The sequence below is a fragment of the Mesitornis unicolor genome, unplaced genomic scaffold (genome assembly GCF_000695765.1).
Source record: "Mesitornis unicolor isolate BGI_N332 unplaced genomic scaffold, ASM69576v1 scaffold19089, whole genome shotgun sequence".
In the NCBI taxonomy this organism is placed as follows: domain Eukaryota; kingdom Metazoa; phylum Chordata; class Aves; order Mesitornithiformes; family Mesitornithidae; genus Mesitornis; species Mesitornis unicolor.
The window spans coordinates 341-64,150 of NW_010206772.1; the positions used below are offsets into that span (position 1 = coordinate 341).

Genomic DNA, 63,810 nt, shown 5'->3' on the forward strand with positions numbered 1-63,810 from the left:
CCCGGGAATCTTGAGCCCTTTTCTAGCTGTTTATAAAATAAGTCGTCTGTCTCTTCTTCTTGGCTAGGTGGTCTGTAACAGACACACCACAACATCAGCCTTACTACCTATTCCCTTGAGTTTCACCCACAAGCACTCGGTCCTACCATCACCCTCAAGCTCTAGCTCAAGGGTTTCAAAACATTCTCTAACATACAGAGCTACACACCCGCCTCTCTTACCTTTCCTATCCCTCCTGAACAGTCTATATCCACTCATAGTGGCACTCCAGTTATGTGAGTCATCCCACCACATGAACCTTGAGTGTTTGACTCTGGGTAATGACTTACTCTAGGAGTCATTGAAGGGCTGTGGTCTAATGAGGATGCTGTATAGGAAGGGCAGAGGAACTGACCTGAAGAATTTGAGCTTTGGGCTGGTACAGACAAGTAATTAAGATTCAGATGGAAGGGACAAGAAAGACAGCTAATAGATAACACTGCTAAAGGTTTGGCAGGTCTGCAGTTTGAGACAGAAATTGGGCATTTCAGATGCCCTCTTCAGGCTTCAGAAACTGGTTGGGGCCCAAAAATTTCTGATCTCGTCATCTCTGTAAAACTGCATAATCAGACAAATAATGACAGGCTGCTAACCCTGAGTGAAATCAGTGCAGTGCACATAAATATTCAAATTTGTTGAGGAACAATACTAAAGCTGGGTGTTTGTTTTCAGTGTTCTGTTTTATAACAAAACCTAAGTATTTTGTTAGGAAAAAACCTGTGAGAAAGTGTCTTCAGAGAAGCGTGTCTTCAAAAGCAGTGGCTGGCTGCAGCAGTGATAATGATCTGCAATTTGGAAGAACAGAATGTTAACCAGCAGGCTGCTGAGCGCTGTCATCTGACCAGGGCTGGGGTCTTGTGACAAGGATAGCATGTGACCGTGTAATTAAAGGCTCCTGTAATGCACATGCTCAGAACAGGGGTGAAGAGGCAATCATGATGAGCGCGTATTGTAATGACATTGCTGTAGCCTGATTAGTGCTTCCAGTCAGATGAGAAATGAAGATTAACCAAGGCAATGAATGGGAAGAAAACCATATTTTTTTTTTTTTACTACTAGTCATTAAGAATATGTAATAGTAACCAGCAGCTATCCTATTCTACAAGGCTGATGCTTTCTTGTAGAATAAAAGGAAAAAAGCCTTACCCCAAAAGAGCTTTGGAGGGCTTCTGCTTGGAAACATGCAGCCCATCCACATCTGTGACTGGGGATGAGAGGCTTTGTCAGTGGAGTCCATGGGGTTCAAAGGGTCTCCCACTGCCCTCACAAGCTGGAGCTTGAGAAGTCCTCAGCTAAGGACCAAGGCTGGAGTAAAAATGAAATTACTGCTGCTGCAAAGGAGGGAGAAAATCTAGGCTGTAAACCAAAATGGGGGTGGGAAGGAACTTTCAGTTTGTGTAACAGGCATGGAGGCAGAATTTCTGGTGGAGTGAGTTGATGAGCAATAGGTCATCCTGGAGTGTCCAGAAAAACAAGGCTGGGTCAGTCCTCAGTTCACAGGTGTGAGGCATTGCCTGGTGGTGAGAGAGGAGGACGACAGAAGGCGAGAGGCACCAGCTCTGCCCAGTTACTAGAGGTGTAGTCTAGAAAGTGCCACAAAGGGGCAGGATTTGCTTATTTTTCATATGGTAAATGATGTAGTTTAAAAAGAAAAAATCGTGGTTGCTAAACACTGCTGGTACCTGAAGGATGCATTTCCATCACTGAGCTCTGGGGTTTGCTAATGAGTGTGAATTATTATCCCAGTTGCCAGATAATTTTGGCTTTGGTGTCTCCCCAAGCTTTTTGGATGACATGCTGTCATCAGCAGATTATCTGCCTAATAGGAACGTTACTTGAACAGACTTGGTTTCATGTTGTCATAGTATTTTGCATTTCAGAAAGATGGAACTAGGACTTCTTAGGACTGAGAGAAGCGCAAAGAATAAACCAGCTAGAAAACGTTCTCAGATTCGTTTTTTCAGATTCTTCCTTGACATCTGTATGAGGAAGAAATGCGCTGCTGCTTGCCAGCCAATTCTCCACAGTAACGTTAAAGAAGAAAATAAAACCTCTTTGCATTTAATTCCAAGAAAAACAACCAGATGAAAGCTGGTGAAAATGAAATCACCTTGAACAATGCTAGTGCTATCACTAATATTATCAATGGTGACATTTCTGAATTTTGTTTCAATTACTAATTGAATGTACAGATAATACCAAGTCCTGGGAATGTGTGAGTGGGAGAGACACACTGTCCTCTCTCTGGCTGAACTGCTTTCACCCCAACTCACATTTCCCCTTCCCCTTGCAAAACTTCAGCTGGGAACACTTATAGAGAGGCTGTTTGTGCCAGAGTGAGGAAGGGTGCTTTCTGGAACAAACCTTCCACGTTTGTGGAGCAAAACTTGGAGCTTATGCACAGTGAGGTCCACTCTTTCTGGCTGTGAATGTATGTTCAATTAACTATTTTTAGTCTTCTATAAATATGCACAACAGCTCTTGATCTGTTTTGCTGTGGTTTAGGTTTTTGCCACTAGTCTTAAGAGTAACTTTTAAAATTCTCATTAAGACATTACAAATCTCTGATTATTTTCCCACATTCCTAGTTAAGTAGATCATGGTGTTTTGGCGGAGTGGGGTTCAGTGCACGCCTGACTTAACTGTAGGAAAAAAAAAAAGAGGAAGGAGAACTTCTGAGCACAGAAGTGTACATTTTATGCAACCTTTATGAAAATAAAGACAATTATTATATACCTTTACCTGGTGATAGGTTAAGGGCACATATTCCTCATATACTAAATGACAGAAAAATTACTGTGACTTATGCCTTGTAATGTCTGACACCAATGATCTATGGCCTATACTATGATACTAATTGTCCTTTTAGGTCTGCAAAATAACTGTAAGCATTCATTCTTTTTCTGTCTCAGTGAAAGTGGGTTACTGTTACCTTCACAGATTTGGGCTCTCAGCTCTTCACTTATGTCCTCCATAGCTGTAAAATCCTCAGCATAGAACAGATGTTTATATGATGGCTCAGAAGCAATTTCCAGCAGTTCTTCCTCAATTGCTTTTCCTATTCCAATGGCATAGATAATTATACCTAGATGCAAAAGAAATTACACATAATTATTACATCTGCAGTTCTAAGCCCTTGTTTCTCCATGAAAGGAAAATATGAGCATTAGTTATTTCAGAGAGAGAGAAAAGGAGAACTCAAGATACGTATATGCTGTGTAACATCAAAATTTGTTTTGAACAGGCTTAATATGCTTTACTTATTGAGAGTAAAGCATACTGCTTTGCTGTAATTTAACAGTTTTTAAGTTACTGTTAACAGTTGCCTGGCCATCACTGATAGTAAATGAACCCAGAAAAAGCACTGCAAACATCCAAAAGAATCACACAAGTTAGCCTCACAGCTGCACTGAAAGTTGCTGGTTTTGTGTATGTCTGTGTACATAGGGTGTGTGCAAAAAAGCTAATTACTGGCTTGATGGGAAGACCCATGTTACATATTACCCAATGGGGCAGAATCCTGAAACATGGCAGTAATTAAAAAAAAAACCCAAAACTTAGTGTTTCATCAAAATCCTCAGGGCACACTGAGACTAGGTTCTGCCGTCTAAGGGACACCAGTGGACTGAGAGGCACTGCAAAGGCAACCCAGGCCTCTGAGGGTAAGAACAGGGGAAAAGAAACCATTTGTCAAGCTGGGACAGAAGAGCCTTACGCAACTTCAATGGACCCACACAGGGATGCTCGGGACAAGCATTTTCCCAACAGAGGTGCTAGGGAGAAAGTTAATGAGGATTTGTAGTTTTCTTCACTCTGAAAGCCAGGAAGGAGGAAGTGGTGCACAGCCCTCTCACTGGATGGATTTTAAACAAGCAATGAATACAAAACATAGTGATTTTCAATAACCTCTTTTCCAGCAGTTAATCACTGATCTCTTTATTCTTGTGAACATATGATGTGATGCAACGTTTCTCTTTACATCAGTTCTGCCTTAGAAAGGGTCCACAACTAGTACCGATTTTGTGATGCATAATACAAATATTAGCTATGCAGTATTTCAAGCTCTTCTATAAGATTCAAGAGCAGAAGCTGCCTTCTTAGCTGGTTGTTTCAGATAAAACTTAGGACGAGGAGGTTTGGTATCTCTTTATTTTACCATGGGGTAATAACAGCTACACACTCACTGAATTGTGACTTGAACGTTTTTGCTGAAGAATGTTGGGCCTGACAGCATCATAAAATAGACGCTTCGCACACCTTTAACATTTAATGTAAGCATCTTGCTTTTTGTCATGAATCTGCCTACCATTGCACTTTAGCCAGGAAAATAAAACATTCACCAGAAGCTGATTCAATTTAATGAATGGACCAGTCATGCTGAGGTCTGTTGCTTTTTAAAGACTTGGAGATATTAGTGATAAAGCATTCAAGGCCAATTTCATATTCAGCATTACTACATTGTCTACACTGCAATTACACAGGGGATGGATTTGGCTCGTAGCATTACAAATATCAGTGTAAGCAGTCCAGAACGGAGGTTTCATTCAGCAAGTAAGCAAGGTTGGCTTGTACTTCTTTCCTCCTTCAGCCCTGTAAATCCTCCATGTACTTTCCCAGATCTCACTAGTTAGTGAATAAATCTTAGGTTTTGTTTTTAATATTTTAAAAACCACTTTCTTTGTATTTCATTGTAATGGCACCCTTGTTAGCACACACTCTTCTCATATCCTTGGACATTTTTTCTTTTTTACCTTACAGAGGGGCATCAGCCCTGACCAGTGCTATACTAATCATAGTCTGGCTATTTTCCCTGTGTTGTGGGCCATCAGCCATGGTTCTTAAAGCAGTTTCACATAAAATAGAAAACATTTTGCAAGGAAAATGGATCCTTTATTTTCTTGAAAAGTTTTGAAAATTTTCAGTTGACTCTGCTAAACAGTTTAAAAGTTTCCAGTTTGTGGTACAGGTGTTCTAGAGGATGACTTTCTGCCCAGACATATTCTAACTTAAAAATCACCAGTTTTCAGTTACATTTCAGCATATCACCTCATAAGGCACATAGAAACAGAAAGATAGGTAGCACTACAGCTATATCCTTCTGTAAAGAGGAACAATCTTCCTTCCAGAACACCATTAGAAGTATAAAATAGTTAAAAATACAGAATATATGTAAATAAAAGTATAACATAATCATGTTACCATAGTATTTCTCAGGAGGATAGGTTTCTGTATTTTTAAAGAGACAGGTTGGAGGGTTTGTTTTTTTTCATTGTTTTCGGAGAAGTTCTGATTAAGTTCCCCGTGTCTCCAAATCTGTGTATCAAATGTCTACCCTTAGTGGCTCTGTTCAGGGCACTGCATGGCATGCCAGGTGGGTACCTACTACCTGTGGATGGCACAGTACCCCAGTGGTGAGACACTCATCATGGGTCCTGCACTAGAGAGGGCATATGCGCCTTGTAGCAGAGGCTTCTGTGAACACCGAAGATCTGATGTTCTGCTACAGTGGTCATTGCACTAGCCAGGCTGCTATGGCAAACGCTCTCTTGATTAGCACATCCATACTATTACCATCTCTTTCTAACAATATTTGCCTTTTAGAATGAGTAAAAACCATTTCCACTTACCATTTCGCTTTGCTCTAGCAGCCCACTCAGAGACTTCATCTTGGGCTCGTCCATCTGTAAACACGATGGCAATTCGAGGGACATTTGCTGAAAATGGTCTTGCTCCTTCTGTTTCTGTGAAGCTTCTCTCAAACATTTGCTTCAGAGCTAGTCCCGTCATGGAACCCCGCCCCATGTATTTCATTTGCGATACAGCTTTCTTCATGTCTTTGGCTGAGCTGAACTGCTTTAATGTAAACTCTGTGCGAACTTCAGTGGAATACTGAAGCAAACCAACTCGAGCAGCTTTGGGTGAAATCTCAAGTGTATCCAAGACTCCTGAGACAAATTGTTTTACAATTTCAAAATTATCCTCTCCGAGACTTTTGGATCCATCAATCACAAACACTAGGTCAAGGGGGCCTTCAGTGCATCCTGTGAAATAAGCAGCAGAGTGTTCAAGTCATGAAAAAACTCCACAAAGCTGAAAAAGGGACCGAGATATCCAGGGACTGCAGAAAATCAGAGATCACTTAGAGTACCTTGTTTCTGGCTCATCCAACTTTGTCAGTGTCTGTGTAAAGATGTTGTTGTGTACAGTCAAAATCTAAGAGTGTGCCTATGACCAAGAATTTAACAGAAATACAATCACAGTGAATACATACTGAGACATACTGCTTTGCAGAATACTGCAACTCTTAAAAATACAGCAATAATCAGCAAATTTTAAGAATTACTTAAGTGAAGAGAATTGTATAACTGAAGAACACAGCTAGGATATAGAGACAGCATTGCCATCATTTTCCTCCAGGGATAGACTAGTATGTTAACTTTACATTTGTGTAGGTGACCAGCACTGAAAGACATGGAAGAGAATCACTGGAGCTGCATTTGTGTTGTAGAAGTAGTAAAAAGGTAAAGCTGCTACAGAGAAATGAGTCAGTGGAGCCACATGTGTATAGAAGGTGAAAGTCTAGGAGTCCTATTTAGAGTGGCAGGGTACAGTGAGGTAAAGTCAAAGCATTTCGGGAAGGCTGAGTGAGAAGAGAAGAGTTAGGTAGCCTGCCCTGGAGCTTAGGATGAGGTTTTTATAGCACAAACTTAAACCTTCAGTGGCAGAAAAAACAGCTAAAAACCAATAGGTGAGGGAGTAAATGCTATAAATGTGCCTAGCTGCTAAACATGGATCAGAATAGTTCATGTAAGTTTGGTTTTTTTGCTTGTAACTCTAACAATCTTGTAATTAGAAGGCTTATGTATTGCTGAAATTAATATTTTCTGGTTTACCCATTAAAGCTGGGAATTTCTTAGAAGATGTGACAAATTTGAAGTTCTCATACTTTATGACAAGTGCACGTGCAAAAATCAAAGCAGTTTGTAGGCACTGTGCATCTGTGGCAAGGTCAGGGAATCTGGGGACCGGAGAATGTCTTTGAAGCTTCAGACTGGTTCTGCCAGCTGTTTTTTTAATTCTGAAAAGAAATCGCCTCCAGCAGGCATAGACTAGCATGCTTTGTGCAAGGAGCTGGCTGCAGAGATGCTCAGCCCCTGTTTGATCAATGCAACTTTGCCATTCTAAGGAATGTAAGATTTGCATCCTAATCTGGACCAAATGAACTTTGACCTCCACCATCTCTGCTGTTTGTATAGTAAGAATGCTGTAAGCACTATATATGAGAGACTTGTGCAGCTGGAATTACTTTGACTGCAGAAATTACTGAAGATGTCTGTTACCAAGTCAGTGAAGAAATAAGGAATTTTCAGCTTTAAAGCTTGGGCTTTTCTTCTTAGACAACAGCTCTCTTTCTAAACTGTTCCCCAAGAATTCTTTTCTGCAGTCATCTGAGGACAAGATGTGTCACATGTACTAAGGTGATGGAAATGCAATGAATATGAGTATCAGAACCACCTCAATATCACTGCATAATACAGCAGCAGTTCATGGTGGATGGGTTTTAGCTAGGATTGAGATCAGCCGTGAACATGTTTCCATTCTTTTGGTAGTAATAGTCTCCCCAACTAAGGTGTCCATTTATGCAGAATAAAGGTTTTTACTGATTTTCAGTAGAAGAATTTATCCTCCAAGTATTAAGGGGTGATGACATAAGTGCATGTCATACTCTAAGCATGTCATCTTAGGAGGTAAGCAAATAGAATTAATGATATTTTAAAATGGAGCATATAAAGACAAAAGCCCCACAGTATATGAATCTGATTAAATGCACATTCCTTGATAATAAGATTTCACTTTGGCTTTTTTTTCCTGATGTTTGGAAAGAATTATAGTACTTGATGCTATACAAAAACAACTGTTCCAATTTTTGCTTAGGAGAGCATCAAGTTAATTGTTCAAAATGTTTTCCATCACACTCACATATGCTTTGGGCTTTCAAATATTGTATCATTTTTGAAGTGAGGCATTTTTTGAAGTGAGGTCAAGTAATTATAGAAAGCAAAGAAACAAAGGCTTTCTAAATAAAATGTACTTACTTCTGCATGTTTTCTGATCCTCTTTTAGTACATATCCCTCCTGGCATTTGCAGATGTATGAGTCATCATTATTAATACAAGTATGTTCACAACCATGGGCAACTGATTTGCAGACATCTTTATCTAGGAAAAAATTGAGTTAGTGTATGTATTCTATTTAACATATTTATAAATTCAAAGACTCCCAACATGATATTTGAAGTATGTATAACAAATGAGTATAACATCTTTATTGGTCTATGTAGCAACGCCAGAGAAGAGCGGCTGACAGACAACTGAGTTACTTACTGCGACATGTTTTCCCATCTTGTTGCAGGACAAAACCCTCATGGCACTGACAGCTGTATGAATTGTTGTTATTAATGCACACATGTTCACAGCCATGGTCTATGGATTTACACAGGTCTTTACCTAAGAATTGTGAAGAGAATTTCCTTATTAGACCATTTCTCAAATGCAAAACTGGCATGAACATGCTTTCAGTGAAATTAAGTCTGTTATTTCTTTTATAACTGAAAAAACATATTCCCCATAAAAGTTTCAGCTACTCACTCCTGCATGTTTTCCTGTCTCTCCTCAATATAAATCCCTTGTGACACTGACATATGTATGAATTGCCACTTGGAACACAGACATGTTCACAACCATGGTTGACTGTTTTGCAGATATTTTTACCTTGGAATAATGAAAATTACATTTAGCACAGTTAGCTAGATAAATAAATTTCACAAAATGTAAAAATCAAGGCAATAATCTTTCATGAAGGAGCTCACTTCCATGAAGTTCATTCTATATTAGCGACACAAATAACACACTACCATTGCACAGTGTGTTTCATTAACAGCTCAGGAAGTACAAAACAGATTAAAACAACTTACTCCTACAAGTTTTCCCATCGTCCCTCAGTATGAAGTCCTCGTGACACTTGCAGATATAGGAATCATCAGTATTAACACAAATATGTTCACAGCCATGGTCAACTGAGTTGCAAACATCTTTATCTGAGAAGAGTGGATGGAGTTTGTGAGGTGAGGTTTGTTAGGGAGATATAATTAGACCTTAGGAAGAACTTCTTCACTATAAGTGGGGTGGGACACTGAACAGGTTGCCCAGGGAAGCTGTGAATGCCCGCTCCCTGGAAGTGTTCAAGGCCAGGTCGGATGGGGCTTTGAGCAACCTGGTCTGGAGGGAGGTGTCCCTGGCCATGGCAGAGGGGTTGGACTGGATGATCCTTAAGGTCCCTTCCAACCCAAACCACTCTATGATTCTCTGATTCTATGATAATACCTTTTATTAACAAGCTCAAATAGTTGGAAATCACAAACATACACATGCGCAAACACAGCCATATCACTTTAAAGCCTCAAATAAAACCATACTTTTATAGCGTAGGCTACTCACATCTACATGTCTTTCCATCTTCCTTTAGTATGAATTCTTCACGACACTTGCAGATGTAGGAATCTTCAGTATTCACACAGACTTGTTCACACCCATGGTTGACTGAATTGCAAACATCCTTGTCTGCAAACAGAAGAGTTAGTAGTCAACATACATCAGCAGAGACTTTGATTATATGTGTAACTCATCAAATTAAGTTCTCATGCTACTTACTTCTGCAGGTTTTCCCATCCTCTCTCAGTAGGAACCCATCATGGCATTTGCAGATATACGAATCATCAGTATTAAAACAAACATGTTCACAGCCATGGTTGACTGATTTACAAAGATCTTTATCTGAAAACAGATGACAGCTCTTGCTGGTTAATGCATTTCTACACAAGCATGAGCTGCAGATAAAAACTACGCTGATAAGTATCAGACTACTTACTTTTGCACGTTTTTCCATCTTCTCTTAGCAGGAATCCCTCCTGACACTCACAAACAAATGAATCACCAGCATTAACACAAGCATGTTCACAGCCATGGTTGACTGATTTGCAAATATCCTTGCCTGGGAAGAGTTAGATACTATTTAATGTGGTTTGTTAGTTAAACTTTTTTGATAAATACAGAGACTGGGGGTGTAATCCTATGAGCAAAGGAAGATGGAAGCCTGCAAACTGAAAGTAAATCTCTGGCTAGTTAAATGTGAAAAAGCTTAGCTTACATGGAGCATGAGTTCTTTACCACCTGAGCAGAAAGAATTGCATGGTTTGGATGGCTTCCCACTGACAATAAATCATTTTAGGATTAATCTGACTAGGTTAAGGAGGAGGACTTCACATTAAGAGCAGAAAGAGTGAAAGGAGGGAATAATTTAGTACAGTCATTTCGCACAAATTCTTGCTGCAAAAAACAAAATTAAGCAAAACACCATAGCACATGAAGCAAAGTAATTCTTTAACATGCTTACATCAATGCCAAGACTGCATAAACAAACCCCAGAAGAATAGGAACTACTCATTCAAGGGGATAATTAAAATTTAACTGATATTGCTGAAAATTGATGGGAGGATTTGTATGACTGCAATGTCAAGACCAGTTGGTTAAAACCTCTACAAAAAGGGTAGATGGGGAGAAAGCATAGAAGGAAGTAGACACATGTATCAGCATTCCCTGTTTCTTTTTCCCTGCAACACAAAATAAAATATTCTCAACTGCTAATGAAGGACCACCTTTGCAAAGAAAGTAGAGCTGTACTGACAGCCAGCTTCAGACTGACTTTTCAGCAAAATACTTAGCTTTAATGTGTATGGAAGAAAAGCTTGTATTTTCACAAGAACTTCAATCTGAGCCAAATTACCTGGTCTCATACTGCCGATACAAAAAGTCCAAAAACCACTTGAGGACAATCTTTTAACTCAACAAGCATTGCATCTAAGACATGACAATCTAAACTAGATGCCATTATAGCAGATGTAGAATAAATTATAATGTAAGTAAAAATTTGCATCTGCTTATTCACAGCTGTGTGCAGCTAAGACACATTTGTTGTCTGTTGCACAAACCAGCAGCAGACATGGCTCTTACTTTTAAAGGATTCATTTTACACAGCTGCAAGCAAATATGAGATAGAGTATTTTGGGATGGGGGGGGGAATACTAAAAAAAGAAAAAAGTGAGTGATTGCATTATTTAAGGTTTTTTACTAGATACCCCCAAAAATGTAGTCCCTTAATCTAAAATAAATGCCAGAGTAGTTTAAAAAAATCAACTTCATTTAGAAACTGAAATTGAAAACAGCTATAAGATTTGAATATTGATTGAAAAAAGGAACACTAACAGTATTTACTGAACATGTAAATGTTAGGAATTTGAAAACACTGAAATAGTAAGATAAAGGACAAGGGGATGCATGGCCAATAAAATAAAGGATAGTATGAGTAAGTTATTTAAAGCCTATTAGGATCAAAAAGCATTCTAACAATGTATTGATAATTAATAGGTAGAAATGGTAGAATTGCCAATCTTAGTGCAGAAATGTTAAAAATATTTAGTGTATTCAGATCTAAATTTATGAAATAGATTACTGATGGCATCGTTGGAGCGAAGAAGTTTCATCAGCTGAGAAATAGGTCAAACAACACCTACTGAACACACTCCAGATAATTTGCAATGAGGAGTTGTAAAAAAGTTGGCAGAAGAACACTTTGGATGCTTAGTGTTACTTTCCAGTAACTCCTACAACTCTGATGAAGCTCTGAAACACTGAGCAGTCTCCACTTCCAGTGTATGCGCACACACTGAAAAAATACCATTGTTCCAGTGTGTGGAAAGGATGAGTAGTTCATTGTAAGCCTGTCAGCTTGACATCAATCTGCATTACAATAGTGGAATAGATAATGTGATAACACACATTAATAATAGGTAACTTGATTTAGGGTAAAATCAAAGAGAATTAATATCAACCAACTTAGCATTATGGAAAAATAGGTCCTGGAAAACTAAATAAATATCTTTTTAAATTGATCACTAGGCTGGTTCATAAAGCTTGTGCTGTTCACACAATGGAGCATTTAGTAAGGCAGCAGTCTTGGTATTTATTTTGATCTGTGAAAACAGACCAGAGAATCAACACTACATGGATTGACCCTGGCTAGAAAGGTCTTCAGAATAAACTGTAAATGGGTGGACATCAAGTGGCTTTCTTTCTAAGAATTTGCCCTGCTCCTCTACTAAACATTTTTATGAACAACCCAAAAGAAAACACAAAATAATTACCGACAAAGTTTGTAGGTTACTCTAGTTTTGAGAGAATAGAAAATAAAAATAGAGCAGCTGCTGATATAAGGAGACATTAACCTTTTTGGAAGCTGGATAACAGCAAGTCATACATACTTTAAAATACCGAGAACTAAGCTTTTACATCTAGAAACAAAGAATGAAGGCCGTACTTACAGGATGTGGGACAACATGTGTGACTGATTTAAACAGCTTCTGATCCTGGTAGATAACTAACTGAACACAAGTGCTAGTAGAATATTTTGGTCACAGACTAATGCTATCTTTGGTCATAAAAAAGAGAGATTTAAAAAATCTATTAAAGAAAAGATAGTTAGATTCAAATAAGAATTAGGTGGGTTATAGTTCTTCTACCCTGGACCCTGCTGTGTCTCCTATTAGAAGACTCTGTACCACTGTAGTGCCCCCACAAGGATGCTGATAAATAGCAGAGGTTTCAGGAGAGCAATAAGAGACTTATGAAGAGATTAGAACACATTAAAAGAGCCTGAAGGAATTTCGTCTGCTTATCACTTACAAAAAACATGCTAAGAGGTTATGTTAAGGAACAGGTTAAGTCAGGATCTGCATTAATATACACAGAACAACACGGTGGCAATTAGAACCCATCACAGTAAAATGCAGCAACATCCTATGCTCAAGTCTAAAATTCAGCATACACAATCTAGAAATTGCATTCACATTTTAAAAGCTACATTTAAACCTTCAACTTAAAACTGACTGATTTTCTGAAGTGTATCTTTAGTTCTAACAATAATTGATTCATAGAAGTCTTACGATCTGTAGAGAACAATATTCTGTTCTGACCACTATGAATCAGTAAATAATCTCCCAATAAAAGGAAAATGAAATTTCTTGTTTTATTCATAAACTACTTACTTCGGCATGTCTTCCCATCTTGCCTTAGTACAAATCCATCATGGCATTGGCAAGTGTATGAATCGTCATTATTAACACAAAGATGTTCACAGCCATGACTGACTGATTTGCAGATGTCCTTATCTAGGAATAATTTAGATTTTAGTTACTACAGTTTGATGAATGAAAACAATTCCGAAACTTTAAAGACTAGAAGTAATAAGCTCCTAGTAAATAAATATTTATCCTCCTTTTGTCAGGCAAAATCCTCTACAAGAAAACCTACTTCTAACACAATATGTTTCTTCAGTAGGCGTCTGACTGCAAAAAATACAGTAACATAAAATTACTTACTTTTACAAGTTTTCTTGTCTTCCCTCAATACAAAACCCTCATAGCACTGGCAAATGTATGAACTATCAGTATTCACACAAATATGCTCACAGCCATGGTCAACAGAATTGCAAACATCTTTATCTGGAAATAAAACAAGGTTGCTGGTATTTAAAACATGTCTTCGAATGCACAGATTATGAAGGAAATCTTCTGTTGAAGATAAGGATACTTACTTCTGCATGTTTTTCCATCTTCTCTTAGTGCAAATCCCTCAAAACACTGGCAGATGTATGATTCATCAGCATTAACACAAACATGTTCACAGTCATGATCAACTGAACTGCAAATGTCTTTATCTGAGAACAGTTGATGACAGTTGGTTAAAGCATATGTACAGTGAATGTATAATGCAGGGAGAAGTAATGGCTTTTATTAGGTCTACTGATATCACTGGGAGAATTCGGCAAAAATTTAGGCAGCAAACACTTCTAACTCTTGGTACCTGAAAATCTGTGAGTCTTTTTTGTCTTCAGTCATATCAGTTAGGTTATTAAAATACACTATTTCTGTCCACAGGGTTTCTGACAAGCTTCTGGCAGGTATAACAATACTACTCCTATATTGGAACAGCAAACTGTTGTTGTATTTGTTAGAACACTTCCATAAATCTACATTCCGTAGATAGAAGTCTTTGAGTAATTATTACTTACTTCTGCAGGTTTTCCCATCTTCTCTCAGCAGAAAACCCTCATGACACTTGCAAACATACGAGTCATCTTCGTTAACACAAATATGCTCACAGCCATGGCTGACTGATTTGCAGATGTCCTGTCCTGGGAATGATTGATATAAATATAGGTTTCGAATGAACACATTAAAAAACATAGATATCAAAAGGAAGGTTTGTTTTGTTTTGTGTGGGTTTTTTTTCACTAAGAAGTGAAAAAACCCTTTTTTTCCTTGCCTAATGCACATATAAAAATGTTCAGTAGATACCCATCACTTACTTCTGCATGTCTTGCCATCTTCTCTCAATACGAATCCCTCCCGACATTTACAGACATAGGAATTGTCAGAACTAACACAGATATGCTCACAGCCATGATTCACTGATTTGCAGACATTTTTACCTGGGAATAATTTAACAGATAAAAAATTGTGTTAGTTAAGGTCAAGATGTTAAAAGTCGTGCAGTTCCCAGCAACTGAATGTTCTTGTCCTTGTTAGTACACTGGTCTCAATCCTGCAAATCATTTATAGCACCTGCTGTCTTTTTTTGTTGTAACAAAAAGGTACATCTTTGTCCTGCTAATGTACAACCTCACTATTAAGAAAAACTGCACTGTTCTAGTTCTAGTTTGTAGAATTTCACATGTCCCTAGCACACAGATTAGTGATCCACAGGGATTTCCAGAGGCACCTAAATCCCACATCCACATTTCAAGTAACTTTCTGGTGAGAAACAGGTCTTTCTATCATCATTTTTCCATCTTCAGTAATGAACCTGCTCAAACCTGAAATAGCTATGTTTTATTTTTTCTGTGCTTAAGTTCAGAAAGTATTTGTAATTTTTCTGTATTACAAAAGTTTTGTTTATGCAGTATATAAGGGTAGCAAAAAAGCCTAATTATATGACCCTGTTGTAATATTATGGAAAATTGTCAGCCATAATTGGGCAAGCAGATGTTTAGTGGTGTTAAAATAAAATACTATCTATTAAATAACATTAGATAAACTAACATGCCTCTTTCACTTTCTTACCCACACACTATTTTTCTGCAAGAACTTAAAATAGAACTGAATAGACTATTTCCATTGGAAGCGTCCTACCACGACCATCATGCTCAACCAATTCATGGCTGACCAAAAGTTAAAGTATGTTGTTAAAGGCATTGCCCAAATGCCTCTCAAACACTGACAGGCTTGGGGCACTGACCACCTCTCCAGAAAGCCTGTTCCAGTGTTTGACCACTCTCTCCGTAAAGAAATGCTTCCTGATGTCCAGTCTAAACCTCCCCTAGCACAGCTTTGAGCCATTCTCATGTGTCCTACCCTTGGATACCTGGGAGAAGAGATTTGCACCTCCCTCTCCACATCCGCTCCTCAGGAAGCTGTAGAGAGCAATGAGGTGCCCCCTCAGCCTCCTTTTCTCCAAACCAGACAAGCCCAAAGTCCTTAGCCGCTCTTCACAGGACATCCTTCCAGCCCTGTCACCAGCTTTGTTGCCCTCCTCTGGAAGCATTCAAGGACCTTCACATCCTTCTTAAACTGTGGGGCCCAGAACTGCACATAATGCTCAAGATGAGGCTGCACCAATGCTGAATACAGCAGGATAATCATCCCTTTTGACCGGCTGGTTGTGCTGTTTGATGCACTCCAGGATGTGGTTTGCCCTCTTGGTGCCAGGGCACACCACTGACTCATACTGAGCTTGCTGTGAACCTGCACCCCAGATCCCTTTCTGCAAGGCAGGTCTCCAGCCACTCCTCTCCCAATTCATACCTGTGCTCAGGATTACTCCATCCTAGGTGCAGAATCCAGCATTTCAACTTGTTAATTTTATCTCATTCATCATAGCCCAATGCTTAAATCTATCTAGATCCCTCTGGACCTCTGCATGGACAGAACATTTCACTTGCTTTTAGAGTGTCAGTACTTTTTGAGACAAGTAGAATTTGTCTCTGCTTGCATGGAATAATGAAGTAGGGTGTTGTGATACATAAACTGAGAATTTGTCATGGTAATATCTGGATGAATTTAATTTTTGTCTGTAAAAGTTTTTTAACAGAAGGTATTGATGAGATCTATGGATATTATTGAGATTACGGGCACAAAATACTTAATGCCTGTGAGTTTTTCAGATACTTATCCATGATTCTTCTTTGATCACTTAGTGATCAAAGCTATAAAAATGGAGAAAAATTTGCAATGATTTTTTTCTTGATATCTGCCACTCATCATAACTGCATAATGTAGTCAAATGTGTAATGCAATTATGATACATCTTTTACAACCATCCTTATCCCACACCGAACAAAATGAAGTTTCCATTAATAATATTGCAAGCTTCATGCTGTGTAAGACTAGTGACATATATTTTTGCCTTGATTTGAGAAGAAAATTACAGTTTTCCCATATAAGGCTATAAGTCAGAATAAAATAGTTTTGGATCCACAACAGTCCAATTTCAGGGCTACTTTTTAAATGGCACAGACATTTAGGGTGTGATTCAGGTGCCTAAAAGTATGCATCCAGTACCATTTTAAATGCCTTAGCATATCTACAATATTGACATAGTGCTGGTAAATATGGCACCAAAGGGAAAAAGATGAACTTTTGGAATTCTCCAGCATTTAAAGGACATGATGCAGTAATGTTTAGGCAATCAAATCTTACCTTACAGATTTATTCTATGTGTGCCATAAAAATTTCTCTCTGAGTTACTGAATGACTTACGTTTACACATTTTCCCATCGTTACGAAGCCTGTATCCTTCAAAACACTGACAAGTGTAAGATCTGTCGCCATTTACACACAAATGTTCACAGCCATGATCATTCAGAGCACAATAGTCAACTCCTGTAGGAGCAATTGAAGTGATTAAAAAAATTAACACATAATGAATAAATTCTTTTTCATCTTTAGTATTTGCATGGCATTTAAGCAAGTAAATGTATTGAACTGCTTAAGCAATAATCCAGTTCCTTATCTGATAATATACATATAGCATCAATAAAATGTAAGGGGACCTTGTGGTGTACTTTCCATTGGTTGCTTTAAACAGAGTTGAGAAATTGTACTTTCCTATACTTAACATAGCTCAACAGAGTCCACATCTCAGTACTTACAAATTGAATTTAAAAAAACCCAAACAAAACCAAACCAAAACACTTTAAGCAATAATTTTATGTAAGACAGTGGCAAAGACATAAAAGCTACCTTGTGAATATTCTTCCTAAAAGACAGTCTCTAAATGGCCTGATGTGAAGGTGGCAGTCACTTGTGTGCCTGACCCAGTTGCTGTGGCAGTGAGCAGAAAACCTCTCAAGGACCTCAGTGGGCTTTGGCTTAGACCATTCAAGCTTTTGCAAAGAATTGCAAATGATAAGTACTGTCAAATATGGTCCATTTGTCATCTCTAATTTGACAAGTGTTTCTTCTCTGTAATTCAAAGACAGGACCCCTGAGATCCTGCAGTCAGCACTTGCTACTGTCTCTTGGCTACACACACAGTGTCACTAATATTTTTGTAATTGGCTGTCAGAGTAGAAATCTGTTTACTGTTCAGGTATTCCCACAGCTGTCTTAAAATACTTGCACCTGTGTATATGACATCAGATTTGTAATTCCCAGATGTTTTCCCATTAGGAGTAGTACATGTTAAATGCTAATCCCTTCCATTCAACTGCTCATTCAGGAAATCCCAAAGTGCCAAAACTCTTTTCATGATAGCCTAAAACTGTCCACAAGTTTTCAACAACTCATCTGGAGCTCAGGAAGAGGACAAATCTCTTTCCTAAATATATATGAAGAGAAAGGTATGCTGCCAAGAAGAGGAACTATTCAAAAGGGCTCAGTTTCATTGCACAGAGGGATTCCAGAAGCCATAGCACTGCTTTAATGCTGCTGATAGGTCTCCAAGTACAGCCTGCAGGAAAATAACTCAAAAGTGAAAAAAACGCCTCTTTTTACTACACAGGAAAAGGGAGTTTCCATTAGCAAGTTGATAAAACTCCATAGTTCAGCTGTTTCTAAATTTCCAGTGGTTCTTTTAGATAAATGCCTAGATAAATTGTTTCTGATTGCCTTTTTCAAATTCCCTTTGCTGATTTTCCTCAGTTCTCCTTAGATCATTTTTGTGACTGAGCACTTGCAGTTTGATTTCTGTTAAAACTGTGTTAACTGAGCACAAGAAAAGGAGCAAACTCTGGAGCTGCTCCAACATTCAACATTCAAAATAATGTACCTCTAAGATCTGTAGAAAAAGGGGCCAAAATCCTCTCATCAAAGAGGTCCAGGAAAAGCCAATAGGCAAAATGCATTCCTCTTTTCCTTCCCTTTCTATATGTTATTTTTCCAGTGAGGGAAGCAATTTGGCTATTCTGCAATGATTGTCTAGTGATCATTAGATTTATAAAGGGTGGAGAGCTGTAAGGATAGCTTTAGTTCACAAGGGCTCCCATGCAAAAACTAAAGCTCATTGAAAGTATGCCCCTCTTCCCTGTGTGAAAACAAACCTTTCCCAGGTGAGCTGAGATCAAGAGGCTTCTCACAAGACTTACGTGAGCAGGTTTTTAGGTCCTCATTGATGACAAATCCTTCAGAGCACTGACAGACGTAGGAGTCATCAGTATTTAGGCACAGTTGCTCACAGCCGTGATTGCTTTCAGCACAGTGGTCCACTCCTATTGATTTGTGTTAATAATTGAAAAATTATTATTAGATACAGACACTGTAGTTAGTACAAGATGCCTTTGCAGAGCAAGGGAAATAGATACTGCATCTTTCTATTTATGCAGTAGCCCCACCTATTTGAGTAATCTGAGTTAATTAACACCACCTAAGTGAAATGAATACAACAACCCCACTTGGCAGATAGCAAACGTGATGAAGTGCAGACCTCCCTTGCCAAAAATCACAAAGGGAAACTAACGTGAAGTGGAGTGAAGGGAGAACCTTGAAGTCCTGCCTGGTCTTACGCACAAAATCAAACTTTCTTTAAAAAGTATGATGCTCTCTTTTGTTTAACATAAAATTTTCTCAGAGAAAAAGTATGAATATTAGTAACTCCTGAAATAGAAAATATGGCTTTCTGATTATTTCATAAACAGAAAATTTTTTTTCAACAGGATGAGAAATCACTAATTTAAAACTTTAACCTGCTGACAGGTTCAAGCAGTTAAAGCCTAGTGGGGGACAGATACAAATTACACACAGATAAGTGTGAGGGTATCTTAATATATTCCTTTTCTTTGATTTTCCTATTCCTATTCCAAGTAAGAGAAAACAAGAGTATTTTTTTTCAGTCTTGTAGGCAACTGGTTGAGTGAAAGACGAAGGGTAAAAGAAGGGAGAGAGAGGTGTGAATTGGGTTTAAAAATTGTATTTTCTCTTAGAATGGACAGCAGAGCAGTAGGGTGAGATACGTGCACTTGTAGATGTACTATGTAGTCTGCTGACTCTGTAAGTATAGAAAAAGCACATTTTAGGAAAAAAGTTTTATACTAAACTTCCTCATATTTTATTGGCAACTTGTTAATGGCTATTTTTAGTTATATAGGCCCAAATCACTTTAGCTGAACTTGATCAAAAGTAGTGGAGTTCCCTCAATACAAACACAGTCTCATGTCTCTATTTGCAAATCATTTACAGATGTGAACAGGCATGTCTGCAACTATTTGTTTACATTTAAAAAAACTGTACCTAATGTAAAATTACTTAGATCTAAATATTGCTGTTTATTAGTTTATTTACCCAAGCAACGAGTTTGCAGTAGTTGTCCAGATTTACCATTATACATAGATAGAGATAACATTGGCTTGAACAACTGAAGCTGAGCTGTCAGTTTTTACCAGCTAAAGGAAGTTCCAGCTGGAACTTCTCCTTTTTCCAAGAGTTTACATCATCATCAAGAGGCTTGTGTAACTTCTCAGAGCACACAAAAAATGTGGAAAAAGAAAATAAACCTCTCCAGTATTCTCTGTGAAGAATTGCATCTGTTTGGCACTGTCTTTTACAATACAAACACCCACACTAACGTGAATTTTAACATTAAAATACATTGAGTTCTCATGCAGAATCTTTTAACAGACTCTTTCAAAAAGTGGAGTAATCCCTAAGATGCTAATTACCAGGCTTTATAAACTAGTGTAACTGTAAATCTGGTCATCAGGTGTGCTTCATTACATGTGTAAAAAATGTAAGAAGGGTAAGAGGCAGGAGAAGACTCGATATTTTTAAGAACAATGAGCGTCTTGGGATATAAAAATTTTTAGTTGTTCAACCTGTGATAGCCTAAAACCATAACTGTTAAGAAGTTCTGAGCTCTTGTAACACATCCAAGTGTCCTTAAATATGGCTTTATCACAAACAGTTTATTGAAAATTAATTACTCCCTGGCCTATCTTTGATTTCAGTAACTGAGTGTTCCTTTAGAAACATATGCCATAAGTACATCAGGGAAAAATGCTGCCAGTATTTTAGATGATGTGCAAAATGGTTCTCTGCAGTAAAATTATCTTCTAAAAACTGGGTGATGTCAAGTGGGAAACGTTGAGTTCTTTTGGTGCAACACTGATCCCTTATCTCCACATATCGGCATACACCCGTATCAGTGCTGCAGTTTACATAGCCCATAGCAATAACATAGATGTTCAGTAAGCACTGCCTTTGTGTCAGGCACCTTGGCTGAACACAATTTCCCAATTCTTTGGATTGGAGAAAATGATGCTTTAATTCTCTGTTGGATCAGGGATCTCACTATTCTAGCATTACATCACTAGGCCTGGCTCGTGGTGGACTTTACATAGGTTTGCATAGCTCAGAAAGATCCCAAAATGAATCCAGGAGCATTTTCTCATTCTGTTCACAGCTCGCCCCACTGCAGGCACTCGTCGCTGCAGTTCATGAGACACACTTGTTTCTGCACGTATTGCCTGCACGTTGTGAGGAGTGTCCAGGATGTCACTTGCACACAAATGACTCTTCCATGTTAATGCATTCACACTCAAAGTCATGCTGACCTAAAGCACAGAAGTTTACTTCCATGGAGAAAAAAACAGTGAAGAACTGAAGCCAGCCATGAGGGTTTCTGAAGCAAAATGGCTTAAAAGAACTCACTTTTCTTAAATGATAGTGGTTAAAGCTGACAGCGAGCTGAGGATCTGAGAGAAGATTGCAAGTACTTGGCTGCTTCTGCAGTCTCCAGAAGTCATGCATCGTGGTGAAGGAGGAATGCCTGGTGCTAGTCACCAGCAATGCCTTCTCCCCGCTTTATAAAGAGGGCATATATACAAATATTCTGCTTTATTTTACAAGCTTATCTAACATGAGCCTTGTTATAACAAGATTTGGAATAGGAGCTTAATCCTGGAAATGTCACCAGGTTTATAGCCAAATCCAAAGCCCCCCTAAGGTTAAGGAAAAAACACCCCAAATGAGAATTACAATTTGCCTTTAATTCTGAATTACATCCTTGGCAATAAATCTTCTACACAATGCTGTTCTTTAGCTTCTATACTCACCAAGGCACATCCAGTCTATAAAAATGTGTATTAAATCTATTAAAATACCATATAGATAATAAAAACCAGAACAGCATGTATTGCTGTAAAAACAGCACTGTGTAGATGAAGATGCTTCATGAGAATGCATCTTTAAGACTGAAAGAAAACACAGTTCCAAAACCAGATACATTTTATAAGCCTCTAGAAATATAATTACGTTGCTCCAGACAAGCTTCTTATTCATAAAATGTCAGCAGTACAGTTCTCCCCCCCAAGAACTGAGTCATTGGATCAGGCTAGTTCATTTTGCTGAATATATTTTCCTTTAACCACATTACATTGAAAACGTGATGTAATTCTAGGCCCCACTCAAGAAGAGCTGTAACACAAAAGTCTTTTTAAAGTAAATAGTATGTGTGACTGGTTTTGAACCCTGACATTCCTGAAGCTGTTTTTATAACTTTTTTGTAGCAAACGGTGTGCTTTCGTGTGTGACTTTCTGTTAATTTTAAAAGCTACACTACCTATCCAATACTTTTCCAAGCTAATGAAATACATCTGTCTATGGCTAAACCAACTGGGCAAAGGAAGGTGATTTTTTTTTTTAAAAAAGCTGTTTGTGTCACTACATGACAAAGTCAGAAAGTTTCAAATAAGTAATGAACTTATTGTTTTTGAGCCACCCTGGTTCCTATATTATTCCTCAGGTTTTCATAAATCTCTTCAGAAAATGTCTAATAGACAATCTTGTCTACGAAACAGCAAACAGTACTTTTTTCAGCATGACTGTCTCAGTTAAAATTCAATTTTATAAAGAAACATTTGTCTCAACCTTAATTATAGAAAAAAAATAAAAAACTTTCATCCTTTCAGAAGGGAAACCATTCACCACAGGTTTATGAAATAAAAGCAGATGAACTTCACTATGTCCAAAGGATTACTCACTTTTGCATGTTTTCTTATCTGGATTAAGTCTAAACCCTTCTTGGCACTGACAAAAATAGGAATCATCTGTATTAACACATTCCTGTTCACAGCCATGGTCTTGAAGAGCACAATAGTCTGGTCCTAAATGGGAAAAAATGTGTCAGTGAGGAACAGAATTCTTCAGAAAAAAGCAAGGTAAAAACCAGTTACTTTGTTTTCTTTACTTTAGCCTTTTTTTTTTTAGGCATAATTCTGACTTTTTACCATATTATTTCAAAATATAAAAAGAAAATGTTCCTTCTTTCCAAAGATCTGCTATACTTAGGTATACCTGATATGTATACTTCAATGCATGGTTTGAGAACACATGTACCACACACCATAGAGAAGGCAGAATCTTAAATATTTCTTAACATTTTGCAGTTAAGTCCTATACGTTGCCTCATCAAAACCACCTCTTTATTTTACTCAAGGCAAGTTAGATGTGATCTGTAATACATACAGAAACGTGCTTTTGAATGCTGTTCATCAGATCAAAGCAGGACAATCAGCTCATCAGGAGCATTGGTGTTTTAACAGCTCTGGGTGTTTGCTACATAGTTCTTCCATTTGAAATACTCATGAAAGGCGAAGTCTAGAAACAGCTACTGCTTGTGTATAAAGTACCTTAAAAGGAAAGTAACTGTGCAGTCAGCACTGGGATAATTACCACATAGTGTTTAACACTATTGATGAAGTCAAAGAACCTGACATTCACTTAGATGCAGTGTCTGGCCTTCACTTAGTTTTATATTAGTTGAGTTAATTAATTTATACTACTGAAAGAATGGTCTTAACCCCTCAGCACTTTTAAAAATAGATAAACAAATTCACAAATCAAGTAAATCACATTTTTAAAGACATCCAGGCACTTCTGAACACCTAATTACACAACCTGAAAACTGACATTGAGAGGTTAATTAGTATTCCCAGAGGTAATTGGCTTCCTGAGACAGGAACAGTCCTTTCTTTGTATGTATGGTGGGCTAATGCGATTGAGCCTTTATATATGATAAAAGCCCACAGCAATAATAAACCACCTATATTTTCAGGACAAAGTGGAATGTGAGTTTTTAAGAAAACATGAGAGGAATATTTTATCATTTATGATCTCCACTTCATATAGTTATAGAACATTTCCTTTACCAAATCTTTTTATGACAGCATATGCACATAAACATAACACATGGATATCTAATCCGTTTACTAAAATAAAATCAGGAAATATGGTTTGTTCAAGAGTGCGCTGAAGAGACAGAAACCATAAAGCCACGTGAGTGCACCAGAGGAATATAGCTGTATGTCTTCTGGACCTACTCAGTGTTGTGTTGAATTTACCTACCTAAATCCTTGCTAACTCAAGTGTGCAGGACAAACCTTCCCTGGGTAGCTGATTCTGAAGATGACCACAAGAGCTGAAAAATATGTGTTATTGTCTTTGTTGAGACCTTGGGGCTATTATGCTGGCAGCACTAAAAACACATTTCACAGGGCTTCATTAGCACAGTCCAGATTAAGTATAGCTCATGTGAACCCACCCACAACTCAAACAGGGGCCTTCCCTAAAGAACAACAGTTGAGGCTCAGTTCCCCTAAGGACAAGCAGCAGCTACCATCTGTCCTCTTAAGGAGAGCATCAAGAGTGGCAAACATGCCCTTAATAGTTAACTTAGTACCTAGGAATGACTGCTACCTGCCTCACTGATAATCTGAATTTGCTGCTCTCCTCCAGCCACACATAGAGTGCTCTGCTGGTCTTGGCAGGGTTGCCCTCATGAGCCATGTTCTTTGTATTTCATTCTAGGAAGTTTGGAGTAATTTCCAGAGAAAACATTTGTCAGATATGCATGACTGTACCGATAACATTTACATTTTCAAGCTTTTCTTTGTAGCCGTGGGCATGGAAGCATACTTTCTATTTTTGAAAGGAAAGCCAGAATTCTGAGATAATCATGAGATCTTGGGAGGTGGTGCCCCAGGCCTGGGCCTGCTTGCTGATGCAGAGATCTAGTCTGGTATAGGTGTGAGCCATAGCTAGTTGGCGATCATCCCTGAGATACAGTACATGAGCCAAATATGTAGAAGTTTATGTTAAAGGTTTAAAATTTACAAACAATTTAAGTCCAGTGACCTGAAGTCTGTTTCTTGTGTTGTTTATGCTGACTTAGAGGCAGTGTGATTCATAACATAAAGAAGCTAGGGGATACATTTGCTCTGAAAGGCTTTCATGCTGCCTTGACTTTTGCCGCATTCAGGCTCCCTGCACAGTCAGGGAAAATACAGGCACTTCCATAAATTTGTGTCAGAGCTGTGAGCAATCTCCTTCCAGAAGTGTGTGTCTCTTTCCCCTGGTCATAAGGTCAGATTTACAGCCTGGATTATATGCTTTCTTTCTAAATGTTAAATTTAAGTGAAATAGATACCAAGCATGATTCACAATATGGTCTATGCATAGTATACAACACAGTCTCTCATCATAAAGAGTGAAATGCCCCCAAGGTTGTAAAAAGCACAGAAATATAGTGCTATATTGATGTTTTTTTCTTGAGAAATAATTTTTGAACACACCAATAATATGGGCTAAATTCACCACTGGCGTCAACAGTTTCACTCACCTAAAACTAATGGATTTTGTCTACTTACAGACACAATAGTAACATTTCTTTATCAAGGCCCATATTTATGAAGAAAGGTAACTAGAAACGTACATGAAGGTTTCCCTTCACATTTCCTGAAAGTGAGTTATGACATCAAACACTGTGGAGGTTTTATCTTTTTTTCCCAACTACAGGAAGAGTACTTTCTGGTCTGTCAGTTCCTCTCCACTTTATATCCACTCCTAACTCTGGTAATTCTTGAGCTTGTTAGCCTGGTATCAATCAAATTTGACAAACAACAAACAAGAAAAGCCATGAAATTATAACCTGGTGGAAACATGGAAGCTTGGTAGAAGATACTGATGTTGCCAGAGCTTTGGCACACCATCAAAGACTCACTCTTGAGAAAAATCCATAGGAAAATAGGCTGCAATGTTTCCTCTAATTATAGAACAACTCTATTTAATTTTAGCTTACAAGCTGATTATAAATTAAACAATGAAGCTGATTATAAATTATCTTGTAAAGACTTATTTGTTTACCCAGCTAGGAAGATGATATTCTAACTGAAAAATCTGGATAATCAAAGAGACTATGCAAGATAAAGCTTTGGGCTTCTACTGTTGAAAAGTAGCCTGGTTTCATGTTAAAAGCTTCCTGTTCTACCCTTAGCCCCTCCTGCAAAAAGCCGAACTACTGCCCCAAACAACTTGCATTGCTTTCAAAACCTTTGGCTTCCAGGGCACTACAACATTTTCTATACCTGATGCATTATTCAGTGTCTCCGGGGCCAGTGGGAGTATTACTGCTGAGAACTGGAAGACAGAAAAAGCACAAACTGTTCATAATTAAACCTTATCACAACTTACTTCTGCAAGTTCTTCTGTCTGGATTTAAAATGAACCCTGAGTGGCATCTACAGTAATAGGAGTCCTCAGTGTTAACACATTCATGTTGGCAACCTTGGTTATCCAAAGCACAGTAGTCTAAAACTGAAAAAGAACAAGACCAACATGTACAATTAGAAAAACAAAATTAGAACTATTATACATTGATATTATGGTACTAGTTACACACAATAGCTATTAAGGAAAAGCTGACATCATTTCTGTCCTGAACAGCCTTTCTGCAAAAAGTAGCACACTTGCAATACCAGTTGGTAAATCAGATTCGATCTGAGTCTTGCATCATTTCTCCCACTCTTTGAACATTTATCAGCTCTTGGATCATCAGGAGCCTTCTTAACACGTTTTCTCAGATCTGGAAATCATGCCTCAGTCAATAACTCTGTCCAGATGTCACACTGTAGACCAGGGTGTAGCAAAGTTTGTTTGATTCTGTTCTGCCTTCTGTCTCTCCAGTCCCAGTCCTGGAATTGCTCTACTTTTCCTTAGTTCCCTCCCAGCTGTATTAGTTCTCAGGAGCTGTTCCCATAGCTTGAGAATATAGGAGACTCACGGCAATACCTTCTATACTGAGGACTGTCACAGCACATTCACTCCCTTTAATGTGCTCCAGATTCATCCTGTACAAAGCAGCTGCAGCTATGAAGCCTGAAAGCTTCAGGTTGATATTCACCACTGATATTTTGCTTATAGAATGCCTTTTATAGGAAGGAAATAAAAATATCACAGCTAGTCCAGTCACTTATTTCATAAGTCTAGTAATTTATTACACAAACTCTTATTTACAGGATACATTGCCAAAGGGTAATAAGGTAGTACTTCAGAGTTTCTTCAGTCAAGCCCATTCAGAAGTGCGAAAGAAGCTGTTGTGGTTTTTTGGTTTAATTTCTTTGCAGGTTAAGCTGTTTCTTCACAAATAAAGTCTTGGAAGAAATTAAAGAAAAGTCACAAACCAGGTGTTCTGTCCCTAGAAAGCTGCCAGCCCCATGTTAGGCAAGTTTACTTGATTCATTCTGCAGAAGGCAGTAACGTGCTCAGCTCCACACAGATATTTAATGAGACAGATTCCCCTTCTTTGCCAACTGAATAATTTTTTCATTATTTTATACTGCTGAGCCTCTCAAATTGCTTTAAGAGGCAGTAATTTGTTTTAATGAAATCAGTTCCTTCTTCAATAGCCCTGCAAATCATGCACATACATAGGTGCGCCAAGATATTTAGTCAAGGTCACGTAGTCAGGAAAGTGGATAATCCATTTAGTTACTTTGAAAGAGCTGCTTTTAACCCTACAGAAAATTTGTGTGGTGAAAGAGCTGCTTTTAACCCTACAGAAAATTTGTGTGGAATCAAGTCAAATTAGACTACTTACTGGCTATTATGTGAGACCATTTTCCTGGCAAGCATCTTCCTGTTTCCAGACTGAATAGCTTCATATAAAAACATATTTACTGAAGATATATTTCAAGGATATAATGTGTCATACAATTAGTCATCTTTCCTCTTAAATTAATTCTAACCATATGTACATTTGTAAGTGTTTTAAAAGACACATTAGGAAATAAGTAGGTCAAAGAATATATATTTTTTTCTGTCTAGCATCACACCTGGGAAACAGCCCATATGGATCACTCCACAAAGTAATCTCCTTTGCATTTAAACCCTGATGAAATGCATTTCTACCACAATACCTGCAACTGCCTAATGATTGGATAGCATAGCATAGCATAGCATAGCATAGCATAGCATAGCATAGTTCCAGCTGGATCATCTGGTCCACCTGCCTGACCAGTTAATGGCTGACAAAAAGTTGAAGCACATTGTTGAGGGCATTGCCCAAATGCCTCTCAAACACTGTCAGGCTTGGGGCACGGGGCACTGACCACCTCTCCAGGAAGCCTGTTCCAAGTGTTTGATCACTCTTCTCCATAAAGAAATGTTTCCTAATGTCCAGCCTAAACCTCTCTGGCACAACTTTGAACCATTCTCTTGTGTCCTACCCCTGGATACCATGGAGAAGAGACCACCACCTCCCTCTCCACGTCCCCTCCTCAGGAAGCTGTAGAGAGCAATGAGGTGGCCCCTCAGCCTCCTTTTCTCTAAACCAGACAAGCCCAAAGTCCTTAGCCACTCCTCACAGGACATCCTTCCAGCCCTGTCACCAGCTTTTTTGTTTGAGAGACAACTGAACAGGTCTTAGAATGCTTTATTTTCAACATCTGAGCAACTGTGATCCTAAGTACTTTCAGATGACAGTCTCTTGAGGGAGGAGCTATGCCTTCTTATGGCTATGCAGCTGCTAATGTACTGTGAACAGAAAGGAAAAAAAAACAATGAAATAAATAACTAATTTTTCAGGCTTGCTTTTTTCCATTTATAGCCTTCTAGGGACCTCTTACTCACAGAAGTAGGTCTGTTGGCCTGTAGGAATAATGAGGATATCAATTTAAATAATGCCTTTCTACTAACATAGCAGTTAAGAAGTGAGAACATTCTCTTGACAGTTGGTTTTGGAGATAAGTTTTATTCCTTTTTTTCAGTATTTTTTTTTTATAAAGTGCCCTAATTCCAACCAGGCCTAGCCCTGCAGACTGGCACTAGTAATTGACCTACAAATTCATTTCACTTTTAGCTTCATGTTTAATTTTGGTGGTGCTTGCTTAGAAAGGAAACTTGCCAACAGCATTCCAGTAAGCAAGTAGGTAAGTTGTCCATGGCATTAAATCTTCCTGAAACAACTGAGAAAAATAATAAATCTGTATTTCTTATATGGAAGTACTGTATTCCTTTAGTTGGTATGCAAAAAATACACATAATTGGTATAAGAGCAAAGCAGAATAATATTTTCCTAATTTTTAAAAGTTTTATTACTTTCATATTCCTGTATTGAGTCATGAGATATACACTAGAATGTGAACACTTTGAGATCTCACTGTTTTAAAGTTAGCCCATGCTATTTCAAGAAGAAACTTTTCTAAAGGATGAATTCATGAAATTTTCAGTGAGCAAGCAATTAATTTAGTTGTCATCTCTCCACGTTTGTGCACCCTGTTTTTCTTGCTTGGAATCAGATGGTAAGTCATGAGAGCTATCGTTTACTTCCAGTTACCACTCTGGGTGTTTACACTGCCCTCTCTGAACTGTGGACAGCATGGGTCATCTTTCTCTTGTATTGTTGGCTTACACTTATGATGTTTATATAGGTTATTCAGACTAAGGAGAACAAAATAAATTAAAGAGAAGAGTAGAAGGAAAGCGTAGGAAGAAAAGGTGATGGAGTAAGTAGAGGCACAAGTAGGATTAAAAAGAATGTGTGCGAAGAGTAGAGCAGACTCATGGAAGACTCATAAGAACCTAGAAAACAGCCAGAAAAATCTGGCAATGCCAGGACAGCAGAGAGGTGCCAGCAGCCAAAGCAGTGCCAGGAGGAGAGGTCCCAAGCCCAACAGCTGCAGCAATACAGAGACAGTCTGGCACCAGCGCCAGGAAGGAGAGGACAGCATGTCCAGCAGCACCGAGAAGGTAGACAGGCTGAGTGTCCAGCAGCATAATGGAGAAAGAATGGCTTATTACCACCAAACCTGAATGGGATTTTGTTCATGTGAAAGGAGGGCAGTTAACATGAAAAGCTGTTTTAAAAGGCAATGATAGTGCTCTGCCAGCCATACTTATCCCTGAGCAGACAGTTTCAAATACTGATTAGTCTCCAAATTTGTACATAAAGTGTGTGTTGCAAACACTCTGAGTGGTTACAATTTAGTGGTCACTTTGAATGGATACATTGTGAGCTGCTGGTTCTGAGATTTTATTTAATTACTGCCACTCAGGTAACTGGCTGACATGTCAATAAAGCAATTGGTATTGCCTTTGATCCTTAACCAGAGAAATTAGCCCATCAGAAAGGAGGAAAAGAACTTAATAAACCTGCCTGTGAACTAAGTTTCTGTACTTTCTCATTTAAGATTTTAGAAGTCTCAGATACCTTAGAGAGAAACCTTTGACTCTTTGAGAGAACTGCGACGTGTATGTTCTACTGAAATTCTCTCTTTATTCTCTGGATGAAGAGGAGAGTGTAACCTTCATGAAGACACTGCTTTTTGCAAAATTGTTGTATTTGGTGGTCTCTGGTATATGTGTAAATTAAGATCTTTCTTCTGATCCTGCTCATTTAATAATAAATACTTCAGTGAAAGGAATGCTTAACTAGCTTAAGAGTTATCACTACTGATTCACTACCATACACAGTCTCCTTTACAACATTTTCCAGCAAGGATGATTATTCATTGGTGATGACATCTGCAGAGGCTGTACATTCTTGGTAGTAACATATTCCTCAAAAACCTCCAGTTGTTCAAATCTGAAAAGTCAAATTCTAGAGACTGAGAGCTAATAGGATTTGCCGACAAATTAGCATGAAAACTGGATATTACCCAGCCAGCCTTTTCCTGTTCAAGAAACACAGAGAGGCTAAGTTCTGCATGGGTAAAACATAATTAATATATATTGAAGCATTCATGTGCTTTATCCTAACACAGGTAAAGATTGTGAGGATTAGCAAAGGTTATTGGATGAACTTCTGTGGAGTGTTAGATGTAGAAATTTGGGCCAGAACTTCTAACAGGCCTTCATGCCTAATAGATATTATTAGCTGCATTTTCAAAACAATTCAACTTCAGAAAGCAGGTTCTTAAAATGGTAGTAGCCAAATTATGCTGAGGATAAATTATGCTGAGAATTTTAAACACTCTTATACTGAGATCATGAAGCTATAAGTAAGGCTAATACTGGCCAAAAGTACTGAAGTGGCCTGTGGCAGATTTGGGGCCAAAGATTCACTTGGATTCACTTCCATGAGATTTCAGCATGTATTTGAAATTAAGCATACATTTAAGTGCTTGCATGAAGAGAATACCTAACAAATAAGGTGATTTTTTTAAGGACTCACTAGGGTTTTTTTCTGGTGGATACAAGAAGACAATATTCTCCCAAAATATAGCAAGGGATAAAAGGTTTACAAGAAGGCTAATAGGACAGTGAAAAAGATAATGCTAAAATTGTTTGCTGTGTATAAATGTGGAAGAAGAGTGAGCTACTTGAATGGTAATAGAGAGGGAAGTATGTTTTGCGTTAAAAAATTACTATACTGTATTTCCACACTCATTCTTTTGAGTTGTAATTCTTAGAGCTGATGTTTTCTTCTTTACTGCCCATAGCAAAAATTAAAGACACATAGTGTATGGGTTCTTAAGGGGGGCTAAATTTTCCTTAAAGTCATCTTCCCAAAAAGAGTTTGAAATCTCTCCTGGCATGAGCATAAAATCAAGTAAGAAAAAGCAAGAAATTGGCCACTTGCAAGTTTTTCCATGTATAGCTTCTGTCTGAAGAGGAAGTTTGTCTGGCTTGCTTTGTTTTTTTTAATGGTCACATGTATCATGCCAATACATTGCTGGCCACCTACATGGATCTGTGTTGTTTCAGAACAGCAATGTTACTTTCTGGTGAAATTATTTGGAACAATTTTCCCAAGTTACCATTCATTATCAGTAAAGGCCTACAAACATGCCAATATGTATTCTTCCTTTTCTATCACTCACATAGGAGAAGAGAAATTCCCATCACTGTCTATGGCTGAACTGGATATTAGTTTACTTTGATTTGTGTCAAGAGATAACTGTGAATTGCTAAACTCATACTCACCGACACAATTCTTTCCATTTGCATCAAGCTCATACCCTTCATAACACTGACACACGTAAGACCCAGGTGTGTTCACACAAATCTGCTCACAGGAATGTTTCTCCACAGCACAAAGGTCCTGAGCTATAAAACAGAATTGCATTAATACAGAATCATAGAATCATAGAATGTATTGGGTTGGAAGCAACCTTTAAAGATCATCCAGTCCAACCCCCCTGCAGTAAGCAGGGACAATATTACTAGACCAGGTTGCTCAGGACCCCATCAAGCCTGACCTTGAATCTCCAGGGATGGGGCCTCCACCACCTCTCTGGGCAACCTGTTCCAGTTATCTATCACCCTCATGTTGAAGAACTATTTCCTAATATCCAACCTAAATCTACTCTTTTCTAGTTTAAAACCGTTACCCCTCATCCTATCGCTACATGCCCTAGAGAGCAGCTCTTCCCCATGTTTCTTATAGGCACCCTTCAGGTATTGGAAATATGAAATTCTCTGTCCTTCTATACTGCACGGGTAGACTATAGCTCAAAAATAAATTTCAGGAAGCTACAAACAGCTCTTTAGAGATGAGCTCATTTTAACATAGATCCTGCCAATGTTCTGTCAAACAGCGAAACTCTTATGGCAGTGGGAACAATCACTCAAAGCTGAGGATCTCATTCTTTCAGCTGAAGGCAATGACTATTGAAGGGCCAATGCTGTCTAGTAGAGTTGCCTGACTGTATGTGACTGTATGTTTGTCTACAAAGTTTGAAGGGCATTCCGTATTTTTTCTTTTGTTTCGCATTTTTTAAAATGGGGGGTTTTTGTTTTTAGTTTTTGGAGGTTTTTTTACATAACCCTCTCAGATAAATAATGACAAGGTTGGAAAGGGAAAGAAAAGGCAAATGCTACATTAAAAGAGTTGGGGATACTTCATTTCTGAGTTTTATGATTTTTCAGTTTTGTGCAAAATACCATAGCAAGTTACCCTTCCCAAGGAAAAGATCTCATTAGAAAAAATTATTATGACAAATGAGGTCAGTTCGGCACCTGTTCAAATGATGCACATTGGGCTTTCTTTTCAATAGACTAAAGCTTTCTGAGAACCCCAAGTTTCTCCAATGAAGTTCCTGGAAAGCAGAGTATTTTGTGTTCCTCAGGATCAGGCCCAAAAGACAGCTAAACACATAGATAAACACATAAAGATAATTTATAGCTACAAAAAAGGCTTTTGGAACATGTTTGAGGAAACTAGCCAAGCAAATACCAATTTTCTTTTATAGCTGTCTGCTTCATATCAAGTGGCATGGTGAAGAGCATTAACAGTCGTTTAACTCTCTTGTTTCAGTATAAACACTCACAAATAGATAATTTTCCAGCTTGTTTCAGCTACCTTTCCTCTTTTGTACTATTTTGTGTATTAATGTAACATTTTAACATCTCTAAAGAAGAATGGAAGAGATTCAGTTAAACAAACAAATACAATGTAATGAGTAAAGAATAGCCATTAATTGACACAGCCACTCTTCTCTAGAAAGTTAGATCAGAGTATGTGAAAGAAGCATCCTTTGCATGCATGCAAAACCATTTTAATAAAACAAATGTAAGAACATTTCAAGTTAAACAAAAGAACTTTATTCCTCTAGTTTTCTTCTGGCAGATAACTAAGTTGCTTTTTTAGTTTTTCCACATGGAAAGTAACAAATCACAAATATGGCAGGTTTTTTTTCCGTCAATGCAAGGGTTCTAATTAGTTCTATTTTTTTTAGACATAATGTTAAAATGAAACGTATCAAGGAACAAAACTATCATCTATTCAAAAGAGAAATATACCCTTTTCCAGCCTGAAACAAAGTTGTAAATTCATTGCTGATTGAAGTCATTTGGTTAAAGGCTTCTAAGAACTGAATACTGATATGGTGTACTTTCCCAATATAAAAAAAAGGTAACAGAAGAATGAAAAAAGAGTATAATTTTAGGTGCAGAAGAATGAAAAGAGAGTATAACATTAGGCAGATACCATTCGTCTTTTCTGCATTGTTTAATTTAGACAGTGTAAAAATATATATTAAAGGAAACTGTTCATGAAAGAGCTGGCAAATGCATCCAAACCTTAGATAAATACATCTGGTTTATGTTGATCATGTATTGCACTAAACATAAACATGATGAAGATTTATTTTACTTAGAGGTCAAATGAGGAACATGTGGTTTCTGTGCACTTGTGGACAATCAGCAGCCAATGAAGGTAACTAAACTGGTCACAGACTGTGGGTTCTTCTGTCACCATGCTTCCCCTTACCTCCAGAAATAACCTGTCCAGGTTGTCCTGGCTTGGTCTCCTTTCCTCATGAATTCTGTTACTTCTCTGGGGATGTTTTAGACATAATGGTCTGACCTTGTCTAGACTGATACCATATCATCTCCCTCCTTCACCAATGATTTGCACCATATTAGCACATTTAAGGCCAGTTTGATGGCTCTCAATATTAGATCTCTGGTGCTAATTGCTAAAATTAGTTTATACTTGGTAATGTAGAAAAAAGTCCATTAGAAGTAGGCTACAAACACACTGAATTACTCATTTCCCTTTCATATTTAGCAAACTGCAATCTACAATCATCTGACTGATGATCAAAGCAAGTACACAGTCAAGCAAATCATGTGTGACAGGTAAGTGGGGAAAAATAATAAAAGACTGAGTCATACCTAAAAAAAAAAAATTGATTCACAAAAAAAAAAATCAGTTGTCAAAATTGATGTTAGGAGTGAGGATGGGGAAAATGTGTGAGAGGAAATTGAATAAAAAAGAGAAATTTTGATTTTCAAATAATTTCCAGAAAATTGAAAGCAAAATAATTCTTTGAAAGAATCTTTTAAAAAAATAATAGCATGAGGAGGGTTTAAAAGAAAGGTTTTAAGGGTAGAAAAGTTTTAAATTAAGCATTTTAAGAGGGTCATAATGAAAAGAACAGGTTAGAGAATATTACTGAAATGTGATTACATAGTTAGAGCCATCATTTGGGATTCTGACCACCCTCTTTCTGAAAAGCTATATACCAAGTATGCAGAAGCAAAGAAAATAGGCTGTGTGAAAAAATTGTTCTTGTCACTATTCTTGTCTTGGCTCATCTGTTAAACCAAGTAATAATTAGGAAATATTCCAGATTGGATTGATTTTTTTGCATCTTCTTGAGGAAACAAAAACACAAATAAAATGTTAAAGCAGTTTCATTTAACACAAAAGTCCCTATAATTCACACACATCCATATGCAATCATCTACATTCGGTGAAGGATGCTGGTGAGGACTAGAAAACAGAGATTACTAAAAGCAACTCATCCCATCGCTGGGGAGGGAGGTGAACAGTTCTAAAGCAATTTCCTGGTGTAGTCCAGATGGTTTGAAGACACTTTCATGCAGCAGCGAGAATGCCCCAATCACTCCAGTGCTGACATCCTTCTGTCCCCATTCCTATTTACTGACTGAAACCATGTGTCCCACTGCACATGTAAGGACTCAATCCCCAAGCTGCAGTCGCCTCAGATACTGAAACACTCTTGCTGTTTCAGTGGTCACTAAGTATTTGATATAAAATACAACACTAAGCACAAGGGACCAAGAACCCTCTAATCCCAAACGACCTGATTGTTTTATGGCACTCTCCTGCGATGTGGAACATGCAAGTTCAAACACAAGGATAGAATTTCATCCTTCATCCTTCACCTTAATTCAAAATTATCAATTGTAAGGGGTATATCCTATGCTCTCACCATGACTGTCTCCTCTTGCTTTTTGTAAAGACATTTTCCAAAATTTTTCTTATGGCTAAAATCAGTTTGGCAAATTTCACTTGAATCCATGCACTGTCATCAGATAAGAAACTGCATTTTTAGGAAGTACATTTTCCATAAGTAGTTAAAAATAGAATTACATCATTTCTTTAAAGTAATGGTGAATGCATAAATAAATTTGGCATACCCATCTAATGTAGTCTGCTGCTAATTACTAGGAAGCAAGTTAAAATGGATAAATGCTGCTTACAAAGATCACAATTAAAGTGTAATAGTTTTGTTACTGTAAACTATAAAGCAAATTACTTAAAACTGAAAAAGTCAACCTTTTAAAGAAGGAAACGTAAACATAAGCAAGACTTTTGAGACTATTCTTTCCACTGTTGCAAACCCTGATACTTCAAGCAGCAGTTAGGAAGAGCTTTTCAGAATGGCGAGTTATTTCACAGTTCTCTAGTATGGGGTTTATTGGATCCTTCTGTACTATTTAGTACTGGCTGCCATCTAGGCAACTTACTAAAGTAGTCAGATTCACTTCACACAAGGTGATAACACAGTTTTCTTTGATTGTTGCTTCACTGAACTCATTTCACCAATAAAATTCAAATTCAATTTTATGTTGTTACAGCGTACCTCTGAAGAGCTGTGTATAAAAATTACCTTGATGTATTTCAGAAAGGTTTATAAGAACTTCATTTACACAAAACAAGGATCAGATTCACAACTTCACCTTTTCAGACTCCTCCTGATGATTACCATTAGTTATATACTCAGTCCTTCTTTATAAGCCAAACAAAAAGGCTATGTGATGTTATGCACTTCTTGGGAGCATGAAAGAGAAAAGTGAAGAAAGATAACATACTGCTGCAAGTCTTCTCGTCAGCATTCAGGATGTATCCCTGTTTACATCTGCATACGTAGGAGCCAGGAGTGTTTATGCAGAAGTGATCACAGCGATGCTCAACTGTGCTGCACATATGGGGTACTGAAAGAAAAAAAGTAAAAGGTTATTGACTGCTGGTCTTATTTATTGTGGTCATAACAAAAAAAAATGGTGTAGAAAATTTTACTGAAGTGATTTAGAAATTCCAAAATAAGTGTTGACAGTAAAGACAAAAATGCTTAAGCCTATAAGACTGAAAAAAAATCCTTAATGAACAGTACTATGTATTTATTCCTAAAAAAAGTAGGAATTTAGATATTTTCTGTCTGGTTGACACCGGTGGCATGTTGGCCTGTTTTTGGACATAAAATTACATGTGGAATGGAGATATAAACAAAATAAAAATATACAATAGAGTATCGGGAAGCACTAATTACATGGTGGTCCCATGAAGACAATGAAACAAACCTACCATGTTCAAATTTAGAAAATAAGTGGAATTTAAGTACAAAATATTCTAGAGAACATCTACTTTTTAAAAAAAAAAAGAAAATCACCACTCAGCAAAATATTAAAGAAGAATGACTAGAAAACTTGATGAAGAATCTTGCTTGCTTAGTTATTAATGTTGAGAAACACACAAGCAATACCTGATGACACTGAGGTCATGTATCTCCAAGATTCAATAAAGGGGAGCTGAGCTGAGCTACACTCCAGAGTAGAAGTCTTTCTGAGTCTCTTTTTAATCTCTTTGTATTTTATCTCTTTAATAGCAAGTAGTAAAATGCAACAGACTGAGACAGTAAGAAAGAAAAAGAATAGTGGGCCCATTCTGTCAAATTCAGTGCTGAACTATTTTTCTCCAGATCAGTAGTTGGGAGTTAAGAAATCTCCCTGATGTTTTCTTTCTACTGGAGCACTGCTTGTATGTAATTTCTGTAATATATAGGTGAATTATTTCTTGGAGAGTGTTGTGTGGAAAATAATCTATTTTACTCAACAACAATTAGGGATTGATGTGCTCCTTATTGTGCTAGGTTGGCAAAGCTCAAAATTTATGGAATGGATATTAACAGTAATCTGCTTCTCGCAGCCACAACAGAAACCTGATAAATAACTTAACATGTGGTATGTGTGGTACTTGTGGAAAAAAATGTGGTTTTATGATACAGACTATGTATCCGGTCTTTGGTTACCAGAGTTATACATTTATTACTAATATACAAACCACCACAATTCCCAAATCTCTTAATCAGCTTTTGGATTTCATAATTTTCTGCCATAATGAAACTTCACAAGTACTTTTATTTATAGACCTGCTTGGACTTCTTGTCTTTTCATCTTTCCATCATTCAGCAAATGAAGTTTATGACCTCTGATGCTTTCTAAACTGAAGTTCCCTCCTGGCTACATTTCACTACCTTTCAACATCAGGTATAGCTTGTTATGACCAAAGAAGCACTCTCGAATATGACAAATGAAAAGTTTCAGTAGTTTAAGTATCAGAAAATCTTAGCTGATACTAATGCTATAGAACATGAATTTATAGAACATTACTCCAAAAACAGCCAGTCCTCCCATATCAAAAGAACAGAATACTAAAAAAAAAGAAAAAAAAAAAAAGAAATAAAAAAGAAGCATTCAATGCTAAGTGTCCCAGTAACTCAGTCCCTTCTGGAAATATATTGTTACTGTCTGTTACCAATCTTCTGAAATACTATTACATAATTTTTTTCCCGAAGTGTCTCTGTTGCACCCATTTCAAAGCATCAGTGGTACTGTGGAAATCAGTCAGATTTCTGTGGTGAAGGAGGCTGCTGTCTATGATTTCTGCGACCTCATTTTTGGCAGGAGGTGTTTAGTGGGCACTGCCAGGGACTGAAGTAATAGAAAGGCTGATATCATAGTTAAGGGATTTGAATGTGATCAGTGTGAGCAATAAGCCTTGTGAATTAGATTTTATCTCTGTCTATGTCAGAGGGTCCTTATTTGATTTTGGGCAAGCCAGTAATATCAGTATGTTCAAGCAAGCATCAATGTTCACACTGTATGTGTTCAGCTAGGGACACCTGAATCTAGAGGTGCAAGAATGCAGAGCTCTTTCAGCTGCAAGTGAAGGCTGAGGGCTGTGACTGGTACATTATATTAGTCTAAAAATGCCAAATGCCCCAGAAAATCAGACCAGTGGTTGCATTGAGTCAAATATTTAAAGTTAGTGGGTGATCTTCATAGCCTTAACCCTGTTTCCGTGCCTCTGTTCCTCCAGTGTAAAATGGGAGTGACACCACTACCTACTTTACAGGAAAATAATAAAGATTATTTGCTCCTGACTGCTGCATCCCAACTTCTGTCTTTCTCACTCTTCTTCTATTCAATCTCCACCTCTTTTCCTGGATTCTATTCCCACTTCTGTTTCTCTTCTGAGTTTTCAACTTGTCTCACTCCTCATGCCTCTGATTTCCCAGGATGATGTTTGCTTCTCTTTTACCTTGCTGACTGGTAATAAAAAGAGATCCCTGGGATCCCCTGGGTTTAACTACTATTTCTGACACCCTCAAATTATTAGCAGCCAGAGGCAGCAACTGTAGAAGGGGCTGGAGCACAGCCAGCTTATATGGATACTTCTGAGAATAAAGCTGTGAGGCACTGGGTAATCTCTGCTCTACATGGGTAAACAGTGGTTAACTCGGCTTACATTTCATTTTTCCCACAGAGCTTCATCACTTGGCCAGGTCCTTCTCTTATCTTCACAGGAACTGTGAAGGCACATTCCACGGCCGTAAGGCAACCCAGACACAAGGAGAGCTCAGGTGCCAAGGTCTTTCCCCACAGCACGATGCTCAGCAGACTGCGTGCCAGGAGACTTGACCAGGGGGGTGCCTTGAACTGCTCCAGCAAAGAAACAAGGTGTTCACACGTTCAACTTGGCTACAATGATATTGCCTCTGAATTCACACTGGGAAGGACTTTAAAAAAAACCCTAATTGCATTTCCTGGGAAGAATGTAGATGCTCTAAAGAGCAGAGGCTATGAGATGCTTAGATCAGACTCCCGAAATACAGCAAGCAGAAAACTGCTTCACAGTCCAGACTCAATAAAACATTAAGGATCCTATCCACAATTTTGCCCCTTAAGTTGAAACCCATAAGAATCTAACAGTGTAAATTCTCTGTTGCACATGGGTCTGGGTTTCTAAGTGTGGCTTTGGATCTCACCTTCCATTCCTGGCACAGTAAATGTTATGGAGCCATTCCCTGAGAAAAGGAGGCAGGACCAATCCTTGTCACCTCCATACTCCTCCATCTGCAGGGGAGATGGTTTTATTGAGGATCATGTGTATTTGGATTAAAAGTGAGCTATAAAACATTTACTGGACACTAGTCAGAAAAAAAAAAGAGTAAGTGGTATTTGTACTGGATTTGTTTCTAAAATGCAATTTAAAAAATCCAATCAGATGAAGTTTTGAAGCATTTGCTGTTGATTTCATTTAAGCTCTCAATCCATGTTTAGTTTACTTTTTCTTGTTTTTTAAATGTATCTTAGTACCTCAGCTAATAATAACGCAAGGAAGAAACAGGAAAAATCTATTAACTGATGAATGTCTGTGATGGTGTTTGTGCTGACGCAGTTCAGCTGGAGCCTTGCTGCTCTTTCAAACGATTTTTGAAAAGACCAAGTAAGGAAAATTCTCCAGACTATGCTGACAATAAGCCCCAGTTCTTTTCTGGCAAAAGCATTGCCTCAGTTTAATACCAAATCTGCATGAAGATCTTTTATATTTATCTCAGGAAAAACTAAAAAAGAAAATTCTATTAAGTACACAGATTGGAATAAAATGAATAATATTTGCCATGGTATTTGAAAAAGGTGATTTCTTATCGGGGAATCACAGATGGTATCAATGTATCTGTCATAAATTAATATCTGTTAAAATATTATTTACTTTATTGTATGATATCTCTGTAATGGCTTTTCCGAACTTTCTGTTTTTAAAATGGATTGCATAAAAACAATACCATGTCTCTGTGTTTCACTTCCAGTCACAAGGCATGCACAGAGATAATTGTTTGCATAGAATTAAGCTTTGGAAGATAAATCCATGAGCTCCAAAGAATCTTTTAAATAACCAAGACGGTTTATCAGTTTTATGTTTAAGTACCACATTTAAAATCAATAGATGAAACAACTTACATAAAATTCAAATAGCAGAGGGTTGTAAATTTATTGCTATTATGGAACAAACAGGAAAATCATGATATGCGTGTCTGCCTCACTGCTTATGACCACTAGGAATCAGACCACATTTTATAGCACTAGTCTCCCTTTTTTCAATGTAAATGTTCTAACAGATAAGGTTCCATGTAAAACAACAAAAATTTAATGATAATGCATTTGTTTTTTTCTGTGTTTGACTTTCATCTACGCATTCAAATCTCCAAATAAAAATCTTACCACAAAGTTTAGTCTGGAAGGCAGAGGTCAGTGTTTCAATCTGACTAAAATTAGCAACCAGAAACACATGCTCTTCATGCGGTTCACTCCCAATGGACTTCAGCGTGTTCATATCTACTCTTCCCACTCCAATGGCAAAAATCAGGATACCCGAGTTCCGAGCTTTAGCAGCAATCTCTGCCACTGGATCCTGAGGTCTCCCATCTGTCACTATCATGATAATTCGGGGCACATTCTGCTTCAGAGGTCGAGCTCCTTCTGACTCTGAAAACGCAATGTTCACTGCATACTGAATAGCCAGTCCAGTCATGGTGCCGGTCGCCAGGTGCATCATCCTCTTCACTGCTCTTTCAATATCCTGCTTCCTCCTGAACGTCTTCAGGGAGAACTCCTGCTTGACTGTGCTGCCGTACTGGATCAGACCTACTCGAGTGGCATCAGGACTGATGTCCAGAAACTGCAAGATGGTTAAAATGAACTCCTTCACTTTCTCAAAGTCATAAGGACGTACACTGCGAGAGCTGTCAATGATGAAGACGAGGTCCAGACGTTTGCTGTTGCAAGTATTTTCTGGAAGGCAAAAGGCAAACAAAAATACAAGAATTTCAAAATGTGAATGGGTTCAGGTTGACCTGATGTTTCAAACATGCTGTCTAAACAAATTTCCTGTCAAGTGCTGGGAAAATACAGGAAAAATAGGAGATGCCAGAACTAAGGCTACTTGGGCAATATAAATTTTTCCTCTGGTAAATAACAAAAGCTTCCTGTTACATGATCAGTGTATATACATATATATATATTTATTATTATTATTTTGTGAGGTCAGTGCCCAGAATGCCTAATGACAGTGGAATGGGTAGATACTTGTGTCATACTGTTTTGTCATTGTTGTTGAGATTTTGACCTCATACGCCACAGAGGATGGAAACCCTCTCTGAATTACATAGTTACTACTTGAGTGGAGTCCACTATGATGCTTTTCGTGGCAGAGCCCGAGCATTTAGAAATCTAACACTCCAATGAGACAGGGTGGTTATCAGTCCTCCTTCCCAAACAGGGAAACAACACAAAGAAATTCAGGGCAAAAGCATTTGTTAAATCCAGTGACAGATATGAGACGTGAAATGATAGGTCTTTCAGGGAACTTGACATTAAGCAGCACTTTGCATGTACAAAATACAGCTCTCAATCACATCAACTGCAGCTGTGACTGCTCAGCACTTCTGCAAATCAAACCCCATGATTTCAAACGCATAATTAATGGCCATCTGGGAAAAGTCTTGTCTATTGGACCAGCTCAGCATCACACAGAAATTCTGTGGCTGCATCAGAGAGAAAATCCTCTTGTCTACAGTGGCACTCAACTTGGCCAAAAGACCACTCATACACTTCCTGAAATCTTCTGTCTCAGCCGTCAACAGTCTTTTTTTCCAAGAGTCACTGAAGCAGAAATACCACTGGGTATGACTATATTTGACAATTGCACAGGCAAGCAGGCCAAGCTGTCATGGATAACAGCAGAAGTGAAGGCTGGCTGCCTTCCGGGCATGCTTTCTGGGACTCTGGGTACATCCTCTGGCTTCTCCTCAGGATCCATCTTTTTTGAATGAATATGAGACATATGCATGAGTTGTGTGATGAATGGACTGACCATTCGCAGAAAGCCAGCACATGGCAGGCTTAAGGCAAGCAGGGGAGGTGAGCCACCAGCCTCGCCACAGAAGGCAGCATACGGCAAAAGATTAAAAGGATTTTAAAGGGCTTAATGGGATGCTGGTGACAGCTTAAACTTTTTTATATTAACCACTTAAACTTTTTTACATTATCTACTTTTGACTGCTGTCAGAGGCAGGACACTGGGTTAAACAGACCCATGGCTTCAATTAGTTTGTCTGCTTATGTTCTTAAATTCCTGTGGCTATGAATAAAACTGTGAGGTAGCTAGTTCCCCATTTGTCTGCCTGACTTGAAAGATTACAGGTGGCAAGAACGCTCATCAAATGGCAGTGGTGTCCTTATTTTCCTCCCCTACTTCCCAACTCAATTCAGTTCCCAGTGCACTCTCATCCATCTTGTGCACTGAATGAGGCAAATGCTCGGTGGAAAAGGAGTATGTGACTGTATAATTGAAGGTCATGTCATACTGCACGAGTACAAGTGGGCCAATCAAAGACTCAATTGGAAAAACATCTGTCTGTAGGCAAGCCTTTACACGGGTTCACTTGTGACTGCTGATGAATGCTGGCCATGTACTTCTGCCAAGGGAAGGGGTGAGAAAGATGCCTGTTTTCACTTGGTAACTCAGAGGCCTCTTTCACAGATTACCAAGAACATTTGTGGGCATAGAATAAAAATGCTCTCTGATGACAATAAAAATGACAGCATGGATTTATTCATGAGCAGTCTACAGTATGGCTTTATTCATAAACGTAGGAATATGCTTGGGTTGCTTATTCTTCCAGAATCAGCGGATGCTGAATGCAAGCCAAATTAGGCAGAAACAAGATTCCAGTTCTAATGGCATACAGATATCCTGACATATTAACTATTTTCCGTGTTACTATCCTAGAAGCATATCTAATTATTAATTATTTTACTAATATAACATGAAACATTCCAGCAAAGTTGTAATACAAAGATAGCACTAAGATATGATTTGCGGGAACAGAGTAAGGTAAAAGAAAGATAATTACAGGAAAAGAAGGCTAAGAATAAGTGTGTGTATACCAGGGGAAGGACAGAGGAGGGTGAAATGACTGCTATTTTATTTCCCTTAAAACAAGTCAAAACTAGAGCCATGGTGCTGAATCCTTTGAATATAGATTTGGACCCCAGTCTGAAGAGAACTATGTATTTTGAACACAGGCATTAATCTTGGTGGGAAAAAACCTGGACTGCATTAGCAGATAATACTACCAGAAAAACACCCCATTGTGCTAAATTACTTAAGAAAAACTTATCGGTCTGAATGCAATACAGTATGTTTCAAAACTACTTTCATTAGCAAAATTATATCTACAGAAATACCAAACACTTCCAAATTAAGATGTATTTAAAATCTTTATCTCCTGACTTGGTGGGAATTTTTAATAGTCTTGTAATTATTAAAGTTGATTTAGCTGAGATGGTCTCCATGAAAAATAAAACTTAGCACTTTTATTAAGCAAAACTCCAGCTCGGAGGTATTTTGAGGAGTGGTAATCAGTAATGGCTAACAGATCTGAACACTCGTCCCCTCAGATAAACTCTCAGTGATACCTTTTTAGCAGTTGCATGCTTTTGCACTTGCCCTGTAAACTATAACCTTACTATAACTCTTATCAGCTCTCATTTTAAACAGGGAACTTTCTCACAACTTTGGCAAACATACCTCATACCCTTTCATTCTTCTTACGAAAAGTGACACATTCATTGAAAAGAGCTACTCATCCATAAACCTGCTTCTAAGTCAGCAGAGGTTTTGTATTGCCAACACAAAAGTTAAAAAAACCCTCAGCATTAGTTGTGTTATCAAAAGGCATGGCACAGACAGGGCATGCAGGACAAGAACAGATAAGGTAAGGGAAAGGAAGGTCAAGTCATAGTAACTATGTTCTCCTCCTTCATTCAATATCCAGTTTGTCTGTAAGTGACAGTGATGTCACCTTCAAAAAATTAACAATGCAAGGAAATTTCAGTACTCCCTGGGAAGAATCCAGCTGGGATCCAATTAGTGAGAGATACATAAATCAAAACTTAAAAAAATACTTCACACTGAGCATCTTCATTTCCTCTAAAGCTAAATGTTCTATTAAACTATTTCCTCTGATCCCTGCAGGTTTCCTTCTGCTCCTTTCTCAAAGCTGATTATGCTCAGTCCTGAATCCCTACTTTGGCTTTGATGAAGCTCACACTGCCTTGACTTTGCTCACCCATCCAGGGTCTCCGAGAGTGCGTTTGTACCCTCTAAGCTTATTTCTAACTAATGTTACATTGCCTTAATGTAACTGAAGCAGTGCCAGGGAGTTTTCCTGGACATTGGAATTCACTCTTTTAGGCTGTGAAATCATTATATTAGTCCCTGGTATTGTTTGTCCTAGGACAATGAACATTTTCTCACACAATCCTCAAGCATGACATGAAGAGTAGCATAAGTCAGGGACCCATCCTAATACGCAATGTGGATGCAGCCGCTCTGTAAGCTCCGGGTATTCAGTAGTACAGAAGCAGTTGTTTTATACTGCTGGTCTCAGTGCCAGAGAGCAGCCTAAGATACAAGCTAAGCTCGGGGGCCAGCTGGCCTGCAGCCACAGTATTAAACTCACCTTCCCACTAAAACAGTGGCTGTATGCAAGCTGCCTGCTGGGAATAATCCCTGTCCCCCTGTAGCCTCTGAACCACGCACAGCGATTTCTGGCGAGTGCTAATCACTAAGGGCCAGAGACAGTTCCACCAATTTAACAGCAACAATAACGGAGGAGTCTCAGTGCCCAGAATGTCCCCTGGCACTGTTTAATTTCCTCAAACATTTCCATTTTGGGATATTCAAACTGAACACATTCAAAGGACACAAGTTTTATATCACAGAATCACAGAATCACAGAACGTTAGGGATTGGAAGGGACCTCAAAAGATCATCTAGTCCAATCCCCCTGCTGGAGCAGGAACACCTAGATGAGGTTGCACAGGAAGGCGTCCAGGCGGGTTTTGAATGTCTCCAGAGAAGGAGACTCCACAACCTCTCTGGGCAGCCTGTTCCAGTGCTCTGTTACCCTCACTGAGAAGAAGTTTCTTCTCAAATTTAAGTGGAACCTCCTGTGTTCCAGCTTGTGCCCATTACCTCTTGTCTTATCATTGTTTGTCACTGAGAAGAGCCTGGCTCCATCCTCGTGACACTCACCCTTTATGGTGATATTTCAAAAGTTTTTGCAAGCCAGCTCCCTTGAAAAGACTGATTGTTTAAAAATGAGTTATTTCCTATTGTTGTCCTATGTCTTTATGACTCCTTAATACTTATTTTTAATCTGGACATTACTTATTTGATTATGTAGGTCTTTATCCTAATACATGAGAATAGATAAATGTTAAAGCTATTGCTGTATGCAAAGCAAAGGATTTGGTAAATACTACAGCAAAGTCGAGACATTCAATCAGTAATTTGTAACAAGTAAATACTGTTACCATGAAGATTTTTGTTATAGAGTAACACAATTGAAGCAAAAAGGAAGGATGAGATCACTTACAAGAAAATGAGATCACAGAAAAATTATTGCCTGAGCAGGTAATGCATTAATGGCAATTTTAAGACTCAATATATTGTGTTTCTTAGCTCACTCCACAGTAACATATATACACAAAATTACATGTCCTGTGACATTGCCAGCAATAACACCAGATTTATTTTTAGATTTTATCTTTGAGTAACAGAACAAAAGTCTTTCAGAATTAAATAAAAGAGCAGAAATCTATTGTCCCAGCTAGCACATTACAAAACATCTTCCTAAATTTCTCTTCTTTCTTGGCCGTTTTATTTTTTTTTCTCTAGCCCTCAACCTTACTTCTTTACAACTTCTTTCTTTATAAATCTTGGTATAACTCCTACCAAGTTTGTCTTAAAGTGCATGAACTTGCTGGGTGTCAAACATTTGTTCTTGAAGTCCAGAATTCTGGTTTTCCCTAGCAAAGCCAGAAAAATTGGGTTTGACAGGTTCTCAGGTACTTCCAGAAGATTCTCAGTTCATCAAGGTTTAATCTTCTTGCCATACAATCATCAAAGTAAAGAATATTCAAATTTGCAGTTATTTCATAAATATACCAAAAGCAAAATGCTCTAATGGGAAGAAAGACTCATCTATGTATTACCTACACACACCTTCTAGGAAACTGCAGTAGCTTCATTTACAAAGACGAAGCACAAAGTACATAGCAGTTAATGTAACGTTGTTCTTGTTCAGAAAACACATTTGGTGGTTGTTGCCAAGAGTAAACACAGAATAGCAGTAATTCCGCAGACTTCTTGGCTCTAGTAAGACTTTTTGTGTAAGTTAACCTCCACTCCTTTCTTTTTTTCTCATTTTAATTTAAAGAAGGGCAAAGGATGGTATGGTACATTTCAGATATAATCATACCTCGTTCCTGAAGTAAACTTTGGAAACTGCTCCGTACCCCTTTCCTGGCATGCACACGTGCTGCACTCTGTCCTGCAGGTGACTCCACCTCTTAACCTGCTCTTGTACAGACCTGGGGTCCAAGATGAGCCCCTGTACTCCCTGGCCCCATCCTTGCTCTGAGCCTCTCCCCAAACTCACAGGCCTCTGGTTCTAACCCAAAGATTCATTAGGAGTTTGGCAGCTCACCCATTCCTCCTTACAAATTTCTTCATCTGGGAACACTCTCTAAATCCAACACAGCCTCCAGACATTTCTTTATTGTCTCTTACAAAATCTTTTCTCAACTTCCAAAATTTCTGGGAGAACCGTACAGTAGTGGGCTCTTGTCCACAGACTTTCCTTTCCTTCTACACGCAAATGCTTCATTATCAGTCACTGTGGAAGGGTCCATTACCTTGGTCTCATTTCACCCCACTATTTATATTCTCTTCTTGTTATCATTTCCAAAATAACACCGTCATTATTAATATAAAGTCTCTCTAATTCCAGAGTCACAAAACTGACTCCTAGTCTTCATTTCTTTACTGAGACTGGTGCTGTTTCTGGCATGAAGCTAAAGTAGAGTATAGGGATAATCTCCCTGTTTCTTAGTTCCTTTGCATATTTTAGCTGTTCTGAGAAGGAAACTGCTGGGGTCAAACCTTTTGTCATGGTCAGGAGGACTAGGGAGTGGGTTGCTCTCTCAGGGAACACCTGGATGAAGCATCCTGATATCCTCATGCCAGTCCCAGCAGCATCAATATCTACCCACCACTTCCTAACAGAAATAAATGTTATGTGCTCTCAGCTGAGCACAGCTCACATGAGAGGAGAGGAATTCATTTTCTGAGCCATAATGGAGAAGCCTCATAGTACACACAGTTAACACTACTTTGGATTCAGGTCCCGGAGGCAGCCTGGAGGCACTTACTCTGCCTGTGACTCTGTCCCTGCACACATCTGTAAAATAGCAAATCACAACCAACACATACAAAAAAAGGTGGTTGCATGGGAGAAGATGATCTTCGCATCTTTTCACTTGAAGATCTGAAACTCCTATCTTGGCTGAGCTGCCTGGGGCACTGTTGGAAGGACACAGAAATTACTGCTGAAGGAACGGAGAGAAAAAGTAAATTGCTGTTAATAGTAGAGAAGACCTAGTGAAAAAAATGTGACCTTAATGAGTTTGTGCTGTTCTCCTTTCAGGACATTAGCTTAGTGTTTTAAAAACTCCTATCCATCCTTTTTTTTAAAGCCACCCATGTCTTTGTTTACGGGGAAAGCTGTTAGCAACCTCAACATTACTCACTGATCAGCTGACCTGAAACCACATATTTCTATCCATCAGTAACAGTCTAAGTATTAGACTCTTTTCCAGAATAGTTTCAGAAACAGCACCACAGCATAGTGCCTTATACCATTTTGCCTTGCCTCTCCAAAATGCATGCCCACTGGCGAACCATTAGTCCTACCACTTCAGCAGTTCTTAAATAAGTAGATGGTCTCTTCCAGCTTCCAAAGCAACTTAAAGAGCATGTCCCTCTTAATTCACAAGTGTTTGATTATCCACTCATGCCTACAAAATGAGCTGTTCCTTAGGTTCTGCAAATGCTGTTTCCAGGATTTTCCAAGTTGATTTTGCACATGTGTTCTTTTTCAATTATTGAGCTAAAGTACGCTCAGTGAAGCCAAGCCTGATCTTCCTTTAAGACAAAGCAGACAGAGGAGGCTTTGAGCTCTTTGAGAATCTACACATAAAAAAAGAATTTGTCATTTTACTCAGTGAATTATTGTCAAGGCAAACTCTTTTGCAAACAGAAATGATATTTCACAGTAATTTGTGGGGGTTGTAACAAACAATTTCAGAAATACAAAGAGCATTTGCAGTTTAGTAAATGACTTGGGTTTTTTCTGTAGCAGCAGATACTCTTTTCTCCTTGTGGAAACTTACAAATCACTTTACAAAAAAAAGGAAAAAGGGAAAGATAAAAAGGATAAAAAGATAAAAGAAAACAAAACAAAGATAAAAGACAGGAAGGAGGGAAAAGGAAAGGCCTTGTTAGAGGAAATACTTAAACATTAAAGAAATACAAGAAAATTTCTTGTGCTGCTAGAAATAGAATTATATCCCATATAACATTAATTACTTAACTGCCCTTTAAACAGCTTAAAAGTGAATGCTATTTTGACACATGACTTGAAAATTAATAATGAATACTAAATACAATAGTTGGCAAGCATAATGTTGTTATGTGGTTAAAAATGGCTAACACAGACCAAAATCCAGACTTTCTGATCTCCATGATAATTGGCTGCAGATGAGCATGCTCAGAATAGAACACAAATCCCTGGGGTCTGTCATGGTCCAAGCTTGCCCTCATGGCTCAGTAGTTGGGCCTGCTTAAAGGATAACAGCTTCTGCAGGGAACAACTGCTTGGTCGGGGATGCCATCACCCTTCAGGTCTCACGTCCTGAGACTCCAGGACCCCTGTTAGGGGCTGGTGAGGCACAGCCTCTGCACAAGCCAGGCTACCAAGCCTCAGAGCTGCACAGAGAGGGTCTCCCACTGCAAACAAACCCCGAAAACCTGAAAGAGTAGGGAGGTCTGAGGAAACGCAACCTTCCTGCTACTGCTTTAGACCTCAGCCACGTAGATAATGGACAACAGCTACTGCAGGGTAGAGGCCGACAGCTGAGAAATTACAATGAATGGAGTTTCAAGACTTGGTGTAAAGTCCATGGAGACCTCTCAGCTATTGAGACAATCACTACTGAGAAGCAAAGCATGCAATTGCTAATAATGCCTTGAGGCACAGTGATTTAAGAGGTACCTGAACACATTAGAAGAAGAAAACAGGTCATTTCACAGACTGTAAAATGCTTTTTGCTCCTCTCTTTCCAAAAATAACACATCTTTGTATGGCAATTTTATGTTTTGATTAGAGAGAGTCTAAATGGATACATATTTGATTACTTTGTATCATTATAAAATTTTGGTTAAGATTTTGCTTATATTTTAACTAAATATGTCATAATTCAAAAGCCGTGATTTACATCATCTTCCTACCTTTATCTATTGCCTGGAATAGTTTTGATCTCCCAAATACTATACCAGCATATTATGTCAAACACATGATGTAGTTATCATGACTCAATTCTTCACTTGCAAATGCACACTTCCGTTTCAGTGAGTCTGCTTAACATGTTTGAGAACGAAAAAAATTTGGCAGAGTTGTATTTATGTGAAGAAATAACATACACACATACATATATGCTGAGGCCGTGAATGAGTTTCTTACAGCAGTTATTGTCCCATGGTGTTTCAGCAGTCCACATTAGCAATATTTAGAGATCTCTGGCCAGCTTGTAGTGTATAAATGTACAATGAATTCAACTAAAACTAAACAGAAATCTTATTTGCATTCCACAGAAGCATCACGGACCAGACTCACTTTTGTCACATATTTTCCCCTCTGATTTGTGGCTAAAATTTAACCAAGAATTGTTAATCTGATAATGTTCTTGAGCCCCACATATGCACAAGTTTAAGAACTGAGTGGGATATAAGAATGCTTGGAATAATTTTAACTGACTCTGGCGAGTGATTCATAAATTTAGTGAGCGCTCTATGCACTTCATATTATGTCCCTTCATATTATCAGTGGAATCATATCTATACAATCAAGAGATAAATCACTACATATTTTGTTGCAAAATATAATTTAACACAGACAGGGATGTTTGCATTTAGCAGCAGTTTCTACTGAACAGGAGCCAAGTACATTTCCTTCTTGGCCTCCTTTCCCCTCTTCGTTTCAATTTTGCGCAGTATCAGTTAACCTCTTGTAGTTTCTTTCTTCTGGTATCATGTAGTATCTAAAGAAATGCCCACTAAATTAGCTTTTCTCCTCACATAAATAGTTATTTTCAAAACCAGGTAGGTGCATGATTTATGTTCCTGCGGAACAGAAGTAATGTTACTGCTCAGAATATTATTCTACAGCTCATTCAATTATTCCTATGCATCCACTTCAGAGCTCTCCAAAGAAATATGCCTATGTGACATGAAACATGTGCCTACTTTACAAGGCCAGAGTTCACTGAGAAGAAAAAAAAAAACACAACAAAAACAAACAACAAAAAACCCCAACCTTTGTGTTTTTTCCAGTGTTGAAATTTTGCTCTGCTTTGTTTTATAATAAGTGATTAAAAGGCAGTAGGACATAAGTTCCAAATCCGCTCCACAAAAAAACCCCACATCAAACACCAAAAAAGCTGTGTCTTACAAGGACGGGGTACGGGTCACTTCTGAACATGGAAACTGCTGAAAGGTGCTGTGGACCTCTGGCCATGGCCCTGAAATCACAGTATGGAAACCACCACAGCTCTTCATCAGTCTGTTTAGGCACAAAGTCCCTTTCAGTCATATCCAAAGGGAATTAGCTAATGTAGCAGACATAATTTTATCTTTAAAACCATGTAGGAAATATAATTCCATTACTGTTTTTCTCAAGGATCCCAAAAGCAATGATAAGCTGGCAAACTGTGCTTTCAGGGATCTGTGTGTAATCTAATGGAGCAGCTGCGCTCAGCAGGATCGATGATTTTGTCAGAGAGCTAAGTAAAAACTCTTCAGAGCTTTGTTAAGGCCTTTAAAAGAGAAGATTCTAAAACAAAAGATTAATTTCCTTTAAGGAATTAGTATAAGGCCAAAGATCCAATATTCAGGATCAAATTACTGATGAGAGAAAGAGAGGGCAAAATTTATTTCATATGTCGGGTAAGGGCAGAAACAACTACACTCTGCTACAAGAAAGAAAAATGGACCACCCTATTTCTTTCTGTTTTTTTCACAATATCTTGCAGGACTATGGAAATGATCCTTTAAAACATAAATACACCTACATTAAAACAATATTTTCCAGCAATCTAACACAAATTCTGTTATTACAAGAAATACCTGTATATTTTCTGTCTCTAAAACAAATACACATGTTCTACAATGAATATGCTCCAAGAAAGATTTAAGAAAATGTTAATAAATTTAATTAAACTGGCACAGTTGTCAAGTTTTAAATTATGTGAAGCTTGATTCGGTGTTTAAAGAAAGAAAAACCTGCAAAGCAGTTTGGTTTTCAAGGGCCACATAGAGGGAGTTCCAAAAACTTTATGTCCCATTGATTCTTGCACAAAAGATTGCAGATCTTTAATGGAAATTATTAGCTATAGCAATAATAATTTTAAACAACAATAAGTGATGCAAAGATTTGCCAAATTAGAACATCACACATTGAGGTTTGGCAGAAAGACTGGAGATAAGAACAACATAGAAAAGACATAGCTCATTCCTTCCGAAACCTTTGTTAAAAGGTATAGGCTATTGCGCTGACAAGGCAATTAAGAAATCTATGAAGTATTAGAGCATGGCTGGTAAAAAATTAAATCCTCCTAAAGCTGGATCCCAAAGTACTTTTATCTCTATGCAAACAATCCCACAAGATTTTTCCTCCATTCCATTTTGCTTGTTTACATTGCCAGTTTCCTGGAGCAAGGATTTCTCCTTCTGTGCATGGACACTACTGGTATTTTCCCAGTAAGGAGCTAGCACAGCAGTACACTTTCATTTTACAAATTAGTAAAAGGAAGAAAAAAGTAATAAAATTCTTTTAACACTACTAATATTTACATAGCATAATCCTTCATTTCAGTCCTAAAAACATAAAGACCTTCAGCTAAACAAAAATCCAACCTGAACTTTTATTACTTTTCCAGGTATCTATCTCTTGGTTCTCTGCAGCTGCATTGCTCACTTTTGCCTGCCAACCAAGTCCTTCCATAACAGCAGCAATTGTCATCGCCACCACTATTTATAATATACATTTCATATAGAATGGGTCAGCTTCTAATCCCTGTTAAATTGCTGTGATGTTATGAAGTCAATAGACTTCATGTCACTGAGATCATGGTTTGGCCCCGCTCTTTCTCATGTCATTTAAGGAACAGTACAGCTTTCCAGCAGAGTGGCACGCATTTCACACATTCTGTTCTTTACAGAGAGGCACGTTTTAGCCATGCCACTGTTTATATGCGCTGCTGAATTTGAAGCAGGTGACCTAATTTATTGTAACAGAACGCAAGGCCCAGGAGTCTGACTCCAAACTGCCACGTACTTTTACAGGCTGGACCAGAGAACGTCCCAAGTTTCTTGCATCATTTAATGTCTTGAAAAGGTTCTTTCAGCCAGAGCTGCCAGAATTGTCTGCATCCTGCATACACCAAACAGAATAAGGATCCAGAATTTTCCAAATGCAGGGACCACAAATCTCTTGACTTTTGAAAGAACAACTAATTTAATCTATACATTTTTATTTATATCAAGTATTAATTCTTTTGATACAGTTTCCACTGTTTAAAGTAAGAAAAAGAGGCTATAATAACAATTTTAAAAATCGCAGGGAAAGAAGGCAAGCTGAGAAACGTGACACCATTTACTTTCTCCACATAACACCTTGCTGTTGCATTCATTTTCTAGAAAGACAGGTAGTTTATTTCTTAAAGTAATAAGCTTGCTCTAGGGTATTTGCTGAAATATTCAGAAGAGGCTGCAATTTAAACACACTTTAGGATTTTAGAAAGTTGAGTGCCTTGTTGAGTAAGGTGTGAATGTGGCTATTTCTCTTTGCTGTTCCACATCCATGTTTTTTGATGGACCAGATCACCAGAGCTGTGGTTTTTACCTTCAATTGCAGAACCCCAAGTGTCTCAAGACCACATCTATTAGTTTTGAGAAAGATGAATAAGAAAGGAAAATGTGTTGTCATTTGGCTTAAACTTGATCTATAGGAATTGAAAACAAATGTTTTTAAGTTAACAAAGAACAGATTGTCATTTTATGGAATTTTACATATTTAAAGGTTTACGTTTTGTTTGGAGAAGAGTTTCACTGATAAAACTTGATGCTCCCCTCTCTGTCCCCCATTCTCCCATGTTCTGGCTTGCTTTCTTCTTTTTTCCCAGTACATCTGCAGGACATTTCACATTGCTCATGTTCACCTACGTTAGGTCACCTTTATGGGGGGGCAGGCCACTTAACATCTCTCAGTGACTGGAGAGATATGTCTGATTAGATCTACTGTGGATATGTATCACAAATCCCTAATGATGGTCCATCTCCAAACATGTTATGTTTTCATAATCTGGCAATTACTTTAAACAATGAGCAAAAGAAAATGATCCGACTCACAACTTGTTAGCAGACGAATAAATTGACCAGCAAACTGTTTGATGACATACAGGGAATGATTAACAAGAAAGAGTTGAACCTTATGTTTTAAACAGCCACAAGCTAAAACTGCTAGATCTTGTCCTCAGACTTTTGGCAAAAGAGGAAAAATGAGCTACTCATTATAAATAAAATTAACCTGACAAAATGAAGGGATTAACATCAAATAATGTTAATGATAAGACAAGGGGTAACGGGCACAAGCTGGAACACAGGAGGTTCCACTTAAATTTGAGAAGAAACTTCTTCTCAGTGAGGGTAACAGAGCACTGGAACAGGCTGCCCAGAGAGGTTGTGGAGTCTCCTTCACTGGAGACGTTCAAAACCCGCCTGGACGCCTTCCTGTGTAATATCATCTAGGTGTTCCTGCTCCGGCAGGGGGATTGGACTAGATGATCTTTTGAGGTCCCTTCCAATCCCTAACATTCTGTGATTCTGTAATGTAATGACAAGCCTTATTTCAATAGCCACCGATTTCCATTCAATCATCATTATGCACAGCACATACATATAGACAGCTGAAACTTGATGGCATGGCAAAAAGCAGCTTTGACAGAACTTCCATGGACCAATATGTATATTCTTTAAATAGTGAAAATAGGGTCTTTTTTCCAAGACAACAATGCTGTACCAAATATTTATTTCATACCACTTAGATAAAGTAGGTCTAGTACTCCAAAAGTAAACACCTTTTTTCAACAGCTGCTAACTGGTCAACGAACTTTCACATATTCCTGCTTGCAAATAGCAATCTCCTCTTTATTATAAACTAACTCAGCCAAGGTTTGGCCAGCTGCTCACGCCTTTTATCATTTGTATTTGAGAAGGCCTTTGGTAGTGGTGGTTGGGTTTTTTGATTTTTTTTTTTGTAACTTACCCAGTAGAGATTGTGAGTTGACATCCCTTCTTCGGGTGAAACGTGCTCCAGGGATATCTTTTGCTATGACAGGGAAAAGCAGGGTATGTCCAAATAGCAGAAAGCAGCATGCAATTATTTTCTTCATCTTCAAGAAACAGAAGGACATACAAAGATGTGAAACTGCAATAGAGGGGAGAAGGAGATGAGCTCTTTGATTACACAAAAATCCCATCACATACAAACGTGCAGATATACTGGCATGGAATAATACCTACACCTTCAAGAAAGAGTATCTACACAATGAAGTAGCAGTTAGGAGACCCTGCATAGGATTTATAAATAGTGTTAGTTGGAGCTTGTAGGTAACGTTTAAAATGTATTTACTTTTACAATCGTTCACAATAATTAAGTATTTTTAAACCAAGGAAAGGAACTTTGTTGCAGTCAGCCTCTCAGCATAAACAGGTTCAAGAACGACACAAATATATTTTCATTATACTCAGCAAGCACTCCATTGCATTTTTTTCAGTTTAATCATTTCTGTAGTCTGAGGGATACTTGCTTCAGAAAATCTCAGAGAATTAAAACAAGAGAATGGAACATATTCCAGAAACAGCAACTATAAATGAGAACTGGCAACAGCTCATGCCTCCTTTTCAGAGGACTGTCTGTGGTTGCTAGCATGAAGATAATAATGCAGAATTAATCTTGTTTACTCAAGGAGACTTCTAAGGACTGGCAATGAGCTTCCCATAGGCTATGAAGTAGTTTTGTTGTACAGAACAAATTAACAGGCAAGAGTCCTACACTAAGAGATTATTCCTGCCCAGGAGTTTGTTAAGGTGCCATCAAAAGCCATGACTGACTGCCCACAAACAAAAAGCTACGACTGACATGCTAAAGGCTCATCTTCTGGCCGTGTCTCCTGCTGATAGACTTCCTCAAGATGGTGGTTTTGTCTGTCTTCCCCCAAAACTTTACTGTGGGTTGTGAAGTGAGCATCTCACAGCAGACAGATTCAGCCTTGGAATCAGTGATATGATTGGTGAAGCTTAGTCAAGAGCTCCTCTAGGTGTGCAAGGAAACCCCCTTTCACAAGAAACTGTTCCACCTGCAACTGAGTGGAAACATTAAAAGCAGTGCAAATTTTAACAGTAACTCTTGGTTAAGTAACTTAGATGTTGGAAACAATTTTAACAGGGTCTTGATAAGCAGATAAAGCCACAGATCTGCACAGAAGACAACTGAATAACCCAGTTCAGAAAGATAATTGCTTTCTTTCCCACCATGAGGCAGAATATAAAATCCTGAGTAAATATTTCCTCTCTAATAAAGAGATTTTATGCGTTATTCTTCAGTTTGTCCCACATAACCATTACATATCGATCTATTTTCCTGTCTGTCAATCTGTTTTTCCATTTTTTTGTATCCTACTCATCATTCCCAAATGGGAACACAATGTTCTGGTGTATATGCCAGAAAACAAAATGAACTGCCTCTTTGCACTCAAAAATGGACCTCAAGTACATATGCCAGTTCTAGCACCAAGGTTTTAGAAACACAGAAGCCATGGTCAGAGACTTAAAGAGCGTAGAGAAATATGCCCCTTACAAGGCTGTCACAGGAACCAGGCACAAACAGTTTATTCAACAGGGCTATCTGGCTGTTACCTACTTATCCATGGCCTAACTTATCTCTCCTTCCTAACCATCCTAAACAGCTGCAATGATTGGTCTAATCTCCAAGTGAAGCCATTTCACCTCTTCCTGATGGCACGTTAAGGAAGAACCAAGGATGCTGTGCAGAGCACCTTCCCACCATATTGCTGAACCATCCAGTAGCAGCACGATGCCAAAGGAAACTGGGATGAAGACCAGCTCTGCAAAGTACCCCAAACTAAAGACTCTTACATTCTGGTACTTCACATATTTTATACCTTTGTAGTAATTTTTGATATTTGGTTGCAATTTCAAATTCACTGGGCTCTCAACTGTCCCCAAGCAACTTCAGAAATAAGAAAAGTATTACTGTGATTTTAAGTCTTTGAATTCTGTTAGGAAAATGTTTATATAGCATGCAAATATTGTATGATTAGCTGACCATATAAACTGAAATGCCTACATAATCATTCATTAGCCATCACTGAATTCTGAAACATATTAAGCAGTAAATTTTCAATTTTGACTGATTTTACCAGTCCCTTTGAAAAGTAAGGGTAGGGTACTAAAGAAACAAAAGCACTGACTAGCAGTGCCTAGTTTTCTGTAGATCTTTTTATTCAAACTGAACATAATTTCTGTTGCTCAATAGTATTCATTTTTTATTCAGAAACCTTATATCCTTAGATCTCAGTATCTTTGCCAGTCTGGTAACCAGAAAACAAGCTTATTTACAGTTCCACCAAAAATGATCCAATTCTCATTATAAAAAAAACCCAACTAAGCTATTATCAACACACTACTACCCTCACAAAGAGTATCTTAAAATATTGTTTCAGGAGATAGCAATGCTTAACAGAGGAGAGCTTTAGTTCCCTCATCTTACAAGTTCTGATATATAAGATAATCTAAAATAAAAACTAAAGTGAAATTGCATCTATTTTCAACGAGAAAAAAAAACAACAGAGTTCCCAAAGCCAAAGGCTGTGTATGTGATAACAGATGCCTCCGATCCAAGCCTGATGCCCTCCTTTCATCCACACTGAAAGCTTCTGTGCTGCTCTCCTGAGGTGATGACAGTCTGGACTTGTGTGTTTAGCTCTAGTTCCAGGTACACATTTGTGTCCACTGCTGCTTGCATTTTTACACGACCAGTTTGTATCATGGTTGCATGGCTTCCCCACATAAAGTCCTCTCACAGTTCTCTGCTTATTTTCTGGTTCTTCTGTGAAGTCCCCTGTCTTCACTCCAGCAGCTGGATGGTGTTTGTTGCACCACATTTGGTATTTAACACCTCATTCTCCCAGCAGGCAAAGCCGGGCTGCTGGCATAGCCCCTTGCAACCTCCCACTGCTGGCTAACCTTTGCTCTACCAGCTGAGAACATGTTCCCAAAGTACCCAACTTACAAACACGTATTTTTGTGGCTACTTGGAAAACATTTCAAGCACTTTGATTCCAGCTGTTGTAGCAGGAGTATTCAACATTATACCACTGGGAGCGAACTCCTGCTGCAGACCCAAGACAAAGTCACTGTATGAGAAACATCCCAAACAGCTCAAAAGCAAAAGTTACCAAGGTGTGGCAATCCATGAGGCTCAACAGAGTGAGGGCTGCTTGCAGTATCTGCAGCTGTCTTGAAGAAGTTTGGTACTAAGGAGGAGATTTTCCTAGAAGATGGCAAGTAAATAGACAGGCTCTCTTGTTCTTTTCAGGCTTCCTTTGCCCTCTAACTGGCTGCTAGTCAAAAGCTAACTTTTTCCATGGTGTTTTCTTATCAATTTTACCTGTGTTTGGTTAGCCATATACTTATGCAACAGAATAATTTTTCTGATGCACTGTTACGGATTTTCATGAACTACAGTGTAAGAACACTGAAAAATGAAATTGCAGCTTCATCTTTAAAATACCTATTTCCTTTGTTGGACCCAAGTCCATTTCTACCCTTTCAAATATCTTTCAATGGAAGTCTCCTCATAAGAGATTGATGTTTTGGACAGAGACACTACTGTATATTCAACGTCAGTGGTGATAAATCAATGACCTTCTCCATGGCATGGTGCATTGTATTAAGATTTGTCCTCTTCACTGTGATAACTTAAATAATGTCAACGGAGAAGAGATGCTCTGTGGCTCATGCAGAAGTCAGTGTCCTTCCATCTCTTACTCCACTTTAGAGAAATTTCTTTCACACAGAATTGAGAAACTTTTCCACTGGTCTGAAAGGCCATTTTTTTTTTTCATTTGAGTACCTTAAAAATGTACCTGTATTTGCTAGGCAGTTCATGCTGGAAAATAAATTGAAAAACCAGGGTAGTAATTTGTTTTAGCTCATGCCTCCTGCTTCTCTGAGTGGTCTCCTTCCTCATCTTGCAGCACAAGTTCTCTTCCAAGGCTAAATCAGAAACATGAACCACAGAAACCCCAATCTCTCCACCTTCTCCAGCTGCCACCAAAACTGGCACAATGCCCAGAAGGGAAAAATCTCAGCACTTACCTGGAACATTAATACCTTTAGTAATCGCAGATAACATCCCCTCTCTTGAACTCTGTACAATTTCTCATCATAGATAGGAAGGAAAGAGAAGACAAAAGAAGCACCAGGGGCAGCAGTTATTACCACTACAGCGGCTGCCTTCAGCTTTCCTTGTTTGATAGCTAAGAGACAGCCATTTACTTTCATTAAGCTGCCAGCAGATATAACTTCAGTGTTTTTAGGTTATACAGAACATAAACATGTAAAAGGGAAAACATTCTGAAGTTCTTTCAGCATTCCTTATTATCTACCCATTTTTAAGGTAACAGAAAACTGCAATCACATCAAAAGCTTTTACTGAAGTTAAAGGAACTGCAGGCGATCTATGTAAGACACTAAAATCAGAGCCTGTGTCCCCAGGTTAGGAAGCACAGTGAGTTACTTGGAAAACCAGTGAGCTCTTCTTACACGAAAGTCACAAAATATCTCATTCTTAATCCCATTACCTCAGAAACTAAAAACATTAAGGACTGCAGGCACTGTAAAGCCCTGTTAACAATCAGTTACAACATATTTCAAGGTACTTAACTATCCACAAGCCAGCACATGCATTACTAGTCCATTACTCATTAAAATCACTGCGTGTGGCATGGGTGTCAGGATATTGAGTATCAATAATTTCCTTCGTCTTTCTGGACCAGTTGCTGACACAGGCATTTTCTAGTTCTGAAAATTAGCTATAGAGCCCCACAAAGTCCAACACCAGAAAGTATCTGTCCTCAGCTATGCAGGTGTTCTGTGGGGGTAGGTGGCCATATCAGGAGGATGATATGTAGCACATAAGCAAGAAGCAACACCTTGCCTTCATCTTTACAAGGTAGGACTCTACTGTCATCCTCTTCCATCAAATGATGCACTGGATTTTCTGCAACTCCTTGGTACACAAGTAGGGCTCAGCAGCACAGGACAGGTAAAACTCCCCTAAATCACAGCTGTCAGCTGCATATCACCAATACAGTTAAATCATGAAGACGAAACCAAGTTGCAGGTGCTCCAAGTTTGTAAATTCCCCATCTGCTCCTCAATCCTGCTGGCAGGCACTATGTGCACATGAACCTACCCACCACTGCACCGAGTCCTGCAAAGCAGCAGAGCGGAAATCCCTTGTTAACACATTCTTTAGCTCCTTGTAAGATGCTAACTTTGGCCATTCATGCTGTCAGCAGTACAAACCTGAGAAACTCATTAGCTAGAAGTCAACCAGCAATTCAAGTGTATTCTGAGACAGACAACCCAAGTGCATACAGCTTTCATAGTAGCACAGCAAGCTACCACAATAACCAAGTGAACTGTTAACCTAGCAACATCAGTCCTTTATCAATCTAAAATAAAAAGTGTCCAGAGAGTAAGAGTAACCCAAATCTGCAGTGGGTTTAGGACCAGAAGTTGTGTACTCCAGCACAAGAAGACTGGGACAAATTCTTTGCATGGGTCCATGAAGGTCTGCTTCCTGACAGGAAGTTTTACAGCCACATGTTGTTGTTTTGTGTCTGCAAAAGGTCATGATCCTAGCATGTGATGGCAAATTCCCTGTTCCAGACATGTCTGCATTGGGATGGGGACAGGATGACAACCACAGATTCACAAAGTCTTCCAGCTTTGTCTCCTATGCTTTCATGTGGTTCTCCTCATCCAGCACATACCCCTACCTTGGCAGCTAAAAGGATATTCCAGTGCTCTCTGTACTGAGAGATGCCTCTGCCTTGTATAGCAACTGGGCTGAGATGAAATGCCATCAGTACCCAATTATTCTGCTACAAATGCCCACAGCTGAGCTGTATCCTGGACTAATAAAATCAAATGTGACAGTAGACTAAATTAACTTAGATTTCGAAACAGTAAGGGGAAGACCCAAAGTGCATTATAGAGCAGTTCCTAGAAAGGAGGTGAATGACATTTGGTAGTCAGCCAAATAATCCCACAAACTCAACACTGTACATGAGTGTAGCTGGAGGTGCTACAGGATTCGGGAGGAAAACCACATTCTGGAAGCCATCAGAAGAGCACTGGGGATGAGGGAAGAACAGCACGCCTATGCAAGCACAGAGGTCAGATAAGCACACACATCTTGATGAGTATACACATCAAAACACACAGTACATCAGAAAGAGCAAAGATCAGCATTAAAATTTATTGTGAAGTGTAAATATCATGGTAGGACTTATACAAAATAGACTCTTATCTAAAGGACTTAGAGTCTATGTACTACATGTATAATATAATCTTCTACACCTCTAATGAAATAAAAATCACTAATAGATCCCTTAATGTTCTTTAAGTCATTCATCTAAATCACATATAGACTTCCTCATATCACTGCTGTAAAACTAATAGCTACTATATCCTAGAATAATAGAATAATTTAGGTCAGAAAGGACCTCTGTAGGTCATCAGGTCCAATGACTGCTCAAAACTGAACAACCATTTCAGTAATTTCAGAAACTCGCCCTATAAAAGGTAATGGTGATGCTGTAGAACAGTGCAGTCATAGTATGGCTTACTCTGCATACTTTCCAGTGGTCAGACAGCAAGCTTTAGTAGTGGGAATTCTTATTTTATGACAGCATCAATCTCCATGTTATGATTTTCTTCAGTTGCCACTTGGACAATAGACCTTTTCATTATCTTGTTCTTTTGGGGAAGACTCATTTGTGCTTTCTCATTCTGGATCTGATCTAGAGGTCAGAGTTTCCACAAAGCTCTCTGAAAAGTAGCATGGGAAAACTGAGAAACTTCATTTTTGCCATGAAAAGTTGGTATTTATATGAAAGCATATATTGTATGACATGTAATACATATGTGGACTGCTTAGTTTTGTCTCTGTGAAGTACAGTCACAAACCATAACTGACTGTTAATTGCAAACAGAAAGGCGCTTTTTTTTTCCTAAAAAAAATAAAATACGGTAGTTTTGAAACTCATTTGCAAACTCACACTGACCCCAGTACCAGCATCAGTGTCAAACAATAATTTGGGGATTAAAACCACTCCATTCCAATTACTCCTTGCTCATAATGAAAACATGATCTCACAATAAATACACTATATAAAGAAGCTTGTTAATGATGTCCAGATTATAATTAAATAGCAGTGCTTAGTGTTTTACCCTCCCACAGAGATAGTTTTAAGTCATGGGAGAGTATTTAGATCTTATTAGCATTTCCCTAGTTTCCCTGGGCTAAAATATCGTTTACTATTATAGCTGGGTCCCAGCTCACAAGCACTACAGTGTGCATTAGTTTGCTCATGAGAAATCCCAGTTAAGTCAATGGAAAGACTCACAAAAATTGAGTGTGAATATTGAGTGCAAGATTTAAGATCTTAGCTGCAGCTCTGTGTAACTGAGTGCTAAATTTTCTTAAGATATAAAAGAAATCAAATGTAATTTGATGAATATAGTTATAATCATAGTGATACACAGTATATGAGGAAAAGTTTAAAAAATCCAGTGCTTAAAGCTGACATATCTATATGAAAAGTGTATAATTCAAAAATTATTTTGTAGGATTTTACAGAAAAGCCATATGTGTATCTTATTAAGTTCTTGATTTAAGGATGGAATTCAGTGTGATAATTTTTTCTGAAGTAGTCAGTTGCCTGACAGTAGCACAGCTATAACATCTAACACAGCATATCACCTCTTCAGACACCAGTCAGGATCATTCACCCCTTGAATGGTTCCCCTCACTAAAAAAACCCAAGCATTTAGGAAGTATTACATAAATCAGTAGGTTGCATTCTTCCCTCTCAGTCAACACAAACCCAGGATTATGCAGTGAGAGCAGTCAGTCTGATACGGAAAGAACTGTCTTCTGAAACAGGAATATGTGGTTACACACAACAACCATTTTTATAAGATTAAAGAGCACCATCTAGGTTGGGTTTCCAGGGTAAGCATATTACATGCAGCAAACCGCCCCCCACTGCTTCCATCCCCAGCAAAAGCTCTGCTCTCGGAAAGGACGGGCAGTTCCCACACTACTGTCAGGTGGTTACTCCAGTGCACAGCTACCTGCGGGGCCAAACCCAAAGGATAAGTCGCACCCTGTCCTGCTGCAAACTGGTAAAGACACCTGCAGGCTACACGCTGACAAATGTTTCTAGGTAAAGCCTGGCTCTGATCCTGCACTAGTTTTAAAACATAGTGGTTTTTTTTTCTTTCTTACAGCATATACACTGTTAAATAAGTTACTGAAGCATACAGGGGGAAAAGGGCACGTGGGGAGGTTGCTCAGACCCATGCGGTCCAAATGCAAAGGAAACGTTTCTCCTGCGGCTGAAACACGAGCAACAAACCTCTCCGGCAGGACCCAGCAAGCGAGCATCGAAACCCA

General features: G+C 38.4%; 1 protein-coding gene across 1 annotated transcript; it reads right to left on the bottom strand.

Annotated features, from left to right (window-relative positions):
• Nucleotides 1–2,971: 2,971 nt before the first annotated feature.
• MATN2 (matrilin 2) lies at nucleotides 2,972–59,475 on the bottom strand (the record flags this gene model as incomplete). The annotated part of the gene is given in 15 exon segments (XM_010191902.1): nucleotides 2,972–3,124; nucleotides 5,667–6,080; nucleotides 9,967–10,089; nucleotides 13,199–13,321; nucleotides 13,747–13,869; nucleotides 16,970–17,092; nucleotides 18,796–18,915; nucleotides 21,148–21,273; nucleotides 22,684–22,806; nucleotides 26,171–26,293; nucleotides 31,901–32,023; nucleotides 36,542–36,664; nucleotides 41,015–41,584; nucleotides 55,303–55,365; nucleotides 59,439–59,475. Coding segments are annotated over 15 exon segments (2,467 nt in total), but the record flags the coding sequence as incomplete, so codon positions are not given.
• Between the last annotated feature and the right edge of the window lie 4,335 nt (nucleotides 59,476–63,810).